Genomic DNA, 63,608 nt, shown 5'->3' with positions numbered 1-63,608 from the left:
TGATCGGATCCGCTTCCCCTCTGTCTCTCCTGCTGGACACCATCAGCTGAGCCCAGCTGCCTCTCTCTGCCCATCACTGCTGCTGACCCTTGCCCACCTCACAGCCTCTGAAGTCTCACTCTCCGGGCCCCCAGCTACTACTGGGTGGGAAGCGGAGAAAGATCACTCCACCAGGGAAGGCAAGGAGATAAAACAGGCAGGCGGCTGGCAGGGACTTGAGCCAAGGCAAAATAACATGTGAGTGGAGCTGAATGGGAATGCGCCCAAAACTGAAAAAATGGTCCCTCCACTCCGACCAGCACATGATTATCAGAAAGGGGCACAGATAATGGAAAAAATACACCCCCTAAGCTAGTAGGTTGGGTGGAGCAGGTGTGTGTAATTCAGAATATATATTTTTTAATTCTGCAATGACTGGCTTTGAATTTGCCCCAGGCCCTGTTCAATCCGGGGACAAAACCAGGGACAGACTTGATCCGGGGGACAGTGTCCTCAATCCGGGGACTGTCCCCTGAAACTGGGGATGTCTGGTCACCCTACATTAGGGGGATTGCACAAGAGGGGGGTTACATTTGGGGAATTGCAGGAGTGATTACATTAGGGGGATTACACAGGGGGGTTACAATAAGGGGATTGAACAGGGGGGTTACATTAGGGGATTTGCACGGGGGCTTACATTAGGAGGATCGCAGGGGGGTTACATTAAGGGAATTGCACAGGGGGGTTACAGTAGAGGGATTACAGGGGGAAGAAGGCTTACATTAGGGGGGTTACACAGGGGGGAGAGCTGCCAGCCTGCTCAGTTCCCCCGGATTGCTCAGTGACCTGGGGTGACACCAAATCTTACCGCACCAGGTGACACCAACCCTAGTGACGCCACTGGTGTGCTTGAAGTTCTGCATTTGCACATATTACAGTCCGTGACCCATGTAGCACCCTCTACCATAGGTAGCAGTGGCGGTGCGTCCATAAGGGTGCATGAGCGTCACCCCCTGTCTCCTGCTACCTGTCCATCAACATAGATAGATTCATGCATTGCATGAATCTATCTATGGTTGCCGCTGCCACCCCCTATTCAGGTGCCCGGCCTTTTTTCGTGTGACGGACACCTGAATTAAAGTGGCGGGGTATATTTTGGAAGCACCTGATTAGAGCCATAGGCTCTAATAGGCATCCAAAAAGGTGAACAGCGGGCGCCATGCTGGGCACTCACAGTTCAATCAGCGTTGTGTTAGGAAAGCAAATTAATTTGCTTTCCTAACTCTGAACCGCCTCTTAGCCAATCAGGTGCTCGGGTCTGTTACCTGAAATGATAGGCGCTGTGATTGGACGCCTAGGCATCCAATCATAGCAGAGGACGGGAAGAGAGGCCGGGAAAAGACATCGAGGAGCACGGAGGACATCCCCGTCGTGACCCGCTGCCTCACTGAGACAGGTAAGTGCCGGGGGGCAGTGGATGCACACTGGCAGCATTTGATGGGCACAGTAGTAGCAATTGATGGGCACACTGGCAGCAGCTGATGAGCACAGTAGCGGCAATTGATGGGCGCACTGGCAGCAATTGATGGGCACAGTGTCAGCAATTGATGGGTACACTGGCAGCAATTGATGGGCACAGTAGCGGCAATTGATGAGCACACTGGCAGCAATTAATGGGCACACTGGCGGCAATTGATGGGCACAGTGGCAGCAATTGATGGGCACACTGGCAGCAATTGATGGGTACAGTAGCTGCGTTTGATGGCACAGTGGTGGCAATTTATGGGTACAGTGGCTGCATTTTAAGGAACAGTGGCTGAGTTTGATGGTACACAAAAAGAAAATGATATATTGCTCACACATGCCATGATTATATGTGGAATTGTACCCCAAAATACATTCCCGACGTGCATTGCGCTAAATGACGTCGCAAGGACATCATTGGTTTTGACATTAACGTAAATGGCGTCCAGCGCCATTCACGGACGACTTATGCAAACGACGTGAAATTTAAAAATTTGACGCGGGAACGATGGCCATACTTAACATTGGTTAGACCACCTAGAGGGCATGCTTAGTTTTACGCGACGTATCTCTACGGAAACGACGTAAATTTAGAGCGACGGGCAAAGCGGACGTTCGTGAATTGGCGTAACTAGTCATTTGCATATTCTACGACCGACCGCAATGGAATCGCCACCTAGCGGCCGGCCTAGAATTGCAGCCTAAGATCTGACGGTCACTTACACCTGTCAGATCTTAGGGCTATCTATGCGTAACCTGATTCTATGAATCAGGCGCATAGATACGACAATCGTATCTCAGAGATACGACGGTGTATCAGGAGATACGCCGTCGTATCTCTTTTGTGAATCTGGCCCTATAACTTTTGCGAAAACCAATAAATATACGCTTATTGCGATTTTTTTTTACTAAAGACGTGTGGCTGAATACATTTTGGCCTAAATGTTTGACTAAAATTGAGTTTATTCGATTTTTCTTATAACAAAAAGTAGAAAATATATATTTTTTTCCAAATTTTCATTTTTTTTCCGTTTATATTGCAAAAAATAAAAATCGCAGAGGCAATCAAATACCATCAAAAGAAAGCTCTATTTGTGGGAAGAAAAGGACGTAAAACATTTTTCGGTACAACATTGCATGACTGTGCAATTACCAGTTAAAGCAGCGCAGTGCCAAATTGTAAAAACACATTGGGTCCTTTACCTGCATAAAGGTCCGGGTCTTAAGTGGTTAAACTGTACATTGCAAATAACATGCAATGGCATAGACCCCCCTGAGATTTCGAGATTTAACAATTTGTAACCCAGCAGATTATTTTTTTAGTTCTTCTTTTATTTTATGGCACAAAAGTATTAAAAATCTCCTATATAACAAAGCAATTTATTGCGAATCTGCCTCACATTATTTTATTCTCATGTCTGTAAAGGTCATTCATGCTATCTTAGCCAACTACATAAAAATGTACTTTCCCCACATATCACCTCCTCTTCTGCTGCAGCAGCGGTCTCTGTGTCTCTGAGACGAGAACGGCAGGGAAAGGCACGGAGCACAGTAAGTACTATAAAGAAACACAGTTTTACCTTATGCTGAGGCCCAAGGGAAAAATTACCATGACTCAATTTCAAAAAAGAAAAAAAGCTCACACTGGCTGTTGGTATCCCATTGTCCCCCAAGATATCCAGCTACTTCACTTTGTGTTAGATGGCTATGGAAATCCTACAATGAGAAATCAGAATTACAGAAGACTTACTGTATAAAGAAAACAGAATAGAAAGCTAAAAATGTCTAAGACTCACCAGAAGTAGAAGAGCATTACTGCAAATGGATACATGGAAAGGCTGAAATTTGTTTATCGCCATAAAAGAGGTAAGCTGAACCAAGGTATGCGGGTCTCTAGAACAGCAGCAGAAGGATCAAATGTTCACCATGTATACTGAGTTACTGTGACATAAGCAGTAAAGCTAGATACATACACAGAGGAGCTGTCACATGCAGCAATGAATGTTTTTGTGCAATAGTGCACTCTGGCGCCATTCATTGGCATCCCTATGTACCTGCATTGCAAAGCACCAAAACAATGCACTAAGCTATTAACTGCCTTGCTAAAAAATAGTACAAGCACCTTTTTTAGGCACATTAGGAGGCCCATTCAAGTGAAGGGGCTTTCTTAACCTCTTCACCCCACCTGCACACATATATGTGTCATGCCGAGCAGCCCCATATATGCGGCCTGTTTAAACCACTTACTGTGCTGAGAGTGCGCTCTCTATGTGCTCCAACCACAGTAGCTGGTGGTTACTGGAATGCTCTCCATGCTTACTAGCAATCAGGGGCTTGCCGATCATGTGACTGCTGTGACAGTCAATCACAGTGGTCACATGACCTAAATCCCCACCTCTGTGGCTTTTAGAACACTTAAAGGACCGGGAGGCAGTCAGCAGGAAGGAGTTAACCTTTATACTTTGTGATTTTTGCACACGTTTAAAAAAACGACGGTTACTTACCGATAACGCTGTTTCTATGAAACCTTCCAGGACGGCAACACATGAGAGATGATAGGCTCTACCCAACAGGAAACACAATCAAATCACAGCTGTTTATAAGGCCCCACCTTACTCCTTGTCCCTCGGTAGTTGTAAAGTCATACTCCCACCAGTTCACAGGGGTTATTCCAACATTTAGGTACTTACCAATTAATGTGTACATACTCCTCCACCCATAACAGGGCGGGAAGTAGGCCTGCCGTCCTGGAAGGTTTTCGTAGAAACACAGTTTTTGGTAAGTAACCGTAGTTTTTTTCACCTCACCTTCCAAGACATCAACACATGAGAGGATAATAAAGGAATCCACAGGCCTACCTTAGGGTGGGACCACTGCCTGTAACACTTTTCGACCAAAGGCTAGGTCTTGCTGCAATAGGACCTCCACTTGGTAGTGCTTCAGGAAGATGTCTTGACTGGACCAGGTGGCTGCGTTATGGATCTGCTCCCAGGAGGCCCCTGCTTTTTCTAGCAACCATGAGGTTGCTAGAGCTCTAGTTGAGTGTGCTCTCAACTTTTCTGGTGCAGGTGTGCCTGAGCTTTCATACGCTATAATAATGGCTTGTCTTATCCACCTTAAGACTGAGGACTTTGATGCTTGGAGTCCCTTTCTAGGTCCAGAGAAAAGGATTAAAAAATGATAAGATTTTCTAAGATCCTTAACCCTATGCAAATATGTAAGGAGGCATCTCCTGACATCTAGACAATGACAGATCTTTTCCCCCTAATTTCTAGGGTTCTCACAAAATGGGCCAGATTCACGTAGAATTGGGCTACGCTGCGGCAGCGTAACGTATCCCATTTACGTTACACCGCCGCAAGTTTACAGCGTAAGTGCCTGATTCACAAAGCACTTACCTGTAAACTTGCGGCGCCGTATCGTAAATCCGCCCGGCGCAAGCCCGCCTAATTCAAATGGGGCGGGGACCATTTAAATTAGGCGCGTTCCCGCGCCGAACGTACTGCGCATGCTCCGTCCCTAAAATTTCCCGCTACAAACTAGGGTACATTTTATGGAATTTACACAGCTTTTAATTTATGACTGCCTATCTCATTTCTTGAGGTGCTAAAATGGCAGGGCAGTACAAAACCCCCCCCAAATGACCCCATTTTGGAAAGTAGACACCCCAAGCTATTTGCTGAGAGGCATGTCGAGTCCATTGAATATTTTTTTTTGTCCCAAGTGATTGAATAATGACAATGAGATAGAGGAAGCAGAAAGCCAGGCAAAATCCAAGCTTTCTTCTAATGAGGAGATCGGCTTGGGTCCAGACAGTGATGTTGAGGACATCAAGCTTGGTAGGCACCTTTTTGGTCTAGAAGACCCATTGTACCTGCTTAAGGTGTCTTCAGCTTTCTATAGGACTCAGGTTATGACTGCAGCCTAAGATCCGACGGTGTAAGTCACTTACACCTGTCGGATCTTAGGGCTATCTATGCGTAACCTGATTCTATGAATCAGGCGCATAGATATGACGGCCGGACTCAGAGATATATATTTTCTGAAAGCAGAAACCTTAGAGAATAAAATAGTGGTAGTTCCAATGTTTTATGTCACATGTTATTACCGCAAAGGTCTAGAGAATGCAAAATTTCAGTAAGAACACACTAAAGTGAATTTTTGGGGCAAACAAATGCAATAAACTACCGAAATATTTGGTAAAATACAAAAGACGAGGTTGCACCGAGTAAATAGTTACCCAATGTCCAACCTTAAATTTATGTGCACCTGTGAAATGGCGACAAACTTCAGTGCCCTTTATTTTCTATAGGCGACGCTTCAAAAGCCCCCTATAGGTATCAGTTTAGTGTTACGGAGGTCTTGTGTTAGAATTATTGCTCTCATTCTGGCATGTGCAGTGAAATCTAACATGTGTATTGCAATCAGGGTTTTCACGCATAGGCACACCCAACGCATGTGTTTACGTTCGTATGTGTGCATATGTGGGGGGAATTTTATGTGCTTGGGTGTAGCTTATTTTTTTTGCACAAAAAACAAAACTTTTACAAAAAAAATGTTTTCATTGCATAGGGGACTTGTCCCCCTATGTGATGTTTTTTATGTGACAAGTTCTCTTTTTGATAAAACATGGAGGGTCTAAAATACCCCAGGTGTCTCAATTGGGCTCCACTGATTCTTTCCAGGCTAATCTAGCCGGGGTCACAGAAAGGTTGATCCGGAACCAACGTCAAAGATGTCACTTTCTGTGTCACAACAAGAAGGGAAGGCGTCGGCACCTGCCATTTTGCTCCTAGGCCCCAAATGGGCAAGAGGAGCCCGGAAAGCATGGTGCGATGTGTGTGAGGCAAATGGGCAGCAGCTGCTGAATGCTTTCACCTGCCAGGCAGGAGTTTGTCTGTCAGTTTTACACACAATCCCGGTGCCTGAAGTCACCGGATTATGTGTGAACCCCCCACTGTACGGACAGGTGTTAATGCAATGCAAAGAGGGGCCCTTATTACTGGTCAATGACCGGGCCACTTTTTGCAATTTGGCACTGCGTCGCTTTAACTGACAATTGCGCGGTTGTGCGACATTGCTCACAAACAAAATTGCGCTATAAACAAAAATAGAGTGACAATTTTGAAAAAAAAATATTTTTTACTTTTCGCTGTAATAAACATCCCCAAAAATATATAAAAAACTATTTTTTTCCTCAGTTTAGACCGATACGTATTCTTCTACATATTTTTCGTAAAAAATATTGCAATAAGCGTTTATTGATTGGTTTGCGCAAAAGTTATAGCGTCTACAAAATAGGGGATAGTTTTATGGCATTTTTATTAATATTTTTTTTTTACTAGTAATGGCGGCGATCGTCGATTTTTATCGGTACTGCGACCTTATGGCGGACACTTCGAACACTTTGGACACATTTTTGGGACTATTGGCATTTTTATAGCGATCAGTGCTATAAAAATGCATTGATTACTATAAAAATGCCACTGGCAGGGAAGGGGTTAACACTAGGGGGCGAGGAAGGGGTTAATTATGTTCCCTGTGTGTGTTGAAACTGAAGGGGGGGTGGGACTGACTTGGGGAAATGACAGATCGCTGTTCATACATTGAATACAGACAATCAGGCATTTCTCCCCCTGACAGGACCGGGAGCTGTGTGTTTACACACACAGCTCCCGGTTATCGCTCTGTAACGAGCGATCGTGGGTGCCCGGCGGCTGATCGGCAATCGGTTAATGGTGTCATTTGTTGGCTTGTACACGCAGACTATAGTGGAGTAAATCTTCATATTCCTTTACCAGCAATTTCTGTTTGTGTACAAACATGTGGCATGGTACCGCACAGGTTAATGCATGACCTCTGTCTGTAGTGTGTGAATAAAACATATAATCCACAATCCCTGCATTTCTCAGTCTAGTGCTGGTGCAGAGGAGAGCTAATTCGATTTTACAGCCACAAACAGGCTGAGCATTCACAGACACACAGCTGATTATGCAGCTGGAATTTTTTTTTTTTCATTAGTACTTATCATTGTGGTGGAGATGATTCTAAAATCCCTATTTTCAAATTAGGCTAATTCTTTTTATTATTAGAATCACTGAAATGTTTATTTTTCCTATATTCCTTATACTGTTTATTTGTTTTTATACGCATTATGCATATGTATGTATAGGAATGATCAATACTGCTTATTTTCCTTGATAAGATTTGTCAGATATGAAATTAAGTTTTAAAAGTAATGAACTCAGCATTAAAAATATGAAGAACAAAAAGACTGAAGATTGAGAGCAAATACTGTCATCCTGCCTTTTCCCCTCGTGTTACAAATGTGTCTTCCGGCCCTTCCCCCTACTGCATTCCTAGATAGCTTTATTCCAAAACCCCCTTCTCGTTCCTTGCTCTGTATGGACTCAGTTGTAAGAGGAAAACCACCTCTTCCCCCCCTTGTGTGACGCTTGGAAGAAAACGTGCAGAGCTGAATGAACTTTTTACACTGAATGTGTGTGCAGCCTTCCCAGGAATGGACTTATGGGAGGAAACCATCCCTATATGGACTGACCAATGAGATCTTCATGCCAAGGACAAGCCACACTGGGGGGGCTGGGAAATGTGTAAGCTAACCAATCAAATGCATGTATTTGTGATTCTATGCTTTTAATAAAGCTGTGTGGGCTATAGCCCGCTCGCTCTCTTTGCTGGTGAACATTGGAAAAGTGAGATGTGGTCTGTTTTGTCTATAGATTGCACTGTCTCACCATATTAATTTGAATCAAACGGCAGGATAGGTTTCACCCTGAGAAATTGTGTCAGGAAATTCATTAATCTATTACCTTTTGGGCCCAACGTGGGTACTTTGCTTTATTTTGGAAATGCAACGCATCTGTACGGATGGCGACAGGCTGATCACCTTGACTTCCGTGCAGGCGTCTTGCGCTTTCCCAATCAAAGACGGCTGTTCTCGAGCAAGTATCTTTTTAAAGAGAACCCGCTCCTTCCTATCTGCCGGCTTGATGTCTATGTCTCATGTTTGATATACAGTATTTGTTTTCTGTTAGTTTGAATGTGACTGTTTCAGGGGTATGTCTGTAGGCGGTGGGTGGACAGTATCTTCCTTTCAGGGGTCCTGAGCCGGTCCGGTCTTGGGGTGGAGATGTTTATGTGTGCATGCTGTCACTGGATTCCTTCCTAAAACATCCATGATTTGCTGGTGTTGGTTGTGAGGTTGGCAGTATGCACATGTCAATATGTCTGGTCTGAAAGAAGAGGTTTTTGGGGTTCATTTAATTTTTTTTGTCTTGGCTAAGGGAGCTAAGAGGTTTTTGGGGTTCGCTTAACTAAGGGAGTTAAGGGCACTTAACTAAGAGGAGCTAAGTGAGGTATTTTTGGGGATTAAATTGGGGGGTTGCCCTGGATAAGAGAGCTAGGATCCTTATTTTGGGGGGTAAATTGGGGGTTGCTTTGGCCTAGCGAGGAGCGCTAGGATTTGGCTTGACTGGAATAGTCAAGATTTGGCGTAGCCAGGAGGGCTACGATTTGGAGGGCAGGGTGTTTAAATTGGGGGTTGCCCTGGCTAAGAGAGCTGGGGAACAAATATATTGGGGGTTGCTTTGGCCTAGCGAGGAGCGCTAGGATTTGGCTTGACTGGAATAGTCAAGATTTGGCGTAGCCAGAAGGGCTATGATTTGGAGGGCAGGGAGTTCTGAGGGTTTTCTTTTTACATTATACATATGTGTATAGAGACAAAATACATTTATGTATGTTTTGCTTTTTCATATTTTTGGGGCTAGGGGTTAAGAATTAGCGCCCTGCAGACAGAAGAGCTGAAAGAGTCGTATTCCATGTATATCGTGTTCTGTGTATGTATTGTCTGTCGGTGCATTTTTACATGTGTTTTTGTATGATTACAGCAAGCAGTCCGAAAGCTGGCTGCGTGAAGGTTTCCCCCTTCGCACCTCCCCCCCTGGAGTTTCAGATTTCTCTGCTGGTTAACAGAGGCAGAGATGGCCCCCCTCCCCTCACTGCATACTTAACTCTTTAGTTTTTTTTTTTTCAAAGAATGCTGTGTCTGTCTGATGGCATACTTAACCCTTCCTGTGTCTTATTGACCACATGTGTTAGCTGTTACGAGGAAAACAGGAAAAAAATACGTAGGAGACAGGTTTTTAAAATGGTTGAACTGGGATATTGCCACTGTTTCTTTATGATTGATGTATAGGATGGGATTGTAGTACCTCATAATTTACAGAAATGTGAGGTTTTGGGACAGCCCAGGCTATTTGTATATCCGAATCTATGTGTAAATTGGGGCTTATTTTTTTTAATAGTCCTAAGCTGACTTTCTGATCACAAATATGAAATCATGCCCCTCCCTGTAATGGTGGCACAAACTGGGTGTGCCTGGGCCCCTTCACCCCCCTCCCCCTTCCTTAGTTAACTCTTTCTGTGCTGGAAAGTAATTAATTCCCTCTTTTTCTTTCTCATCTCCCCCCTCTCCTGCTGAGGGACGAAAAAAACAATTAGGCGAAAGGTTTTTAAAAGACAGTCGCCTGTTTTTTTTACTAACTTACCTTTGTAGCTTATTTCCTTCCGCTGAGCTTGATTTATATATATATATATATATATATATATATATATATATATATATATATATATATATATAAAGTGGAGACTCTGATTCTTATCATTTTATCGGTTAGAGACAGCCTTGCCTACTTACCCTGACGATGGTATGTGATTCATGACCTGATACATAGAGGGCTTTTTGCCAGTTTGGTTGTTGTAATGTGGTACCCAGGGCATGTTACTATGATTATTATCCCTTCATTTCCCTCATGTTCTGCCCATGATGCCCCGGCTGATGGAGACATGGGCCCCGCCCAAATGCTGTTTTCTGCTGAAGGCCTTGCTCTAACTTGCCCCATCCTGCCCCTACCCCATGTGCAGTATTGCACTGTGAACGCAGGTGGTGCTCAGTGTTGCACTCTGAACGCAGATGGTATCATCTCCTGCCTGCTGCCCGCTGCCCATACTGGATTCTGTGCTCTGCAGGCCACCGGCTCTTCTTCTCTTCGTCCGCTTGTCCAGGGGGGTATAATATCATGCTATCTCATTGGACAAGCACAGAACGAAGAGAGTGGCAGACCTACCTTTAGGTAGAATCCGCTCATTTGCTGTCCTGGATGCCCCGACCCCAATGCCTTGATTCACTTTGTATGTTGATGGCTCCATGGGGTAGCTGAGGTGGTAGAGAGTGAGTAAATCCTTGCGTTCATTGCTACAGTTCTTGTGTTTACAGTCACAAAAGAAATATGAGGGGATTCTGGGTATCACATTAGAACGTTTTAGATATCACATTTAAACGGTTTTATTCCACATACCATGCCATGCCACCCTCAGGGTTAGTGGGAAAGTGGCCCCAAGGGGGTAGCATTCATTATCCCCTTTTGCAATTACAGTCTGATACTTTGAGAAATGATGTGTCCGCTCTTGAAAAATAGTTAACTAATATCCGTGTACGAGTTTTTCTCGCATTTCTGATGTAGGTACCGATAATTACCGATATCCCCTGGGTGATGATTAAGAGGTTCCTTCGAAAACATTCTCTGGAGATGAGATATGATGGACTGTGCCACCCACATCTGAATGAAACTATATATCTTTTTTTCAAATACATGGGATTGTGACCACTGGGGTTTGTGGGTTGGAATATGGTTGATATATAGATCCCAAAGGGGGGTCCCGGACAAGTTTAAAGTAATTACAGGTTTTGAGTCCCATAAACACTGTGAGATATTACATAGGGTAATTAGTTAATTAATGTCAGCGTGTAAAGAAGTTCTCTAATGAGATAATTAAGTTTAATTCTGCCTGTAAATGTTTATGAATATGTTATCCCCAACAACTGAAAATGTATTATGACATGTCAAAGCATAAACATGGGATTAGAACAAAGGTTTAATAGAAAAATTATTGATTGAGATTATGTGAAGAATTGTATACAATTCAGATAATTTAACTGAAATCCTACAGATCTGGTTGTAAGAATTAATAAGTTGAGGATTGAGCAATGTTTACAACAGATTCTAAACTTGGGTTTGGTTTATTATAAGGAAAAGAAATTGGAAGCAACTGCGCTAATGAAATTCTAATGCAATGAGGTAGTCCTCCTAAAGAGTACTAATCTGAAAAAAAGCTGCACCTTACTGTGTACGGTGAAACAGTGAAAACATAAAGAAAAATAACAAGATGCGCTAAGTATGAACAAAATATAACAACATATAACAAATCAATGTCCATAGGTGAAAGTGGAAAAAAAAGATATTTTTTGATGAAAAAAAGTCTTTAAAGGGACGGCAAAGTTTCTATCCACCCATATAGTGAAAAAACAAAAGGAGATGAGCCAAATGATCCAAAGAAGAGTCCAAGGATAAGAGGTGACTATCCCAAAGTAGTGATCCACCACCAAGAACAAATTTAGCCTCTTACCGGATGTCCGGCGGTCTCTTAACTAAAAGAAGACCCCAGAAAGCATGATAATAGAAGAACCACTGGAGATCAAATTGCAGGTGGGCTGGGCTGGAAAACAATCTTTATCCCGTTCCAATGCTTACGAACTCGATCAACAGGTCACATGAAAAGACATATAGGGACCGCAATAGTGTAATACCATAGGCGTATTTATTTTAAAAGAAGTCAAAAACACACTTACATTAAAACAATGATAAAAGGGCATGTCAATTGGAGCTCCGGCCGGAAGCTGACCAAAAAACCCGTTCAATAATGAAGAAGTCGTGCAGGTATGCGGGGGGTGATCCGATGCAGCACTCGTTCCGCCCGACCGGTTTCGCGATAAATCGCTTCCTCTGGGGCATGGGTGACACACCGGATCAACCCCCCTTAAATAACAAACATAATTGTGAGATAAAGCAGCACCACGGGCGCGCATGCGCAATGGCAGCGCAGACCAAGCCTCGATCTGGGCCGCCAGTGGAGCGCAATTGTAATTAATACCCCGTGGGCTGATATTAGCAAAAACCACACAAATTCTCGTGTGGAGCGCCAGAGGGTTGACAGACCGACCGAGAGGCAACAGGGGGAATCAATTATGTATCCCCGTGTGTCCTCCTCCGGGTCTAATCCGTCTCGTTCTGGAACGCAAATGCGGTACTTCCGCATGTCGTCATCACGCGCGTACGTCGTCACGCGTCAGCGCGAGACCACGCCTGCTGGAAGTCAGTGGAAATCATGGGCCAATAGACTGCAAAACAGTGCGGGCCAAGCCTCTGTTTGAATTAGAGGAAATAACCACACACTAGATGCAGCGATTGGACGGGAGCGCCTCACTACAGGAGGCACAGAGGCCCAAAAAGAAAAAAATCTCAAAAGAAAAAAAATATACCGTAAATAATATCTGTATGGCACTACAGGGCGAGACCAGCTGGCATCACAGGTTAACCCCCCAAGTACCAACAGAAATCATTTTAATTTCTTAAACTGGATATGGAAAAAGAAAAATTTGTTATAGAAATATATTTACATTAAAATCGATATTGAGAAATATTTTTACATTAAATCTCATGCTGTACGAGCTTATATGTAATTGCAACACATAAATTACTCGGACTGCCCTCTCTATTACCTTTCAAGTAAATATTATGAAATTGATATGCATTGAAACTCCTACTAGTGCAGAAGTACTCCAATAACATAAAATAGCAGTGTATAACTACAGCATAAAAAGAATAGACCATAAACATGAATCTTTGAAAAATCATATGAATATTACAGTAAAGGGAAATGGTATTTCATATATTATAAAATATTTAACTATGTCAGAAAAGGGGACAAAAATTTTATTTTTTTTATTTTTAAGAATTATTAATAAAAGCGTTAATATCTGTGTCGATATTAAGCCCGAAAGGCGTGTATGTTTTGACACGGTGAATCCACGCCATTTCTTGTCTGGAGATTTCCCGGACAAGATTACTGCCCCTCCAATGGGGGCGATATTTGTCAATCCCTATAAATAGGGTTTTGGAGGGATCCCTATTGTGCTTCAGATCGAAGTGTCTTGATACCGAGTGCTTGTCATACCCACTCCTAATCTTAGAAATGTGTTCATTGAGCCTGACCGATAGTGCCCTCTTAGTGCGGCCAATGTACTGAAGCCCACAAGGGCACTGAATGAGGTATATAACCCCTTTTGTGGAGCAGGTGATCAGAGGCTCAATGACAAACTGTTGTTGGGTTGCTGAGGACTGGAAAGAACAAACCCTCCTGTCCCTACAGCTATTCAAGGAACAGACTTGGCAGCGTTTACACCTATAGTAACCAGTCAGATTCTCCAAAAAGGTCCTAGCAGCCTTCGGTGGGTCCTGTACACTCGGTGCAATGCGACTACCTATCGTAGAGGCGCCCTTAAAAATCACATTTGGTTGTGTTGGAAGAATAGGCGCTAAAACTTGGTCTGTGGTTAAAATGTGCCAATGTTTCTTTATAAGTTTCTTCACACTAAAATGTTGTGCAGAGAAGGTTGTGATGAAAGGCAAAGAGAATCTCTCATTTTGAGCTGCTGGAATTTTTTCTGCTAATAAGGAGGCCCTTGCAGTATTCCTGGTTCTATCCATAGATTGGGTCAAAGAGACTGTATCATAACCCTTCTCCTCAAACCTTTTAGAGAGCACTAAAGCTTGACTCTCAAAGACTTGATTTTTGGTGCAATTTCGTTTGAGACGCATAAATTGACCTAGGGGTACAGATTTTAGCCAAACTGGAAGATGACAGCTATCCAAAGGTATAAATGAGTTACGATCCGTAGGTTTAAAAAAAGTGGATGTAACGAATTCCCCATTCTCAATGGTGATCTGAAGGTCCAGGAAATGTATGGAATGTTGGCTAGACTCAAAGTTAAGCTTGATGCCCCTGGTGTTCAGATTCAACTCTGCCATGAACTTAGTAAGTTCATCACCACAACCATCCCATAGGAGGAGGACGTCATCGATATACCTACGCCAAAGTAGAACCTCAGGGCGGCGGTGGTGATCGATGACGTCCTCCTCCCACTTAGCCATAAAAAGATTGGCCAAGCTTGGAGCGTATTCTTCTCTGCACAACATTTTAGTGTGAAGAAACTTATAAAGAAACATTGGCACATTTTAACCACAGACCAAGTTTTAGCGCCTATTCTTCCAACACAACCAAATGTGATTTTTAAGGGCGCCTCTACGATAGGTAGTCGCATTGCACCGAGTGTACAGGACCCACCGAAGGCTGCTAGGACCTTTTTGGAGAATCTGACTGGTTACTATAGGTGTAAACGCTGCCAAGTCTGTTCCTTGAATAGCTGTAGGGACAGGAGGGTTTGTTCTTTCCAGTCCTCAGCAACCCAACAACAGTTTGTCATTGAGCCTCTGATCACCTGCTCCACAAAAGGGGTTATATACCTCATTCAGTGCCCTTGTGGGCTTCAGTACATTGGCCGCACTAAGAGGGCACTATCGGTCAGGCTCAATGAACACATTTCTAAGATTAGGAGTGGGTATGACAAGCACTCGGTATCAAGACACTTCGATCTGAAGCACAATAGGGATCCCTCCAAAACCCTATTTATAGGGATTGACAAATATCGCCCCCATTGGAGGGGCAGTAATCTTGTCCGGGAAATCTCCAGACAAGAAATGGCGTGGATTCACCGTGTCAAAACATACACGCCTTTCGGGCTTAATATCGACACAGATATTAACGCTTTTATTAATAATTCTTAAAAATAAAAAATAAAAAATTTTTGTCCCCTTTTCTGACATAGTTAAATATTTTATAATATATGAAATACCATTTCCCTTTACTGTAATATTCATATGATTTTTCAAAGATTCATGTTTATGGTCTATTCTTTTTATGCTGTAGTTATACACTGCTATTTTATGTTATTGGAGTACTTCTGCACTAGTAGGAGTTTCAATGCATATCAATTTCATAATATTTACTTGAAAGGTAATAGAGAGGGCAGTCCGAGTAATTTATGTGTTGCAATTACATATAAGCTCGTACAGCATGAGATTTAATGTAAAAATATTTCTCAATATCGATTTTAATGTAAATATATTTCTATAACAAATTTTTCTTTTTCCATATCCAGTTTAAGAAATTAAAATGATTTCTGTTGGTACTTGGGGGGTTAACCTGTGATGCCAGCTGGTCTCGCCCTGTAGTGCCATACAGATATTATTTACGGTATATTTTTTTTCTTTTGAGATTTTTTTCTTTTTGGGCCTCTGTGCCTCCTGTAGTGAGGCGCTCCCGTCCAATCGCTGCATCTAGTGTGTGGTTATTTCCTCTAATTCAAACAGAGGCTTGGCCCGCACTGTTTTGCAGTCTATTGGCCCATGATTTCCACTGACTTCCAGCAGGCGTGGTCTCGCGCTGACGCGTGACGACGTACGCGCGTGATGACGACATGCGGAAGTACCGCATTTGCGTTCCAGAACGAGACGGATTAGACCCGGAGGAGGACACACGGGGATACATAATTGATTCCCCCTGTTGCCTCTCGGTCGGTCTGTCAACCCTCTGGCGCTCCACACGAGAATTTGTGTGGTTTTTGCTAATATCAGCCCACGGGGTATTAATTACAATTGCGCTCCACTGGCGGCCCAGATCGAGGCTTGGTCTGCGCTGCCATTGCGCATGCGCGCCCGTGGTGCTGCTTTATCTCACAATTATGTTTGTTATTTAAGGGGGGTTGATCCGGTGTGTCACCCGTGCCCCAGAGGAAGCGATTTATCGCGAAACCGGTCGGGCGGAACGAGTGCTGCATCGGATCACCCCCCGCATACCTGCACGACTTCTTCATTATTGAACGGGTTTTTTGGTCAGCTTCCGGCCGGAGCTCCAATTGACATGCCCTTTTATCATTGTTTTAATGTAAGTGTGTTTTTGACTTCTTTTAAAATAAATACGCCTATGGTATTACACTATTGCGGTCCCTATATGTCTTTTCATGTGACCTGTTGATCGAGTTCGTAAGCATTGGAACGGGATAAAGATTGTTTTCCAGCCCAGCCCACCTGCAATTTGATCTCCAGTGGTTCTTCTATTATCATGCTTTCTGGGGTCTTCTTTTAGTTAAGAGACCGCCGGACATCCGGTAAGAGGCTAAATTTGTTCTTGGTGGTGGATCACTACTTTGGGATAGTCACCTCTTATCCTTGGACTCTTCTTTGGATCATTTGGCTCATCTCCTTTTGTTTTTTCACTATATGGGTGGATAGAAACTTTGCCGTCCCTTTAAAGACTTTTTTTCATCAAAAAATATCTTTTTTTTCCACTTTCACCTATGGACATTGATTTGTTATATGTTGTTATATTTTGTTCATACTTAGCGCATCTTGTTATTTTTCTTTTGGTTTATTATAAGGTTCCCCAGGAAAAATATTAAAATATGAAAGTTATGTTCAATCTAAAAACTTTATAAAAATAGTAAAAAATAGTAAAAATAAAATTAAAAACAAACAAGTTTTTATAACATGGTGTTTCTGACAGGGTGGAGATTTTGGATTGGGAGGAGGAGGTTCTTGTGAAAATGGCCACTTCACAGTTCATTAGGCTGGAGCTAGTCTGTGAATTTCACAAGTTTGTCCTCTAAACAAACTTTTGTCGTGCTGTAGTCAAGAAAAGTCATATTATAATGTAATGTACATGATTTTTTGGCAGATGTACAAACCAAATATGTTTAAAGATTTTTAAAAAAGGGTTAAAAATTAGAAAAACGGTACAATTCGATTGTATGGTATATGGTGTATCGTATAGATCTTGTCCAATTTGGGAAAAGGGGGGGGGAACAAATGTGTTTTCCTGTAGAGAGTATTAAGGAGATGTGATCTTAACTGCTAGAGATCAGGTTACACGGCCTGACATGCTGAATGCTGGCTTGAAACCAGAAACCATGTAACTTTCTCTCTCTAAACTAAAAATTTGGGTTTTTGCACCATCTGTTTTGAAGAACATCTTGTAACAACTGGATGTTAAAAAGAAAAGGTCAGTTAAAATAGTGAAAAATAAAGATACAATATGAACAGATTATGCAGTGTGATAAAGCCACAGTTATGCAAATTAATCATTCAAAAGTTACTTTATACATTTTTCAGTGGACATTTATAGGGAAGGAATTTTTTGCTTTTATCCATATATAGGCAGAATTGAACTTTCTGAGTATCTGTCTACACTGAAAAATGATCTTAAGACTTGTGTTTGCTTAGCAGTCACAGAGTGACAGAACACATGTGGTTCAATTAATCATACTGTATAATTGGTTCAGAAAAAGTACTTAAACATGATTAAGTTTCTTTTAGAAATAAGGGGCCAAATTCTCAAAAAGCTGTGCAAATTTAGTATTATCTAACTTATGTCATTTAAGTTACGGCGCCCTAAGTTGGTGTCGTAAGTGCCGTATCCACAGCGCATTTGCGCACAAAATTGCGCCATCCTTAACCTAAGTTCCAATGCGTAAGGCGTGGTTATGGCAAGTGGGAATGAAGTGGGCGTGCTTCATTGTAATGAGCCGTGACCCCATGCAAATGAAGGGCCGGCCGTACTGCGCATGCGCGCACGAATCTGGACCTCACTGGGCATGTGCAGAACTTTGCTCATCGCAATCAGTGAGATAGGTAAAAGGCCAAGCGTACTTAGTTTGAGGATCGCCCTGTGTCTAAATAGCCCCAGTCAAACACACTTCTATTGCAAAAGTATTTCCCTGTGTTCCCTTCCTAAAGCATGTTGCTTCTGCTTTGAACGTTTGTCAGTGTTTGTTGGTAAGATTTGTTTGTGAGAAAAGTTGTTGAGGAGTTGGAGAGTATTAGTTGGTGTTTGTTTTTGATAATTTGTTATTTGTTTTGATTGTTTGCCTGTTTGTTTTTGATAAGTGTTTCTTTTTTGGTGTGTGATTGTTTTTTGTTTCCCTTTTTTGCCTGTTTGTTTTTGAATTTATAGTAGCTGTCTGTTTTTTTTTTTTTTTGCTTGTTTTTCTTTTCTTTGTTGTGTGTGTGTATTGTTGATTGTTTTTTGGGTGAGTTCCCTGTTGCTGGGTGTTGTCTGTCATGGCCCCCAAGCGCAGGAAGCTAAATTTTACAGTGGCAGAGAAGCATATACTTGCTCAGGGCGTCATAAAATATGGGCGATTTCTCCATGGCCCTGAGAGCCACAACACCACCCCGGCCAGGAGGAAGGAGATCCTTAAAAAGATCACCGATCGGATCAATGCGGCGGGGGGGGGGGAGACCAGGACCATCGCTGGAGTTAAAAAAAAAAAAAATGATTTGAAGAGCGTGTCCCGGAACAAGCTGGCAACGCTGCATGCCCATACCAGGGGCACTGGAGGAGGGGGACCCTGCCCAGTCAGGATGAGTGAGGAGGAATGGGCAGTGGCCCAGTGTTTCCACCCACAGCAGGTGGTGGGCCTGCCTGGCTTTGACTCTGATCCTCTTATGAGGACAGGTAATTTTTTTTAATTTTCTATCTGGTGATTAGCATGTGTGGGTGGGGGAAGGGAAGATGTGCCAAGTGTGTGGATCCACCAACATGTGATTGTTTTGTGTCCTCCCCAGATGGCCAGGAGGTTGCAGCCCCATCAGACCAGGAGGTTGCTGGGTCATCAGCCCAGGAGGTGGCAGCCCCATCAGGTCAGGAGGTTGCTGGGTCATCAGCCCAGGAGGTGGCAGCCCCATCAGGTCAGGAGGTGGCAGCCCCATCAGGGCAGGAGGTGGCAGCCCCATCAGGGCAGGAGGTTGCTGGCCCATCAGGGCAGGAGGTTGCTGGCCCATCAGTGCAGGCTGCTGCACCACCCCCAAGACAGGCTGATGCAGAGTCCCAAGAAGGGCAGGATTCGCCATGGGAGGGGAGTGCCCACAACTCCCCTAATTTGGATGTTGAGTGGGAGGAGGATGAGGGGGAGGAAGATGAGAATATTGATATTGGCCAGCAAATCCTGATGGGCCAAGATATGACCTTTGAGTCATCCCCTGAGGGAACCCCAGAGGCGCACAGCAGTCAGGCCACCATCATGGGTGGCCCCTCCCAACCCTCCTCCAACATGCAGCAGCACCCATGGGTCACTCCAACCCCTCCTCCAAGGCCACAAGCCTCAGGGGCAAGTAGGAGGCCGACCCTGGAAACCAGGGGGGGGTTTGTCCGTCTGCCAGTCAGTCTGTTGAGGGACAATGCCCGGCAGACCCGTAGTCTGGCTGAACTAAAAAAATCTATGAGCAAGGTGGAGCACAGCCTGGGTTTAATGAGGGAGTCACTGGGTGACGTGGCCACCAACTCAGTGGGGGTCATCACGTGTTTGTGGGACCTGAAAAACGCAACAACAGGCGTGGCCCAGGAGGTGACTGCCCTCACCCAGGCTGTGCAGGCCAATACCCGGGCTGTGCAGGCCAATACCCGGGCTGGCCAGGCTAATACGACTGACATTACTGCCTGTCTGACAAGGATAGCCGTGGCCTTGGAGGGCAGGCCAGCAGGAGGACAGACACCAGGGGAGGCTCCTACTTCCCCTGCACAGACCCCCCCCATGAAAATACTCCCTCCCCTGCACAGACCCCCCCCATGAAAATACTCCCTCCCCTGCACAGACCCCCCCCCCATGAAAATACTCCCTCCCCTGCACAGACCCCCCCGTGAAGATCCCCCAGTCGGCCGTGCCCGTGCCCGTGGCCGTGCCCGTGCCCGTGGTCAGCCCAGAAGGAGCACTCGGCAACATCATTAAGTTGCAGGGCTACTTTTTTTTTTTTTATAATGTACTTATGATTTGGTTTATGTGTGTGAATGATGTGTGAATGTGGGGGGGGGGGGTGGCATTCCTGAAAACATAAGGGTGTCACCCTCAGTTTTGGTGGAGTAGGGATCCCCAGGACCAGGGAGAAGTCATCCCAGGTTCCTGAATGGTGTATGAATGCACAGTGACATAATTGGAGCTGTGGCGGGGCGTTACTGTTCCCAAGTACCAAAGGGGGGGGGGGTACTTGGATCTAATCCAATTCGATGTGCATGTGATGTGTCTGTGCTAGGGACCACAGTGACGTGCATTCATGCATTCTCATTGTGAGATAATTAATGTGCGTTTTGTATCAAAAAAGACATTCTCATTGACATATAAGTAATGTGCATTTTATGTGCAAAGAAAATGTTTAAAGGTCACATAATCTCTGTGATTTTTTCTTGGCAAAGCAAAAAAATAAAGATAATTAGGGTCCATTTACTGGGCAAAGATGCCTTCAGCCAGTTGTCTCCTTATTGCCTGGCCCTCAGCAGACCGGGTAGAGGTGGTTGGGGGGGGGGATTGCCTGGGTGGGGGGTTAGGTCAGGACATATCTCAACATGCAGGCCCCTTCTCAGAGCAAAATTATGGAGGATGCAACATGCCCCAATAATTTGACAGACAAAGTCTGGGGAATACAAGAGTGTACCCCCAGTCTTGTCAAGGCATCTGAATCTCGACTTGAGAAGGCCAAATGTCCGCTCTACTATTGACCGGGTCTGGATGTGCACCTCATTGAATTTGCGTTCTCCGGGTGTTTGGGGGTTCCTAAAGGGGGTCATCAGGTGGGGTCCCAACGCATATCCAGAGTCACCTGTAAGGGAAAAGACAGGAGGATATTAGTCATGCATGTGCCCCTTGTGATGTCTGCTCCAAGTCTTGGTAGATCTTGGTCTGCCGTAGAATGAAGCTGTCGTGGCACGACCCTGGAAACTTGGCACAAACGTGCCAGATGAGGCCATGGGCATCTACAATCAGGTCTTCACAGGTGAGTATAAAGTTGCTGTACAAGCTCCCAGAGGAGCTGGCTCCCAATTGATGGTGGCTTCACATGTGGACTCTCTGATCAGAAGTGCATTCTTTGATCAAAAGTGCGAGTTAAAAACCAGGAGTTGGATATCATCTGCTTCTGCTTGCAGATTTTTTTTCCCCTCTTTTTCTCTGACACTTTTTAAACAGCTTTTTTTCTTTTTCCTTTCTGCTAATTAAGGGGAGGGTTTAATTGTTCACAGGTGTGTGTTTGTTCACAGGTCTTCACAGGTGAGTATAAAGTTGCTGTACAAGCTCCCAGAGGAGCTGGCTCCCAATTGATGGTGGCTTCACATGTGGACTCTCTGACCAGAAGTGCATTCTTTGATCAAAAGTGCCTGAGTTAAAAACCAGGAGTTTGAAACAGGAGGTAAGACAGGAGTCTTCATTATTTTTTTTCAATCACTGATCCAGAACAAGCTTGCAGCTAATAAAGTTGGAACTCTTGCTATATAGATTCAGCGGTGCAGCAGACGCTCTCATCTTAGTCTGCTCACCCCAGGGATAGTGAGAGCAGGACGCTCTCAAACGAGTCGGCTCTCCCCAGGGATAGTGCAGCCAGGCAGGGTCCTCCCAGCTCTCGGCTGCTGCAGACACAGCACAAAAAAACAGGACTAAGACCCCCCCCCCACACCCCCCCAGCCAATTGATCCAGGGTTGCACCGATCGCCGTTAAGGGGTCAGGAAGGAATTTTTTCCCCCGATCGCTGTAGATTGGCACAGCACGCCTGGGGTTTTTCGCCTTCCTCTGGACCAATCGGGGAGAGAAGACTCAACGAGTGATGGCTCACTTGGACAGTCTTCCACCCATCACGTCCGGCGTCTCGCGGCTCTTCCCGCATCCGCACCAGACCAGGCCTCATTCGCGGCCGCCGCAATTAGGAAAGACTGACGACAATGTGACTGGCGACAATGGCTAATCTGCGATACTCTGCGGACTCTATTCGGGGTCTGAGACAATTCGCAACAGCATTACCAGCCGTCACCAAAAAGGCCTTAAAAATAGAGCAACTTTTGAGATTCGATCGACGATCGACCATCAAAAATGTTAACTATTTAACCCAGCTCAAGCACATATCATGTGCTTTGATCAACACAAGATCGGCAGTAAAACACCGATTAGAAATCCACGATTTCTTACTACAAAACGATCTAGACTGCCTCTTTATTACAGAAAGCTGGCTCTCAGACGACTGCAACACCATTCTCGGAGAATTGGTGCCAGAAAACTATCGCATTATAACGGAAAACAGAATAGGGCAAAGAGGAGGAGGCCTGGCGGTGATCCATAAGTTTCACCTTGCAATCACTAAGCCGGTCCTTCAAAATCCTCTTCCATTCATGGAAACCCTAAGGCCCCGTACACACGATAGAATCCATCCGCAGATAAATCCCAGCAAATGGGTTTCTGCGGATAGATCCTATGGTGTGTACACGCCAGCGGATCTGTTTCCGCGGAGAAATCTCCTCTGGGATGGATTCCAGCAGATCGGATATTTGCTGACATGCACAACAAATCCATCTGCTGGAATCCATTCCAACGGATGGATCCGCTCGTCTGTACAGACTCACCGGATCCATCCGTCCAAAGGGATTCCCCGCACGCGTCGTAATGATTTGACGCATGCGTGGAATTCCTTATATGACAGCGTCGCGCCCGTCGCCGCGTCATAATCGCGGCGACGGCGCAACACGTCATCGCCAGAGGATTTCCGAGCGGATTTCAATGCGATGGTGTGTACACTCCATCGCATAGAAATCTGCGGAAATCTTTGAGAGGATTTATCCGTGGAAACGGTCCGCTGGACCGTATGCGCGGATAAATTCTCTCGTGTGTATGGGGCCTTACTCTTCAACTTCAAACTTCCCCCCAGGAGACTGTTCACATTCTCCTCTGCTATAGGCCACCTGGGCCAAAATCGCAGTTTTTGCCATCTTTAACGGAGTTTATATCCACTTATACCCTTAACAGCAAACACCTTTTGCTGCTCGGGGACTTTAATCTGTGGGTCAACTCCGCACAGGATCCCATTGCGGACGCCTGCATCGATCACCTGGAGGGATTAGGGCTACAGCAACTTATATGCGGGCCAACACATGCTTCAGGTCACACACTCGACCTAATTTTCAGACAAAATCTGAAAATAAGCATTTTAGAAAATGAACCATTGCCATGGACAGACCACCATGCAATTAATTTCATAATCTCCAAAATTCCCCCAGTGATAAAAGCACCCAAGCCGGTGACAATACACTGGGCTAGATCTCAGAAGAAGCTCCATTCGGAACTCTTCAAATCTACCTTGGGAAACAGAATCAAAACAATCCATCCACATCAAACAGCCGCAGATACACTGGAGGCCATAAACGCAGCCCTGCTACAGTCAGCCGATTTAGTAGCACCGAAACGCAAAGCCTGCATCCGAAAAAGAAAGTCCGGCTGGTTCAACAACCAGCTGTCGCTTCTGAAGCAAGAGCGCAGAAGGGCGGAAGCCGCCTGGAAAAGAAGCCCTGCAGAGGATAACCTCATCATCTACAAGGCAATAACAACACGATATCATAAAGAAATCTTCAAAGCCAAGAAACATCATTTTTCTATGGCGATTAACAGTGCCCTAAACCGCCCCCGCGAACTCTTCAAGATGGTCACCCAGACCATGAATCCAGGATGTCTTGAAGTCCCCAACTCAGACACCCAAGAGTTCTGTAATGAACTATCGGATTTCTTCATCAACAAAATTGAAAGAATCCGGGAAAGCATCTTGCAAAACAATACCCCCCTCAACCCCACCGTCAATTAACCACAAAACACCCACAGAAACGCTCTACAATCAACTAAGTTCACTCTGGAACTGATCTCCATCGATACCACAAAAAATATCATTGGTGCTTTGCGGAACAGCACATCGCCCAATGATATCATCCCCACCAAACTGCTGAAGGAATGTGCCGACATCCTGGCACCACCCATCACACAGCTTATAAACCAGTCATTTAAGGAAGGCACAGTGCCATCCCTGTTGAAAGAGGGCACAATCCAGCCCATCTTGAAAAAACCTAACCTGGATCCCAAGGACCCAACTCACCGCCGTCCCATAACAGGCCTAAATGTTCTCTCCAAGATAATGGAGAAAGTAGTGGTACAACAGCTGCAACCACAATCTACTGGATCCATTACAATCAGGCTTCCGTCCCGGACACGGGACAGAAACGGCCTTACTCAAAATATGGGACGATGCCCTCGAGGCCGCAGACGAAGGAGAAGCTTGTCTCCTGGTTCTGCTGGACCTAAGCGCAGCCTTTGACACGGTAGACCACAAACTGTTACTGATGCGACTAACCAAGGTAGCAGGAGTCGCAGAAGGTGATTTACCATGGTTTTCTTCCTTTCTTGAAAACCGATCACAAACAGTTAAACTGGGTTCTTTCACGTCGGAAAAGCGCACGGTGTCATGTGGAGTCCCCCAAGGATCCCCCCTGTCACCGGTGCTTTTCAACATCTATCTTCGCCCTCTCTTTGATATTATCAGTAGCCAAGAACTACTCTATCACTCTTATGCAGACGATACGCAACTGTATTTTCGCATCTGCAACAAAAAGGATCATCATCCCAGTTTAGAGAAATGTCTCTCTTTGATAGAAAACTGGATGACAAAGAGTTATCTTAAACTCAACAGTTCAAAAACAGAACTCCTTATGTTTCACGCCAGCCGAAAGAGTCAACTGGCAACAACCTGGACACCCCCGCCCATTCTGGGCCAAATCATCACCCCTAGCTCCAAAGTCAAAAGTCTCGGGGTCATTTGTTGCGCCTACTACGCAGACTTATTCCATTTATTCCCAAAGAAGACGTAGCAGTCGTGGTGGGAACAATCGTGAATTCCAGACTGGACTATGCTAACGCCCTTTACCTCGGACTCCCAAAGTACCAAATCGCCCGTCTGCAAGTCGTTCAGAATACGGCCGCCAGACTGGTGACTGGGAAAAAAAAATGGGAATCAATCTCACCTTCGCTGAGAACCCTTCACTGGTTGCCAGTAAAAGACAGAATTGCATTCAAAGCACTCTGCCTGACACATAAGTGCATCCATGGGAAGGCTCCGCAATATCTTTGCGACAAGATAGAACCTCACAATTCGAATCGCGTTCTGCGATCCACCGACCAAAATCTGGTCAGAGTACCAAAAACCAAATACAAGTCCAAAGGAGAAAGAAGGTTTGCTTTTCAAGGTCCGAGACTATGGAACGCTTTGCCAACCAGCATTCGGTTGGAGGAAAACCACCTGACTTTCAGAAGACAGATCAAAACTCTGCTCTTCTGATGTCATGAGACACGAACAACTAGCGCCCAGAAGCGATTCAGTTCGCATGCGCCGCGCTTTATAAGTTTTTCATTCATTCAAGTTTTCATTCACAATCATCTGGACGTTGATGGAATGCCACCCTTTTCTGTTTCTGAACAGGTGTTCAGTTTCATGGGGGGGCTGTAGTGCCACATGGGTGCAGTCTATCGCCCCGATGGTCCTTGGGAAGCCAGCAATGCTGTAGAAGTCAGTCATGGCTTGCAGACGCTGCTCCTCCTGGGTGGGCTTCACAAATTGATTGGTCATGCGCCGCAGTATGGCAGGGACCACCTGATGGACACATTGGCTCATTGTCGACTGCACCATCCCAGCCAGACCTCCAGATGCACGCTGGAATGAGCCACTGGTTAAAAAATGGAGGGTTGCCATCACTTTATGTAGAGGTGTCAGGGCATGGGAGCGTCTGGTTGGGGTGATAAGATCCTCCTGAAGTAGTTGGGTGATCTCCAGGATGGCTTCCCTATCAAACCTGAAGTTGCCATACACCTCATAATCTGGCATTTGGAAAAGATCACGCCGTGGCCGATAAACTCTCGCCTGTGCCCTCATCCTCCTCCTCTGTGCCCTCCTCCTCCTTTGTGCCTGTAAGGCGGCAAGTGCCGTCAGAATCATTGATGCCCCTGGCATTTTTAAAGACAGATCCTTCTCAACTATAGCTCTAGTCACTACCTACAGCAAACCCTTCCACGGCATGTGTAAAATTAGGGCTGCTTTTATAATGTGGAAATTTAGTCAGGGAAACTAACAGGTGCGCACAGGGCGGAAAATACGCCGCACACACTTAATTTTGAGAATCGCCCTAACTCCCTCATTTGCATCTTTGCCTATCAAAAACAGCGGCGAGACTAGCGTAATTTGCGCCCGGGGATGCGCAGGTGTAACTAATTTAGGTAGGGCTGAAAATACGGAAATCTGTGCTTAACTCGTTTTGAAGATCGTGCGCAAATATATGCGCCGTGTAAATTTAGAAAACTTGAGTTAAGTCTGCGTATCTCTTTTGAGAATTTGGCCCAAGATATTTAGGAAAGCCCAATCTAAATGTTCTTTTGCAAAATTAATATGGTTATAAGTAAAGTATAGTAAAGAAAAATACTATAATCTGGTAAAAATATTACTTTTACAAAATATAATTAGTCACAGAATAAAGATGGGGGACGATGAAAATTTTGTCTCAGTACAGACTGATAATGAAGATATTGTGAAATTCATTGTGAAAATAATTGATTCCAACAATAATGGATAGAGTTATTTTTAAATGAAGATATTTGTTTTTGCATATCCAGGTACCTGACAGATTGACTGACAAATTGATGAATTGATTTTTTGTTTGAGCTAATGAAAGAAATTTTGAACTATTCATTATTAGAGCATTTTGTCATCAGACTTCTGAATATTGTTTTATTATGTTTATAGAGAGATTCAAAAGGCAGAGAGTAATCTGATATTACAAAGTATTGAGAGATTTTGCAATCTCTGTAGATTGGATTAATTATGCTTTCTATGGTCAACCAAGGTTTGTTAACTGTAAACAGGGATGCATTCCAAGGTCTAACTGAACACCTAGAGGCCACTGCACAAACGTCTTTGTTAAAATCGCATGACCCTAAAAATTATGGCCTTATACATGATATTAGGTAAGGAGGGGGGGTGCATTTAGAATGTATGGACAGTACTGATAAAATAGTCATTTTAAGGGGGGATTGTGGTGGAGATGATTCTAAAATCCCTATTTTCAAATTAGGGTAATTCTTTTTATTATTAGAATCACTGAAATGTTTATTTTTCCTATATTCCTTATACTGTTTATTTGTTTTTATACGCATTATGCATATGTATGTATGGGAATGATCAATACTGCTTATTTTCCTTGATAAGATTTGTCAGATATGAAATTAAGTTTTAAAAGTAATGAACTCAGCATTAAAAATATGAAGGACAAAAAGACTGAAGATTGAGAGCAAATACTGTCATCCTGCATTTTCCCCTCATGTTACAAATGTGTCTTCCGGCCCTTCCCCCCTACTGCATTCCTAGATGGCTTTATTCCAAAACCCCCTTCTCGTTCCTTGCTCTGTATGGACTCAGTTGTAAGAGGAAAACCACCCCTTCCCCCCCTTGTGTGACGCTTGGAAGAAAACGTGCAGAGCTGAATGAACTTTTTACACTGGATGTGTGTGCAGCCTTCCCAGGAATGGACTTATGGGAGGAAACCATCCCTATATGGACTGACCAATGAGATCTTCATGCCAAGGACAAGTCACACAGGGGGGCTAGGAAATGTGTAAGCTAACCAATCAAATGCATGTATTTGTGATTCTATGCTTTTAATAAAGCTGTGTGGGCTATAGCCCGCTCGCTCTCTTTGCTGGTGAACGTTGGAAAGGTGAGATGTGGTCTGTTTTGTCTATAGATTGCACTGTCTCACCATATTAATTTGCATCAAATGGCAGGATAGGTTTCACCCTGAGAAATTGTGTCAGGAAATTAATTAATCCATTACACCATAGGTGTGCAGAGTCTATTGCATTAGGGCAGGGATCCTCAAACTACGGCCCTCCAGCTGTTCCAGAACTACACATCCCATGAGGCATTGTAAAACTCTGACATTCACAGACATAACTAGGCATGATGGGAATTGTAGTTCCTGAACAGCTGGAAGGCCATAGTTTGAAGACCCATGCATTAGGGTGTGCACCCCAAAGTTTAAACACACATGAATGCCACCTGCTGTCACAGGAAGGAGGCTCTGGTGGTGGGAGACAGTTGTTTGGGATCATATTACGTTAGGCCTCATTCACACTTGGCCGTTCGGGTCCGTCTGTCACGGACCTGAAAGGCCGCTCCATGCATCGCTATGGAGCGTCGGATGTCAGCGGAGACATGACCGCTGACATCCGACCCGATCCGACCCACTAAAAACAAATGTATGGGGGCCACGTCCCCATCCGTCCATGCAGATCGGATCGGGTAAGATCGGGTAAGATCTGATGAAAACGGACATGCTGTCCGTTTTCATCAGATCGCTCAATAGGGATACACCGAGATCTGCGGACTGATCTCCCGCTGAGCCGACAGGAGAAGGTGGACTCCGTAGCGATGGAGTGTGAATGAGGCCTTACACCCTAAAAACGAGTGCAACGTGTTCCTAAGGTTGAACCTTGCCTTTAACCACTTAAGGACCGCCGCATGTACATATACGTCAGCAGAATGGCACAGGCAGGCACATGCATGTATATATACGTGCTCTGCTTGACGTGGGTCGGGGGTCCGATCGGGACCCCCCCCCCGTACATGCGGCGGTCCCCGTGGCTTCAGGAGCGATCCGGGACGACGGCGCGGCTATTCGTTTATAGCCGCTCCGTCGCGATCGCTCCCCGGAGCTGAAGAACGGGGAGAGCCGTGTGTAAACACGGCTTCCCCGTGCTTCACTGTGTCGGCGCATCGATCGCGTCATTCCCTTTATAGGGAAGACACGATCGATGACGTCATTCCTACAGCCACACCCCCCTACACTAGTAAACACACACAAAGTGAACCCTAACTCCTACAGCGCCCCCTGTGGTTAACTCCCAAACTGCAAACTGTCATATTCACAATAAAGAATGCAATTTAAATGCATTTTTTGCTGTGAAAATGACAATTGTCCCAAAAATGTGTCAAAATTGTCCGAAGTGTCCGCCATAATGTCGCAGTCACGAAAAAAATCGCTGATCGCCACCATTAGTAGTAAAAAATAAATAAATAAATAAAAATGCAAAAAAACTATCCCCTATTTTGTAAACACTATAAATTTTGCGCAAACCAACCGATAAACGATTATTGCGATTTTTTTTACCAAAAATAGGTAGAAGAATACGTATCGGCCTAAACTGAGGAAAAAAAAAATGTTATATATGTTTTTGGGGGATATTTATTATAGCAAAAAGTAAAAAATGTAGCATTTTTTTCAAAATTGTCGCTCTATTTTTGTTTATAGCGCAAAAAATAAAAACCGCAGAGGTGATCAAATACCACCAAAAGAAAGCTCCATTTGTGGGGAAAAAAAGACGCCAATTTTGTTTGGGAGCCACGTCGCACGACCGCGCAATTGTCTGTTAAAGCGACGCAGTCCCGAACTGTAAAAACCCCTTGGGTCTTTAGGCAGCATTTTGGTCCGGGGCTTAAGTGGTTAATATAATGGGTAAATTTACACTGGCCACTGGCTTCCCCAACCACTGTGAAGGGTTAATAATTCCTGAAAAGCAAGACTGGCTCTGAATTCTGGTAAAAAGATTTATTATTGCATATATATATGGGGATACACTTCTCATACATCAAATGTGTATTTCTCAAGTGCTCCAACAAATTCTGATTTCCATTCCTTTTTATGTCGTTTTAGGGTTATCTGACTATCTGTGTCTCCCATTCTGTTATGACGTACAAATGTGACTTGACAATCATCATAACTTAACATACAATTTGCTTACAATGTATAGTATATTATCTCAAACTGTTAACACCCAAATTGTTATCGCTAAGCTTCCAGCTACTCATGTCCGTGACAAAGAATATGCTTTGTCATTCTTAAATGCTGACAGTGAAATACTGAATTGACAACTTGTAAATCAGCACTGCTAACCAAAGCAAAGCATTAAATATACTCAGGGCTTTTTTTCAGGGGGAACTTGGGGGAACTCAGTTCCACCACCTCTGGCTCAAACCCTTTGGTGCCTGCTCACCACAATCACTTATAAACAGAGAAGTCTGGTTTCTGTGTTTACAAGTGACAGCTCTGCACTCTGTGTGTAACCCCCTGAACTCTGCATTCCGTATGTAATGCAATCCTGGTATTTAATGCCCCTTTAAGACCCTTCTACTGTTTTTGAAATCTGAATGGGGTCGTGATTGAGTTCCAGCACCTATTTTCTGCGAAAAAAAGCTCTGAATATACTTATTTAATACAAACAGGAATATATATATATAGTGATACGGCATGATCATGAATTCCCTTTACACCACCCACCTGGTGCTGCCCCTGGATAATGCTAATGCATATAGTGTGTGCTTCGGCCTATGGTACTTACATATTTGTGATGTGAACCAGAATGGATGTCAATGCATGCACTGGACTCTGTGGGCCAGATTCAGATAGACTTTACGTCGGCGTATCTATTGATACGCCGCGTAAGTTCTAGGAAGCGCTGGCATATCTTATTTCTGTATTCAGAAAGCAAGATACGGCACACTTTTACTAAGATACGGCCGGCGTAAGTCTCTTACACCGTCGTATCTTAGTTGCATATTTACGCTGGCCGCTAGGTGGCGCTTCCGGAGATTTACGCGTTGAATATGCAAATTAGGTAGATACGCCGATTCAGAAACGTACCTGCGCTGACGAATTTTTTTACGTCGTTTGCGTAAAGCTTTTTCCGGCGTATAGTTACCCCTGCTCTATGAGGCGTACGCAATGTTAAGTATGGACGTCGGGCCAGCGTCAAATTTTTTACGGTTTACGTCGTTTGCGTAAGTCGTTCGCGAATAGGGTTTTGCCTAAGTTACGTTCACGTCGAAAGCATTGACTATTTGCGGCGTAATTTGGAGCATGCGCACTGGGATACTTTTACGGACGGCGCATGCGCCGTTCGTTAAAAACGTCAAAGAAGTGGGGTCACGATTAGTTAGCATACAACACGCCCCCTACCAGCCAGTTTTGAAATAGGCGGGCTTACGCCGGCCCGTATACGCTACGCCGCCGTAACTTCGGGCGTAAATTGTTTCTGAATACGGGACTTGCCTGTCAAAGTTACGGCGGCGTAGCGTATAGGAGATACGCTACGCCCGCCTAAAGGTATCTGAATCTGGCCCTATGATTTAAAAGAAGAAGTTGACTTGTTTCTTTGGCAAATGAAGGACAGGCTAGCCAATTAAACCATGGCCAGAGGGAAATTAATGAGCCATGACATTACAACTGCAGCCACCACATGTGAGCTAATCATTACAGGGTAAGGTAAACAAACAAGTGCATAATGCCTTTAAGTGAATGTGACCCACCACACAGGTCACTGGAACCAATAATAAGTCATGCATATCTGAAACTGTACCAACATTTATTGAGAAATAATATTGCTGTCATTGCTCAATTCCTGAAAATCCTAGTTGCCTGGCCGTTTTTATTTTTTATTTTTGAGACACTGTGCCAGAAAAAGCAAGCAGATCAGCAAATTGGTGTGAACCTAGTACTCTTGATCCAGGCTGGTGACCAGGATAGAATTGACATCACTGGATTCCAGGCTGTAGCAAGGGGGGCTGTAGGTAATTTCCAGTGAGTTAGCAGTGTGCCTCATGTAGTTAACACAAACACAAGAGGTTTACTGCCCATACAATATGGGTTAAAGGGCAGTATAGTGGAATTAAGGCAATCGTCTATACCTGAGATGGTGTATGTGATGCATATATATATATATGACCTACATACACTGATGGTAGTGACCTACATACACTGATCTACCTGACCTACCTACACTGACGGCAGTGACCTACATACACTGACGGTAGTGACCTACATACGCTGACCTACCTACACTGAGGGTAGTAATCTAGCTGACCTACATACATTGACGGTAGTGACCTATATACACTGACCTACCTACCTACACTGACCTTCCTACACTGACGGTAGTGACCTACATACACTGACCTACCTGACATACACTGACCTACATACACTGACAGAAGTGACCTACATACACTGACCCTACGCTTAGATCGGTCCCAGCGCTCACGGCTGACTCAGGGCTGACAATGCAGACCTGTTAGCATGAGACTCTTTTCGGGGTCACATTCGGGGGTCCAGCCCCCCTAGCCATCCACCCCGACGCCCCTGGGGTTGAGGGTTCATAGGGTAGAAAGATACAACAAACCAGGTAATATACTGGCAACTAAATATGAGAATCACAGTCTGTACGAATTCTACTTTCTATGCTAGCAGTATCTATTCATTAAAGCCATCTTTTACATTACTCTCTGTATTTTTATTATGCATTATACAGTATCGGGAATATACATGTTAAAAACCATGGTGACATTAAATTGCCCCGTAAAACTGTTATATTCCTCCAGCACAAGTCAACTAGTGCCTGAACTACATTCCATTTGTTTTAGTCATGTTACTATAATCTTTTTGAAAATTCAGGTGCCAGTTGACTGTTGTGGGGGGAATAGAAAAGTTTTAATGTCACCATGGTTTTTAACATATAGGGGCAGATCCACAAAGAAATTACGCCGGCGTATCTATTGATACGCCGACGTAATTTCAAAATGCCCGCATCGTATCTTTGTTTTGAATCCTCAAAACAAGATACAACGGCATCTTGGCTAGATCCGACAGGCGTACGTCTTCATACGCCGTCGGATCTAACTGCAATTTTTCGGCGGCAGCTAGGTGGCGTTCCCGTCGAAATTTGTGTTGAGTATGCAAATGAGCTATTTATGGCGATCCACGAACGTACATCCGGCCGGCGCATTTTTTTTCGTCGTTTGCGTTCGGCTTTTTCCGGCGTATAGTTAAAGCTGCTATACTGAGGCGTACTCAATGTTAAGTATGGCCGTCCTTCCCGCGTACAATTTAGATTTTTTTACGTTGTTTGCGTAAGTCTTTCGCGAATAGGAATTTGCGTAGAATGACGTCACCATCGTAAGCATTGGCGGGTTCCGGTTCCGGCAACACGCCCCCATTAGATCCATTTGAATTCTGCGCCCTTACGCCGCGAGAGATACACTACGCCGCCGTAACTTATGGCGTGGATTCGTTGTGGATTCAAATTAAAAAAGATAAGTTACGGCGGCGTAGCGTATCTTAGATACGCTGTGCACGGCGCAGATGTATGTGGATCTGCCCCCAATGTATATTCCCGATTTTTGCACAATGTAATTACTGAAAGCAATATAAAAGACAGCTTCAGATTTGTTTTATTTGATGAACAGATACTACTAGTATAGAAAGTAGCGTTCGCAGAGACTTTAATGCCCCGTACACATGATCGGAAATTCCGCCAGCAAAAGTCAGATGTGAGCTTATGAGTGGAAATTCCAACCGTGTCTATGCTTCATCTGACTTTTGCTGGCGTAATTTCCGCCAACAAAAGATTGAGAGCTGGTTCTCACATTTTCAGACGGAAAAAATTCCTGTAGCAGTTCCGACGCACCAAATTCCGACGCATGTTTGTAGACATGTGCACTGCCAAAAAAAAGTTTTTTTCGTTTATGTTATTTTCTTTTTTTTTATTTTTTTCGTAAATTCGTAAATTCGGGAAATTCAAAAAATTTGTTTTCCGTTTTTGTTTAATTCGTTTTTTTTATTTTTTCGTAAATTCTGAAATTTGGAAAAAAAAATTTTTTTCGTTTTATTCGTTTTTTGCTTTTTTCGTAAATTCGTAAATTCGTAAAATTTTCAGATTTCAGAAAAACGAATGAAACGAAAAAAAAAAAACGAATGAAACGAAAAAAAAAATGAATGAAACGAAAAAAAAGGAATTTTCGGAAATTCGGAAATTTACGAATTTTCTAAATTTTGAATTTTCGATTTTTCAATTTTCGAAATTTCGAATTTTTGACATTTCGAATTTTTCAATTTTCGAATTTCGAATTTTTAAAATTTTTCAAAAATTCGAAAATTGAAAAATTCGAAAATAGAAAAATTCGAAAATAGAAAAATTCGAAAATGGAAAAATTCGAAAATTGAAAAATTCTGAATTTTCGAATTTTTCTAATTTTTCAAACTTTCGTATTTCCGAATTTCCGAAAACCCGAATTTCCGAAATTCGTAAATACGAAAATTCTGGGAAAAAAGGAAATACGAAAAATCGGAAATACGAATTTTCGAAAATACGAAAATTCGTAAATTCGAATTTTTGGAAATACGAAAATTCGGAAATAAAAAAATTTGTAAATACGAAAATTCGTAATTAACGAATTTCCGAATTTTCGTAAAAAACACAAATTAGAAACAAAACGAATTGCACATGTCTAATGTTTAGAATCAAGTACGAGACGGGAGCACTCAGTCTAGTAAAACTAGTGTTCTGTTTTTTTGTTCTTTATAATGCTAGAATAATGAAGTTGTTTTGCTGCTGATATTCACACAGAGTTCTGACCAACTTATTTTGTTATTATTTCTCGTAATCTCATGCATAATAAATAAATAATAATGTTTTTTTTTTATTTTTTTTATAGTCTTCTTTTTTTTGATTTTCAAGAGCTTTTTTTTTGGATTATTTGAAAATTATTTTCCTGACACAGAATGACAGCATATACAGTTGTATTCAAAATTATTCAACCCCCACTGAAATTGATTGTTTTGGGCAGTTTGACATTGATTTTAATCATTCAGTCATCCTGCTTACAATTAAATCAAAGAGGCACGTGTAGGTCAGACAAATATAACATAACATTTATAATGAAATAACCACAAATGTCTTTTCTGTGCTCACATCATTATCAGTTTTATTCAACCCCCAAGTGACATTCAATCTTAGTACTTAGTACAACATCCTTTTACAGTTATAACAGCTTTTAAACGTGAAGCATAGCTTGACACAAGTGTCTTGCAGCGATCTACGGGTATCTTCGCCCATTCGTCATGGGCCAAAGCCTCCAGTTCAGTCACATTCTTAGGCTTGCGCACTGCAACTGCTTTCTTTAAGTCCCACCAGAGGTTCTCAATCGGATTTAAGTCTGGTGACTGCGATGGCCACTCCAGAATGTTCCAGCCTTTAATCTGCAACCATGCTCTAGTGGACTTGGAGGTATGCTTGGGATCATTGTCCTGTTGAAAGGTCCAACGTCTCCCAAGCCTCAGGTTTGTGACGGACTGCATCACATTGTCATCCAATATCTCCTGGTACTGAAGAGAATTCATGGTACCTTGCACACGCTGAAGCTTCCCTGTGCCTGCAGAAGCAAAACAGCCCCAAAGCATGATTGACCCCCCGCCATGCTTCACAGTAGGCAAGGTGTTCTTTTCATCATAGGCCTTGTTCTTCCTCCTCCAAACATAGCGTTGATCCATGGGCCCAAACAGTTCTAATTTTGTTTCATCAGTCCACAGAACACAATCCCAAAACTTCTGTGGTTTGTCCACATGACTTTTGGCATACTGCAGTTGACTCTTCTTATTCTTTGGAGACAGCAAGGGGGTGCGCCTGGGAGTTCTGTCATGGAGGCCTTCATTACGCAGTATGCGCCGTATTGTCTGAGCAGAAACTTCAGTACCCACATCTGACAAATCGTTTCTCAGTTCCTCAGCAGTCACACGGGGACTTTTCTCCACTCTACGCTTCAGGTAGCGCACAGCAGTCAAAGTCAGCATCTTCTTTCTGCCACGACCAGGTAGCGTTTCAACAGTGCCCTTTGCCTTGAATTTGCGAATGATGCTTCCTATGGTGTCTCTTGGTATGTTTAACATCTTTGCAATCTTCTTATAGCCATTGCCCTTCCTGTGAAGAGTAATCGCCTCTTCTCTTGTCTTCCTGGACCATTCTCTTGACTTCACCATGTTTGTAACCACACCAGTAAATGTCTAGAAGGAGCTGAGTATCACAGTCATTTTAAAGCTGCCTAATTGGTGCTTATTAGGCTTTATTGCTGCTCCCTGACATCCACAGGTGTTTTCAATACCTGATTGAAAACACTTCAATGAACCTCTGTTCTTCAGAGTGGTAGTCTTTAAGGGGTTGAATAATTGTGTAAATGAAGAATTCACTAAATAAACATTTACTACTGTATTACAAAACCAATTGATGACATTTTAGTTGCATATGGTTCTTTAAGAAGTCCTTGTAGGATTTCATTCTGAATACAATTACAAATGTACACTAAATTCCCTAAAACCCTTTATAGCATTGGGGGGTTGAATAATTTTGAACACAACTGTACGTATGGAAAGGCTCCGCCTCCCTACCCAATCAGGACCGGTTATACTATAAAAGTAGGTCTCCTCCCTTACCACAGTATTTTTTTTCTACCTCACTGGTACAGGAGGTTATGCTACTGCTAGAAAGCAGGAAATTTTTTTGTTTTTCCCTCACCTTGTTGGACACTTCTGGCCAAGCAGCACAGGTTCAAGCCTCTCCTGTGACAAAGCTCCCCGCTGTACAGGCAGACCTGAACGCCTATATGGGGGAGGCCTCACCCCAGAAGGATCAAGGAAGATGGGGGTGAAAGCATCTGGTCTCTAGGGATTGCTCATTTATCATGACGCCATGGATGGACATTCATTGGACTTGGTGTGAACAGGAAGCAAGTAGGTGGTAAGGCACCACATGGTGCAAATATCTATTCAGTTACTGCTGCAAGTATAGGGTTAAACGTGCATTACTGAAGGGCTGTGGTTTGTGTCTGCAATACTGCTAATGATCAGAGGCGTCCTTAGGTGGGGGCCAGAGGGGGCCCTGACCCCCCCAACATCATGCTGTGCCCCACCATGTGCCCCCCCCCAAAAAAAAAAAAAAATTTTTTTTTTTGGAATTTTTGTATTTTGCTCCCTGAGAGGGAGAGCGCCTCCAGTCAGCTCTGCGGGGGATTCCTCCCCCTCCCTGTGCTCGCCGACACTGCATAATGCGAGTGCTCACACAACCAGATATTCTAGCCTGAACCGTGTTTAAGTGTGTGCACTGCAGACTGCAGTACACTGTAATCACTGAACTACATTATCTCCATCCCTTCTGTCCCCCCCCGATCTGTCTCCCTCCCCCTCTCCTGTTCTTTCAAAACATTCACAATTTACTTTCACTTTCAGTTAGGCAGATAATATACGGTGCAAATTTCTTTCCTGCATCCACAGATTGCAGGAAAGAAACTTGCATGATTCCCCCATCAACAGACAGTGGTGACAGGGGAATATCCCTCCTGCCCAGCAATTATAGCTGGGCAACCACGAGTGATAATCATTAGAGAATCTGCTCATTAATGGTTCAAATCTCAGTCAGTTTTTGCTGAAACAGCTGAGATTTAAACTGTCTATGGCTGGTCTTAGCTCTTAGGCAGCCCATAAATTAATCATTTTTTTTTTATTCAACTATTGGGTTGAATGGGGAAAAAAAATGATCCAATTCCCCCATCTACATATTATAGGTGGATGGGGGAATCCTCCCAGTGTGGACCAGTGGTGGAACAACCAGAGTTGCTGTCCTGTCCCGGCTATTCACAGCGCTGGTCTCTGTCTCCATGGCAGAGGTGGCAGCACATTGGAACCCAGTGCTGGTTACTTTATGGGGCTGATGTACAGGAGAGACAGCACAATTTGTTGTTGCTCATAGTCAAATTCTAGTGTTAAAAATCAGTGATTTTATTGATCAAAGCCCACACTTTACAGGCATAAAGCCCACATGGCTGCTGAACATACGATTGATTATATATATGTGGTTGTACTCTTGATCCTAATAAATACTGGGCTAGATTCAGCAAGCATTTACGGCGTCATATCTCCAGATACGCCTCTGTAATTTCAAATCTGCGTCGGCGTATCGTTACGCCGATTCTCCAAGGCAGATACGTCAAAAAAATAGGCTTCCTCCACCGACGTAACTTGAATGCGGCGGCGTAAAATTGTGTGTATTTTTACGCTGGCCGCTACCGTTGTTTTCGGCGTAGAGTATGCAAATTACCTAGTTACGTCGATTCACAAACGTACGTGCGCCCGGCGGTAGTTTTTTACGTCGTTTGCGTAAGGCTTTTTCGGCGTAACGTTGCTCCTGCGATTAGGTGGCGCAGCCAATGTTAAGTATGGATGTCGTTCCCGCTTCGAAATTTGAATTTTTTACGTCGTTTGCGTAAGTCGTTCGCGAATAGGGCTGGACGTAATTTACATTCACGTCGAAACCAATACGTCGTTGCGGCGTACTTGGGAGCAATGCCCACTGGGATATGTACACGGAAGGCGTCAAAACGTCAATCACGTCAGGTCATCATAGATTTACATAAATCACGCCCCCCTTCCACATTTGAATTACGCGCACTTACGCCGGCCCCATTTACGCTACCGTAACTTACGGAGCAAGTGCTTTGTGAATACTGCACTTGCTCCTGTAAGTTATGGCGGCGTAGCGTAAATACGATACGCTGCGCCGCCGTAAGAACAAGCGCAGGTACCTGAATCTAGCCCACTGTGTTTATTAGATCTGACTGGGAGCATCACCTGGATCACATCCCAATCAGCATGTCAACAGAGAAGGTTATACAGCAGTACTGCTGATAGGTGACCAGCTGGGGGCTTGGCTCTCTATAACCAATAGTGACAGCTTTCCCCTGCATGCACCCATAATGTCACCAGCACTAGGTCCTAATAGACTGCTGCCGCTGCCAAGGAGACAGATGCCAGACCAGCACTGTCAATAGGGACAGGGACAGCTGGGGAACCCCACAGTGCCACAGTGGCAGAACACCAGGGCTCGGTGGCAAGACAACCTTTGCAACCCTGAGAGTTCTCCCACTGCTTTGGACCCTTATATTTTCTTGATGTGCTGGTGACATATATCTCTTGTTTTCTGCCACCCTGGGGGGCCCCAGTATAGTAGGAAGGGAGCTCACTGCAGAACATGTGAAAGGGCCTGTTGTAGGATCGTAGTAAAGGGCCCCAGGATATATATATATATATATATATATATATATATATATAATTGCATTTTATAGTTGGCCCCCCTACTTTTGTCCCTGTCCCCCCATGTACCACCCTGTCCCTATTCCCCCTTAGAAGTCTTTTTGAGACGAAACCGGTCGGGTACACTGATCCTCACCATTTCCATACTGCACAACTTTTTATGACAGCTTCCATTTATGTAACCTGCTTTTGGGAGACTGTTTGGTTTTGTTTTTGGCTGATGTGGATTTGGTTCATTAGTGTGTTGGATTGGCGCTGCACTTTTTCTATTTACTACTGTCACAATTTTTCCATTGTTGTGTTGGCTGCCTATTTTCGTTTGTTTACAGATTAGCGCAATATATTTATTACATACCCCCCTAAAAATGAAAGCTGGAGGGGGGCGCATGCGCGGCGCGACGCTGATGAGACGTGCTTAGTCTCAGCTCCGCTGCACCCGGTCACCTAGAAGCCGTTTCCCCAGGGCTATTTCGCTCGTTTCTCCACCAAAAACATCAGCACCCCTGCGGGAACACGGGGTGCATGCCTGGCACGAAGAAGAAGCCCAAACGGAGTCAGCAGCACACTTTGACTAACCTTCTCCTGGCCATGGAGCAGAGAACCGGGAAGATCTCACAAAATGGCGCTGGCAGCAGCATGTGGGGAGAAGGTGAAATCGTTTCACAGCCCTCTAAAGGACAAGATAATCGTGAGTACAACTCCCCTCTCTTCTAAGGCTGATCTAGATGAGAGTCTCTCGCTAATTTTTGATAAATTAGTGGAAAAAATAGAGAAGGAGGTTCACAAATCCACTACTGCACTTTCTCATGAGATTGCCAGTATTGGAGGCCGCACAGATTTATTGGAGACCAAGCATGATGAACTCTCCCTGGCACATAATGACTTGAGAAAGGATTATGAAAATTTGGCCGATAACTTTGCATTTATGCAGGTTCAGGTCGAGGACTTGGACAGTAGAAATCGCCGCCAAAATATTAGAATACGCGGTATTCCAGAATCCACTACTGATTTATTGCCAGCGGTGTCCAAAATTTTTCATGATCTTATTCCAGAGAAGCAATTGTCAGCTTTTGCCTGTGATAGGATACACAGGGCTCTCCGTCCTAAACCCACTCCAGAAAACCCTCCTAGAGATGTTATTATGTGCATGAAGGATTTCCTGGTAAAAGAGGACATCATGTGTGCCTCTAGAAACACCCCCAACATCTCCTTTGAGGGCAAACGGATTCAAATTTATCCAGACATCTCCCCTGCTACATTAGACAGAAGACGCAGGATGAAGGAAGTCACCTCAGTCCTGCAATCTGCCAGGATAAGATACCGCTGGGGATTCCCCTTTAAACTTACCATCCCCCACAATGGATCCACTTACACGGTCTTTAATGTGATCGAAGGGAAAGAACTCCTGATTAAATTAGGTCTTTTGCCTAGTGAACCACATCCCAGACTCCCTGCAACCCCAAGACCCTCGCCTATTTGGTCTACCCCTTCCAACAGACGCAGCCAGAGAGACCAGAGAAGATTGTTCACCTGAACTATAAGTGATTACATCAAGTTACTACATTGTTTGCACTAAGAGGATTGATTTGTCTGATATCTCCCTCCTCAATTTGAATTTACACTGTGCTTTACTTTTCAGTGGGTTATGAGGCAACACCTCTGCTGAATATTTGCAAGGGAGTAAAAGACTGCCTGGACTCCCTCACATCAACCCCTTGTCACTATTTTGAACAGCCACTCTATTATTTTATTATTATTTTTTTTGTATTTTTTTTCTCCCATGGGTTGCCCCCTCCTCTCAGGAATGACTCTGCCTCAGCCGAATAGAAAGCATTCTACGGGTGCTCTTTCCCTGGCACAGTGCCTAAATAGGCAATTTAGCCTACCTCACTTTATATTACTTGAATGAATATGTGTTGCTGTACTACTGTTTTAAGTTACCATGCACTAATATGCTGAATTTTTTATTTTTACATACAACCTGTTACTCCTGACCGGGTGCGTCCGCCGTTGTTGGATTGACCCCACTCCTGCCTCGGTCCTCGTCCGGATCACCACACTGTGATGGTCTGGCTGAGCCTGATGCGGGCACAGGACAACCTTTTTTTGTCCTTTAGTTTTTTTTTCTTTTTCTTCTACTTTTTGAAGATGCTCTTACCCAAGAAAGGCAGTTGGTTACCTGCCTTAAAGGGGTTGTAAAGACAAAAATATTTTCCTCTTAAATTAAAGTCTGACAGTAGCTGATAAAGTCAAAAGTAATGTTTTGCATTATAACTAGTTTGATACCTGTTGAAATCGAGCTGTTTTATTCACCTCCGTCACTCCTGAATCATTATTCTCACTGACTTCCTGGTTTGCGGTGCGCATTCATTCTTGTTACATCACGGTCTAATGGGAACTACAGTTCCCATTAGGCTTAGCCTCCATGCCTGTGAGGGATAAGAGAACATCTTCACGCAGGGCTGTAGTCATAGGAAGGGGGTGAGCACATTCTGCTTTCCACCATGCAAAACGGCTCAGATGCTGGTGGAAAGCAAGAAGAGGAGAGACAGGAAATGGCATTTTCAAACCTGGATTACTGTATTTTGGAGGTCAAAATGAAAAACGAGGTAAGTGATATTTAAATGCTCTTGCTTACAACAATCAATTGATCTAATAAAAAACGAATCTTTAGTGTTCCTTTAAGCTCCCTGGTTATTTCCAGGATTGCAATGTTATGCTGTTCTCCATTTAAAAAAATTAGTATGTTATTTACATGCATAGAGTATAAGTATCCTCATTATTTTTCATTATCAGGTATACATAACCAGTATGATCTCTACCTCTGTACCCTCTATAGGATGATCCATACTATGGAGGTCCTATACCATGGTAGTTATTGCACATGGTCGTTACACTTCATGTTTAGATACTTTATTTTGTATTCAGTTAAAGTTTGTATCTTGCAATTTTTTACTCTTATCTCTTATCAGATATCGGATCATAGTATTGTTCAGTTGATAGGCTGCTATAACTCTCATTATGGGTCTTAGGATTCTATCACACAATACTAATGGGTTTAACTCCCCCCACAAGCGCAAAAAGGCTTTCCAACAATATAAAAAACTGGGGGCAGATATCATCCTTCTCCAAGAGACCCACTTTGCAACCTCTAATCACCCTAAATATTTCCATAAACATTACAATCAAACTTATTTTACCACCTTCGCTAATAAAACCAAGGGTGTCGCCATCTTTATACGCAATTCTCTGATCTTTGATGTACATCATGTGTTTAGAGATCCTGAAAGTAGATACATCATTCTCAAGGGAAGCATTAATAATAAAGAAATCACTATAGCATCTGTTTATGCCCCGAATGATACCCACACCTCATTTTTTGTTAAATTCTTCGAAACCCTTGATAAATATCATTCTCCCCATATGCTGATAGGTGGGGACTTTAACCTTGCCGCCCATCCAATCCTTGATAGAAGTATAGTTTCTCCTCACACTAAATCATTCTCCAAGACCATCAACCGGTTGACTAACAAAATGCAACTAATTGACACCTGGAGAGCTCATAACACAGGTATCAGGGCCTATACCCATTACTCGCACCCACATGACTGTTATGCCAGACTTGACTATGTCTTTTCTACATCTATTCTCCTTGCCAACTCTTCTCAAGCCCAGATCCATCCTTGCCCATGGTCGGATCATAACATTTGCACCTTCACCACATCATATATAGGCCTTGCTCCCTCTCCATACAACTGGCGTTTTAATGACTCCCTGCTAACTGACCCCATTAACAAGTCTACCATCTCCTCACATATAGAAAACTATTTTTCTGACAACATAGACGGTTTAACCCCGCCCACATCGATCTGGATTGCCCATAAGGCAGTCTTAAGGGGACATATTATCAGTCTGGCAGCGGCCAGGAATAGGGAAAGACAGGCAGATATCAAGCGCCTTACCAATGAGCTTCACCATCTTGACATTAAACTACACCACGCAGTTGACCCTACCATCACCCAACAAATTCAAGACAAACGCAAGTCCTTAGATCTACTCCTCTCCACCAAAGTTGAAAGGTCCCTCAGATTCTCCAAAGCCAAATATATGCTTCACTGTAACTCCCACTCAGCGATGTTTGCACGAAAACTCAAACAAGACTGTAACCCAACCCACTTATACAAACTTAGAGACAATAATGGTAACATAGTTTCCCATCCACAAAAGGTGATGGATATATTCACCTCTTTCTATCGAGACCTTATGTCTGACCCCAACACCCCCCCAAGTGTTGTTGCTAAGTCTTGGCTCGACAACATTGACCTCCCTTTCCTAGATCAAGACCACTCATGCCGCGTACACACCATCACTTTATGTGATGAAAAAAAACGACACTTTCTGTGAAGTAAAAAATGACGTTTTTGAAACTTCAATTTTCAAAGACGAAGTTGCCTACACACCATCGTTTTCTCACAATGATCTTGCAAAGTGAGGTTACGTTCCACCACGTTTTACCATTGAAGCTTGCTTCATAAGTAGCTTCTGGGCATGCGTGGATGAAAAAACGTCTTAGAAAACGACGTTTTTTGCTACATACGGTCAATTTCTGTGAAGTAAAAAGTGCACTTTTGAAAAACGACACATAAAATTGAAGCATGCTTCAATTTTTTTTGGTCGTTTTTTACAAGACATAAAACGACGTTTTCCCCCACACACAGTCAATTAAAGTGACGTTTTTAAAAACGTCATTTTTTTTCATCACATAAAGTGATGGTGTGTACGCGGCATTAGAGTCCCTCAATGCCCCATGCACAACTGATGAAGTTACTCAAATTATCAAATCACTCAAATCCTCTACAGCACCTGGTCCAGATGGCTACACCTCTTTATATTATAAAAAATACGCCCCTATTCTCGCCCCCTCACTTAAAAAACCTATTCAATCACGTTTTGGAGGGTAATGACTTCCCAAGGGAGATGTTGCTGGCAAACTTGTCCCTTATCCCTAAACCCAATAAGGACCATTCACTTCCCCAAAATTTCCGCCCTATTTCGGTCTTGAATAATGATCTTAAGATCTTTGGCAGGATCTTAGCGGATAGGCTTGCCAAAGTTATATCCCCACTAGTACATATTGACCAATCAGGCTTTATCCCCAATAGACAGATCACAGATAACATCAGACTTGTTACCAACATTGTTCAGGATGCTAATCTCCACTCACGCCAAGCTTGTCTGCTTAGCCTTGATATCCACAAGGCGTTCGACAGTGTAAGCTGGTCATATTTAAATGATATACTACCCAGATTTGGAATCTCTGGGGCATTTTTGCAGGGGTTTAACGCGCTATATAGCTCCCCACAAACTCGCATCCGGATACCTGGTATCAACTCTGACTTTTTCCCCTTGGGCAGGGAAACTAGGCAGGGTTGCCCCCTGTCCCCACTTCTCTTCGCTCTCGCTATTGAACCTCTTGCACAGGCTATTAGAGCCAACTCAGATATAAAGGGCTACACTAAAGACCACAAAGAATACAAAATCAGTTTATACGCTGATGATGCACTATTATATCTTACAAACCCCCACACCTCCATTCCGGTTCTTCTTAAAGAACTAGATCTTTTTCATAAGATCTCTGGGCTTAAAATTAACCTGAACAAATGCTCCGCGTTACCTATCAATATCCCCCCAAATGCTCTGAACCTTCTCCAGGAAAACTTCCCCTTCACATGGATTTCATCCTCAATTAAATATCTAGGAGTTAATGTCACCCCTCTACATAATAGTCTTTTTAAGGCCAACTACACCCCCCTATTTGCCCGCATTACCTCTCTATTGAACACTTGGTCCTCCTTTCATATTTCGTTCCTGGGAAGAGTCTGCGCAGTCAAGATGAATATCCTCCCCAAATTATTGTACTACTTTCGCACGCTACCGATTAATATTCCCAAATCCAAACTTGAGGCCCTGCAGAGACTTATTAACAAATTCATATGGGCTGATAAAAGACCGAGATATAGTTACGCTTTACAATACAGAAATCAGTCCAAGGGTGGTTTAGGCCTACCCAATCTGTGGAAATATTTCCTGGCTGCCAGACTCTCCCAAATTTCCCAGTGGTTCTCTCCTGACAATAATATCCCTTGGAAAAACTTTGAGACCTTATCTATACGTCCACTACATCTGCAGGGTATACTCTGGTCCAGATATGTTCTCTACCGCGACCTCATTAGGCGCAACATCATAGTGGCCCACGCATTCAAGCTATGGCAAAACAATAGAGACATTTTCTCACTGGCTTCAGATGTCTCCCCACTCACCTCCTTTTTGGGCGACTCCAGATTCCCCCTTGCATACAAAGACTGCCACTCATTTTCCATCTGGGTTGAACGGGGACTCACTACTTTGGGTTCACTGCAATCCAGATGGAAATTTAAACCCTTTGACTCCCTTTAGAGGGACTTTAAATTTCCCCCCACAGAGTTTGAGAGATATCAACTGATCAAATCTTTTTTTCAAACACATTTTTCACTCTCCACGAACCCCACTGTCACCATGTTCGAGAGAATATGCAAATCACTGTCCAGAGACAGAGGTATGATCTCTAGAATTTACAACTACCTTAATGACTTCTCTACTCTAGAAAAAACACAACCCATGTTACACTGGGAATCTGATCTGAATATTGACCTCTCCCCTGATACTTGGCACACCATGACAGATAATCTTCGCAAAAGTAATAGAGCAGTATCCTTCAGAGAAACTCCAACCAAACTATTCACTAGATGGTATCTCACCCCGTCCAAAATCAATACATTTTACCCCTCAGTATCTCCAGAATGCTTTAGGGGCTGCCAATTAGAGGGCACCTTACTACACACTTTTTGGAGCTGCCCACGTCTCTCACAAGTCTGGAGGGAGGTTACTAATAGAATTGAAGAATCCTCTAAACAAAAAATCGCCCTCACCCCTCAGATATGCCTTCTGTACAGTGATGTCCCTGGCATCCCACTCCCCTGTACCAGACTCCTTCACTCGCTGTGCAGTTCAGTACAGTGGATGATAGCTCTGAATTGAAGATCTGGGGAAATAATATGGTCACAGGTGCTAGATAGAATGGAACTTTTGAAACTTTCTGAGAGAATATACCATACAATCAATGATAGCCTACATATATTTGAGACCAAATGGTCATATTGGTAGCAGTCTTGTGGTTGCTCTATTCATTCTTACAACACTTCGACCTTTTTCGACATATTGTCATGTTCCTTCTTTACTTTCGCCTCCATAGGTTTCAATCAATGTAAAGTATTCCTTTATTACCTTGCATGTTACTTTAATCATTGTATACCGCTGAAAAGATTGTATACTCTTTGCAAATTATCTGTATACCAATTTACGTACTTCAATAAAAAACTTTTGTAAACAAAAAAAATGAAAGCTGGAGACTCCACTGTTTTGGAGGTAAGGTAAACCATCAATTTTTTGCGCAGGTAAGACCAGAAAAGCTGCTGGCAACAACACAATAGGATGGATTGTGGACAATGAATATAAGCATAGAGTTGCTGCGCTGGATATTAAAACACGCAAATGAAAAAGTGACAGAAAAAATGTATAATCAATGTATAATGAAAGTTCATAAATAGTCCATAGGGGTGAAAATAAAGTGCAAATTACAACAAATGCAAAATAAATGTACAATGTGAGTTCATAAATGGTCCATGGCAGGGGCGGATCCAGGGGGGGGGCAACAGGGAAATTGCCCCCCCCCCCCCGAAACTATTAATGGTCCTGTCCCGAGTCTCTCTCACATCAGCAGCAGCGGCGCCAAGAGAGAGAGATCCTGTTCTCTTAATGCCGCACTAAGGACTCTGAGGTGGGTGGAGCCGTGCTGGAGCCTGGAGAAGGTAGAAGGAGGACTCGGAGGTGGGTGGAGCCGAACTGCTGGCCTCTAATGCCCACTGTACTGGTTGCTAGCACCTGTGACGTCAGGTCTAGTCATGTCCCAGCCGCTGCTGAGGGGTAGGAGAGACTTCTTTCTCTTCCGCGCCTAGTGTGAGAGTGTTTGCTCCACCCACCTCCTCCCTCCATGATCTTCTCCAAGTAGTGTCCAGCCAGCGCAGCGTGAACGTGAAGACAGTGACACTGACACTCTGGATGATGAAGGCTGCAGTGGCTGTGACTGTGTGTCATGTGAAGAGATGGCGATTGGGGATGCTGCCTGCAATCCCGGATCCTGCTTATCTCTATTGGTCCTTGGAAGCCCCTCCCCCCACCAGAGCACCAAAGTATAGGAAAGTGAGTACAAAGTAATGATTGTGTAAAATCGCACAATACATGTATGCCAGTTTATAAAAAAAAAATGCCCTTTTAGTATTGCCATTTCCATCTTGTTTATTCTTAACCACTTCAGCCCCAGAAACATTTTCCCCCTTACTGACCAGGCCATTTTTCCCGATACGGCACTGCGTCGCTTTAACTGACAACTGCTCAGTCATGCGACGTTGTACCCAAATAAAAAAAAAAATTTTCCCCACAAATTGATCTTTCTTTTGGTGGTATTTGACCACCATATTTTTGTTAATAAAATCGCAATAAATGTATATTGATTGCTTTGCGCAAAGGTTCTAGCGTCTACAATTTATTATTTTTTTACTAGTAATGGCGGCGATCAGAGATTTTTAGCGGGACTGTGACATTGCAGTGGACAAATTGGACACCTAACTGACACTTTTGACACTTTTTGGGGACCAGTGACACTAATACAGTGATCAGTGCTAAAAAATATGCACTGTCACTGTATTAATGACACTGGCAGGGAAGGGGTTAACATCAGGAGTGATCAAAGGGTTAACTATATCCCTAGGGGGTGCTTGCTAAGTGTGTGGGGGATTGATTCACTAGATGAACAGAGTGCTCCATGTTCCTGGTTAGCAGGAACACAAGATCACTCTGTTCATCTCTGACAGAATGACGGTCTGCCTTGTTTACCACCGTTCTATCTCTGTGGGGAGTGATCGCGGGTGGCGGACATCCCTTCCACCGGACCCACTGATTGGCTCCCCCTCTGTCCAATCAGGACTGTATGATACGTTAAATACAGTTATGTATCCCATCCCTAGAATAGACTCTAGATCCGCCCCTGGTCCATGGTGGTGAAAAAAAAACGCAAATCACAATAGTTCTTGAAAAGTGCATTCAGCATGGATAAACGTGAGTACGTGTGAGTGGATCACCAAAATTTGCCGCCACCAAAAAATGAACAAAATGCCTCCTTACCAGAAACACTGAACTTCCAGATTATAATGCAGCATACACACAATCATGTTTCGGCATGAAAAAAACGTAGTTTTTGAAAAACGTCATTTAAAATGAACACATCATTTTTCAGGTTCTGAAAAAAACGACAAAAAAAAATTCGAACATGCTGCATTTTTTTAACGTTGTTTTAAACAATGTCGTTTTTCGTGTTGTAAAAAATGATCGTGTGTGGGCTAAAACGACGTTTTAAACCCGCGCATGCTCAGAAGCAAGTTATGAGACGGGAGCGCTCGTTCTGGTAAAACTACCGTTCATATTGGAGTAAGCACATTCATCACGCTGTAACAGACAGAAAAGCGAGAATCGTCTTTTACTAACACGGAATCAGCTAAAGCAGCCCAAAGGCGAATAGAACTTCCCCTTTAGAGTGCCGTTGTACGTCAACGCGCTTTGTTCATCATTTTTTAAAAACGATGGCGTGTGGGCAACGTCGTTTTTAATGATGAAGTTGGAAAAACGTCGTTTTTTGAACATGCTGAAAAACTAAGGTTTTTTTCATGACGAAAAATGATCGTGTCTACGCAACATTAGAGTCAGAAACACTTGATAAACACAAGCATTCTTTGCATTTTAATTAATGTTGATACAGTTTAAACTATGTGGGTCATTCTCCCTTCATTCTCCATGATGCAACATTTTCTGCTTGCTGGCTGACTTTTGGTGCAAGATTACAAAGTGGAATTAGACATCAAACAGACAGGTTTGCACCAGTAAGGTAATGGAGCGTTTCAGCCATGCATTTGCTTGGGATCACATCCTGGCCATACCTCCTTCTTTTGAAACATTTTATTAACATTGACATTACTTTTAAGAAAATGCAGTGTGCTAATGTGATATAAAGAAGCTCACACTATACTATCAAGCTGTTGTGTCACTGGCAAAGAAGTTGAAGAGTTGAGCTTTATTTTGTTAAAGAGTACAATTTCCTATAGGTTTTAGATAATAATATAAAATGTAAAAAAATATAATGTCGCTAATGCTCTCCATGAGGCATCTCCCAAGCATGTAAAGTGAATGAAAGGATTGATGTTTTTCTAATGTCACCCTGAAAGTCTCAAAAAGGAGGGTCCTTTACCTGTTGAATGCTACTTTAAAAATCAAATATGCATTAGTTCTCTTAGGCAGTGCCAAGCTCCCCACATCCTTTGTTTGACAATCCCTTGCCTATTAGCCTTAAAAATGGCCAGACATGATTTTCAAGATTCACCCATCTTATTGATTTGAAGTGACATTAAAGTCTTGTTGTTTTTATTTTTAAACAAACAAAACATTTTTTTTTATACTTATCTAGTCTGTGCAGTGGTTTTGCACAGAGCAGCCCCAATCTTCCTCTTCTCGGGTCTGTCGCTGGTGCTCCTGGCCCCTCCCTCCTGCCGAGTGTCTCCATCAGGCAGGACGATTTCTTTCAACGCCTGCCTGGCTGGCCGCCTGCCTGCCTGGCTGCCTGGCTCAACTGCCTGCCTGGCTGATCCAGCCAGGCAGAGACAAACTCCGGGTCGTCAAAGAAATGTGCTCAATCCTCACCCACGATGTGGAGTCGGGCTGGAAACACTATGGTGTATTTTAGGTGATGCACTCTGAAGCTAAGATCTCTGTTTCTGGACCTCTGCTGAGAAATCGGGGGGAAAAACGAAATGCGACACTTCCCTTCTTGTTGCTGACTCGAAAACAACTTGTTTGACATCACTTTCAGGTCCCCTTTCAGCTTTTCTGGCCAGTATGATCAGAAAAGAACGTAATGCTATGTGATCTGCACTTCATTACATTCAGTGGAGCACAGGGGAGACATCCAGGGTCTTTTGGACCCCAGATCTCTCATTTAAGAGAACCTGTCACCAAAAATATCATCACATAAGGGAATTTTTGTCCCCTATGTGATGAAAAAGTAAACTGTAAAAAAATAAAACTTACACCCAAGCATATATTGAGGTTTACCCCCACATGCTTGTTAGAAACGTAAATGCATGCGTTGATGGTTTCTGCACATTAAAACGTTGATTGTGATACACATGTTACAAATCGACACACACTTCAGAGTGAGAGCAATTTTTCGAGTACCAGACCTCCTCTGTAACACTAAACTGATGACCTATAGGGGGCTTTTAAAGCGTCGCCTATAGAAAATTGAGGGTACTGTTTTTTGTTGTGATTTCATGGGCGCGTGCAAATTTAAGGTTTGATATGTTGGGTATGTATTTACTCAGTACAACCTCATCTTTTACCTCCCCCCCAAAAATTGATCATTTATTTTGCTTGTGTGCCTTAAAATTAACTTTAGTGTATTTTTTTTTTTTTTACCTAATCTTTGAATTTCCTAGAACTTTGCGGTAATATCGGGTAAACATAAAAAATGGAACTAACACTATTTCATTCTATAGGGTGTCTGCTTTCAGAACATATATAATATTTTGGAGGTTTTATGCAATCTTAAGGCCTAAAATTTTTTTTTAAACATGTGCAAAAAGAAAATGTAAAAACGGGCCTCGGACAGTGAAAGGGTTCAATTACAATATGACTTGTGTGCCAATTGTAGATGCAATATTATTATTATTTTAAATCATTTTTTCATCACAAAAGTGGATATACCCTTTAGCCCGATGTAAACGGTCACATCGGGCCGATTTTGACATGTCAAATTGCATGCCAATTAACAGCCTATTGCTGGCAACAGAACTGTCCGAATCGGTGCGACGCCGCACCCATTCCCAAAAGTAGTTCCTGCACTACTTTGGGGGACATCAGTGGGCAATTTTAATAGAGATCTGTGCATAACCTCACACAGATATCTTTCAAATTGCCCCCGAACTCGCAATGAAAGCTGAACTTGCGCAATTTCAAAACCACCTCCAAAGTGTACGAGGGCTTAATGAACTCAATTAAAATTTGAGGCTGTGTTCCACAATGAAAAAAATATGATGGGTACAAATATTTCCATAAGGAGTGTTCAGCAATGGCAAACTTCATATTTTATCAGTACACAACTCCTTTACTGTGTTTCATCAATCTCTGTAGCAAGCTGCATTTGTTTTACATAGCAAAATAATGAATAAATGTCACAGCTAGTATAAATAATATTTTACCTTGCTGAGTCTCGACTTCCTAATGTGGAAAATCTCACAGGTGTTCGAATATCAAACGGGCTGCATCGTTGAACTGCCATGAAGTTATTTAAAGTAATGAAAATGCATAGTATAATAGTAATAACATATACAAATGCCACATGCATGATGGATACAGCAAAGGGGGTGGGGTGACAGAAGAAAAGGAAAATAAATATTAGAAATGTAGGTTTATTTGAAGAATTTAAATTAGAAAATTACTTCACTCTTTAGGGTTGATTTAGTAAAGCAACTCACTTTGCAATTTGCCCCAGAGCTTGGGAATGAGGTGAAGCTCTATTGACTTTCATCATTAAATCAAGTTGGAGTAGGACTGTCTTAATGAGGGCACACCTGGGCACTGCCCAGGGGCCAGAGCTGCATGAGGGGCCCCCTGCACTTTCCCCAAAGCAGCTGTTCCTTGAGCCCATGCTGCCCCGAAATTGGCGGTCCCATGATGGCACTGAGAGTGATAGATACACAGGGGAGGCAGTCTGCCTCCTACCTACTTGATGTCTGTTTACCTGCACTGTCATCATTGTAGGGGCCCCAGAACATTACTTTGCCCAGGGGACCATGATGCTATTAAGACGGCCCTGAGTTTTTTTTATTTATTTTCTTGTACGTGATTGGACATTCTTTGCATGAAACCACCACATTCTCTTAATTCTTAGACAAGTTTCCTTGCAAAATTAACAGCATATTTGCCTTTAGTAAATCAACCCAGAATAAAATACAGCACAAGCACTAATCATGCACATTTATGTCTATAATTGTTAACAAAAAGTTCAAGAATTATACCCCTCTTCCATGCACTCACCCCATCAGGTATCTTACACTACTATAATTAACAAAATGAACAAATCCAGTGCTAATAGTAATAACAATTAAAATTATAAATATATTTTAAAATAGATAAACACCCACATGGTGAGCCCTGAACCACATTTCTTAAACTTCATTCAAGTACTACAAATATTGCTACATTTGACTATAAAGCTCCATTCACATCTTGGCGTTCTGAATCAGGGGCGAAATTGCTGTGATTTTGCCCCACGACATAGTGGAAAATAGTCACTTCCAATGGCACCCCGATCAGGGAGCGATTTAGCCGCGATTGTCGCCTGATGCAGTAAAATCGTGCAAACAGAATCGCAGGACGCCTGTCACCCAAAAGAAGTACAATTGCTTACACTCCGCGATTGGCGTTCCTATGGAGGTGACCGAGATCGCATTGCCATCACGCGATTTGCCATTATTTTGAATTGCGGGGAAGAACCGTGGCAATTCCGCCTGCGATTCAGAATGCCAAGATGTGAACGGAACCTAAGGCACCTTTCACACTGAGGAGTTTTTCAGGCGGTTTAGCGCTAAAAATAGCACCTAAATACCGCCTGAAAAACTCCTGCACTGCATTCTCAATGTGAAAGCCCGAGGGCTTTCACACTGAGGCGATGCACTGGCGGGACCACTCCAAAAGTCCTGCCAGCAGCATCTTTGGAGCGATGTGTTTACCGCTCCTTCACCGCTCCTTCCTATTGAAAGTAATGAGAAACCACGGTAATACCGCCGGCAATGCGCTTCTGCAGAGGCGCATTGCCGGCGTTATTAACCCGTTAGCGGAGGTTTATACCGCGGCTGAATACCGCTGTAATTCAGACGATCTAGCGCCGCTGTTATACCGTCACCGCACATCCCGCCCCAGTGTGAAAGGGGCCTTAATAGGAAATCTATACACATCAGATAATATTTACAGAATTATGCAAATCATTTTATTAGAAATCCAAATGTAGAGTGTGCATCAAGTAACACGTAATTAAAGAGTTTTTTTTTAACATTAGATTGAGGCTCGTTTTTTCAAGGGGAATCGTGTTTTTTTTACAATCGAAGCCGTACTTATCGTTTTAGAGATACATCTTCTCCGCCGCTTCCGGGTATGGTCTTCAGGACTGGGCGTTCCTATTTGATTGACAGTCTTCCGACAGGCTTCCGACGGTTGCACACATCGCGTCACGAGTAGCCGAAAGAAGCCGAACGTCGGTGCGGCTCTATACGGTGCCTGCGCACTGACGTTCAGCTACTTTTGGAAAATCGTGACTCGATGTATGCGACCGTCGGAAGCCTGTCGGAAGACTGTCAATCAAATAGGAACGCCCAGTCCCGCAGCCCATACCCGCGGCGGAGAAGATGTATCTCTAAAACGGTAAGTACGGCTTTGATTGTAAAAAAAACACCCGATTCCCCTTGAAAAAACGAGCCTCAATCTAATGTTAAAAAAAAGTTTTTTTGGGTGAACCTCCACTTTAAAGTTACAATGTGAAATGCAAAAAAATTGGACATGAATAGTTGCTAAAAAAAAAAATACTAAAACTCATGTTTGCAAAAATGTAAAATACACATTTATCTGGGGTCAATCCTCTTCCATTTTTCTCTACTTACACTTACAATCAGTATAGGTACCTGTTGTATGGCCTACCATTTAAAGTGGTTGTAAAGGTTCCATTTTTTTTTAAATAACAAACATATCATACTGGGTTTTCTGGGGTCACTCAGCGGCTCTCTCGGCTCCTCCCCCATCAGATAACCCCCTCTGGTAAGCACTCTCCCAAGGGGGTTACCTTGCAGGCACGCTCCTGAGACCTGCATTCGGCATCCATACCTGCCGATTGCAGGACTCAGCCCCGCCCCCCGGCACCTGCGTCATTGGATTTTATTGACAGCAGCACAAGCCAATGGCTGCTCAATAAAAAGCCGAGAACCATGGGCAAAGGAAGAGCGCGTTCTCGACGCAGGACTTGCCAGGGCTCGGGAGAGTAAAACGGGGGGCTGGGGGGATGGTAATCGTCGGATGTTTATTCACCTTAATGCAAAGGATGCATTACATCCTTTCCCTTTGTCAGGGATCGGATGGGAGACTGATTTGATGAGGTCGGCCTCTTATATCTCCTGTCCTGGCTCAGCTGAAGGTGAAACAGAGGAAGCCGAAGGACAGGAGGGACACGAGTGCCTGGAGCCGGGGGTCCCGGGAGAACAGCTTGGCAGGGTTCAGCGGCCTGGAGCAGTCCGTGATGAGTTGCGCATGAACAGGTGATAGCCAGGCAGGTAACCGAGGGTTAACGGTGACCAGGGGCATAGGCAGGAGCAAGGTCTCAGGGATAGCCAGGTTCGTCAGCAAGCGGGCAGTGAGGTACCGAATCGTAGACAGAGCCAGAGTCAGGAACGGAGCCGAGTCAGAATACTGGGAAGACATACAGGATCAAGCAGGATTACAGAAATAAGCTGAAGATCAGTCAGCAAGGCACAAGAGCCCAGACACCCTTTAAATAGGCTGTCTGGCGCCAAACTGAATTAGGCTCGTACGTGTGCGTGCGTGCCCGTATCTGTGCGCGTGCCCGTATCTGTGCGCATGCGTGCCCGCAATTGCAAGCTCTGGCGCGCATGCGCGCATCTGTGAGCCATTCTATGGCAAAGACTATGCGCTTGTGCACGTCTATGTGCAAAGCGTCTTACGGGAGTTCCCTGAGACCCTTAAACTGTAACTTTAGCCTTAAGCAAATATTTTCCTCAATCTTCTACCTGCACCCTTTCTTTGGTTTCCCACATAAACTCTGAGTCCTCTGAGTCACTGAGGACGACAGGATCCACAGCCACCTCAAGTCCATGGGTTTCTTGGGACTGTAATTGATCCCTTGAAGACTGATGTGGAGTGCTAAGCTCCACCTCCATGCTGACACAATCCTCCTCCTCCTCATCGTCTTCCTGTGTGATAGGCGGGCAAGCAGGAACACTGTCTGGATAAATGGGGGCCTTGAGAGGTAAGGAAGTCCTCCTCTTCCTCCCTCTGTTCTGCCTCAAGGGCCCTGTCCATTATTCCATGCAGAGTGTGCTCCAACAGGTGGATAAGAGGGACAGTGTCACTGATGCATGCACTGTCACTGCTCACCATCCTTGTGGCCTCCTCAAATGGTGACAGGACAGTGCATGCATCCCTGATCATGGCCCACTGGTGTGGGGAAAAAAACCAAGCTCCCCTGACCCTGTCCTGCTGCCATATTGGCACAGATACTCATTGATGGCCCTCTGCTGCGTGTGCAGCCGCTGCAGCATGGCCAATGTAGAGTTCCACCTGGTGGGCATGTCACAGATTAGGCGGTTCTTGGGCAGGTTGTATTCCTTTTGGAGGTCTGCCAGCCAAGCACTGGCATTATATGACCATCGGAAATGCACACAGAGTTTCCTGGCCTGCTTCAGGACATCCTGTAAGCCCAGGTACCTGCCCAAGAACCGCTGCACCACCAAGTTAAGGACATGAGCAAAACGGGGCACATGGGTCAGTTGTCCCTGTCGCAGGGCGGAGAGGAGGTTGGTGCCATTGTCGCAAACCACCATTCCTGGCTTAAGCTGGCAGGGCGTCAACCACCTCTGAGCCTACCCCTGCAGAGCTGACAGAACCTCTGGCCCAGTGTGGCTCCTGTCCCCTAAGCACACCAGCTCAAGCACCGCATGGCATCTCTTTGCCTGCGTACCTGTATAGCCCCTTGAACGCCTACGGAGCACCGCTGGTTCCGAGGACAAATCGGCACAGGAAGAGGCCACAGAGGAAGAAGAAGAGGGGGGGTGGAGGAGAGAGGTGTGTCACAACCAGTAGTAGCATTTTGGAGGTGTGGTGGCGGAACAACCTCCAACACTACTGTACCTTGTCCTGTATACTTCCCAGCTGCCAGCAGAGTCACCCAATGCGCCGTGAAAGATAGGTAATGTCCCTGTCAATGCCTGCTGGACCATGAGTGAGTGGTAATATGCACCTTACCACTGACCGCCCTGTCCAGAGAGGCATGGACATTGCCTTCCACATGCCGGTAGAGAGCCGGAATTCCCTTCAGTGAGAAAAAGTGGCGTTTGGGAACTTGCCACTGAGGTACCGCACATTACACAAACTCACGGAAGGGGGCAGAATCTACCAACTGAAAAGGCAGCAGTTGAAGTGCTAGCAATTTATCTAAGCTAGCATTCAACCGCTGGGCATGTGGATGGCTGGGAGAGAATTTCTTTCGGAGCTGCAGCAGCTGGGGCAGGGAAATTTGCCTGGTACAATCTGACGTCGGTGTACCGATAGTAGATTGCCCGCAAGTACTTGGCTGTGACACACCTAATTCTACACCTTTAGTCCTATCAGTGCAGGCTTCAGAGAGGACTGAGGGTATAGTGGGGTTGGAGATCCCAGCTGATGAGGAGCAAGGAGAGGTCTGCTTTATTCTTTGGTGTGGGTCTTTGCCAACGAACTGCATGGCAGGTCGACATATGTCTGGTCAAGCATGTGGTGCCCAATGTTTTGGCCACGCGAGAAACGCTTGTGACATATGTTGCAAATAGCAGCGGTGCGATCTGATGCACTCATCTCAAAAAAGGCCAACACCAAAGAACTTTTGGAATAACGTGGAGAGACAGCAGCGCCCTGCACATGCGGAGCTCTGCGGTGTGATGCAGTCCGTGTGCTGCCCTTAAGCTGGCCCCTGGAGGACATCCTGCCTCATTGGAGATGTGCCTCCTCCTCCTCTCTCCTATCAGGCACCCATGTGGAGTCAGTGACCTCATCATCCATTCCCTCCACATCACTGTAGAAAACATGGCAGTATGCTGCAGCTGGGGGAACATGACTGCCAGATTGCTGTCCTTCTTGGGCACCCCCTCTCTCTGGGCTCATGCTACTGCCTTCCTCTAGCTGTGTACCATCATCGGAGCCTTCAAAATGCTGCACATCCTCCTGCAGCATGTACCCAACACTGTGGTCAAACAGTTCAGGGACTCCTCAGGAGGACATGGTGGGGCTAGGGAAGGAGTGACTGATGCCATTGAGCAGAGGGAAAAGGCTGCGTTGGCAGCTTCTTTGCCAGACAAAGTACCCTGAGCCTGGGTGAGAGAGGATGAGGACGGCTTGGTCATCCACTCTTCCAAGTCTTCGACATGTTGCGGCTCAACGCGGCCAGCTGTCGAAAAAAAGGACGAGCGTGTCCCACGGCCATGTGCTGAGGATGCACCGTGTCCACGACCAGCACTGTTGCCTCTAGACGCAGAGCCTGCTTGCCCTCTTTTATCGGCTTGTGACTCTCTGCCTCTCCTTGTTGTCCTTTCAGACATACTAATGGCCTGCAGGGAAATGTAGCTGCACAAATACTGACAATACCTGCTGATCCCTGCCCGTGGTATTAATTTGAGCAGATCTCTGCCTGTAGGAATTAATATGAGAACACTAGCTTTACGTAGCTTTAGGTGCACACTGTGCAGAGGACACAGACAGTACACCATGTGAAAGTACTTGCAGAATGATCCCCTGCCTATGGTATTAATATGAGCAGATCCCTGCCTCTAGGAATTAATATGAGGAACACCATCTTTACGTCGCTTTAGGTGCACACTGTGCAGAGGACACAGACAATACACACACCACGTAGATTTAGGTGCACACTGTGCAGAGGACACAGACAATACACACACCACGTAGCTTTAGGTGCACACTGTGCAGAGGACACAGACAGTACACACACCACGTAGCTTTAGGTGCACACTGTGCAGAGGACACAGACAGTACACACACCACGTAGCTTTAGGTGCACACTGTGCAGAGGACACAGACAGTACACACACCACGTAGCTTTAGGTGGACACTGTACAGAGGACACAGACAGTACATCATGTGAAAGTACTTGCAGAATGATCCCCTGCCTGTGGTATTAATATGAGCAGATCCCTGCCTCTAGAAATTAATATGAGAAACACCAGCTTTACGTAGCTTTATGTGCACACTGTGCAAAGGACACAGACATTACACACACCACGTAGCTTTAGGTGCACACTGTGCAGAGGATACAGACAGTACACCATGTGAAAATACTGCAGCTATGCCTGCCTGTCAGTATATTAGGAAGAGCGGATCTAGCTAAACTCAATACAGTGTATAAATATATATACAACCTGGGATGCATATATATCCCCTACACACTGTAACTCTAACTGACTAGCCTGCCTGCCTGCTCTAACTGCAAAAAATTACACTCTCTCTGTCTCTCTCTGTAAACCACCGCAACACACTACACAAGGCCGACTTCCAGGTAGCCTTATATAGTGTGGGGCGTGTACTAAACCCCCTGAGCCATAATTGGCAAAAGCCACCCTGGCTTTGGCCAATTATGGCTCTCTGTGTTTTGCAAGCTGTGATTGTTAATATATAGTTTTCTTACAAACATTTGGATGCCAATATACATCTGGAACGTGTCCAGATTCTTGGTGGATACAGATTTCAGACCTTTGTGCAACACTCTGATTGCTTCATGTGTTAGTGGTAACCCACTCAAATTAAAAATGTCCTCTCCCTTTATTCCCTTTTTCTTTTGTTTCCTCTTGCCAGATCGACATCCTCTCTTCTTTCCTGGCTTCTTCTTGGGCCTCTTGGTTCGTCTGGATTTCTCGGTGGGTGGTTTTCCCTGTCCCTGTCTAAAAAAGACCTGTTATAATCGTGGCACCATATTGTGTGGGGTATTGTCTGTCGTACCTGTCCTCCTCATCTTGATTCATCTACAGGGCATAATAGTTATGGGTAGGTACCAGACTTCGCTCATTTTGACAGTGATTTCTTTGTTGTGGGCCTCTCCTTTCACCATGTCCGTATTCCTGGACTGGGCTTCTCCCTCGTGGTCCATATTGTTCATATGGTGGTGCCCTAAAGTTCCTATGTTCATAGGCTGGTTTTCTTTTATCCCTGTATTCCTGTGGGTGTCCTCTGTACTCCCTTTGATCATTTCACGGTTTATACCAGTTGTTCCCATTCTGTTGGTAGTAGTTGCGCTGTCTTTCATTGCAAGTTTGGTGTCCTGTTATCTTCTATTTTGTGTGTAGAGTGTAGAAAGAAGTAGAGGAGGGGTGGAGGAGAGAGCTGTGGCAGAATCACCACTAGCATTTTGGAGGCATGGTGGCGGAACAATTCCAAACAATACTGAACCCTGTCCTGTATCCTTCCCAGCTGCCAGCACAGTTACCCAGTGCGCCGTGAAAGAAAGGTAATGTCCCTGCCCATGCCTGCTGCACCATGAGTCAGTGGAAATTTGCACCTTACTGCTGACTGCCCTGTCCAACGAGGCCAAAACTTTGCCTTCCACGTGCCGGTAGAGCCAGAATGGCCTTCTGTGAAAAGAAATGGTGTTTTGGAACCTGCCACTGAGGTACAACACATTCCACAAATTCACGAAAGGCAGAGTCTACCAGCTGAAAAGGCAGCAGTTTCAGTGCTAGAAATTTGGCTAAGCTAGCATTCAGACGCTGAGCATGTGGATGGCTGGGACCAAATTGCTTTCTACGGTTTAACAAAGGCCCACACCAAAGAAATTTTCTAAATCAGCAGGGAGTCAGCAGCTCCCTGCACCTGCTGAGCTCTGCAGTGTGATGCAATAGGGTGGCTGCCCTTAAGCTGCCCCCTGGAGGGCATCCTGCCTCGTTGGAGATGTGTCTCCTCCTCCAGTGACCTCATCATCCCCTCCCTGCTCATCACTGGAGAAAACTTGGCAGTATGCTGCATCTTGGGGAACCTGACTGCCAGTATCTTGTCCTTGGGGCACCCCCTCTCTCTAGGCTCACATTACTCCCTTCCTCAACCTGGGTAGCAACATCAAACCCTTCAAATCGCTGTGCATCCTCCAGCAGCACGTAGCCGACACTGTGGTCAAATAGTTTGTATTGTGTACTGTGTACACCACCAGAAAAGTAGTAGTAGCAAGTGCACTACAGCTGCACTGTATTGTGTACTGTGTACACCACCAGAAGGCTACACTGGATGCAGAGTATATAGACCTATATCTATATACTAGACTGTGGCCCGGATTCACGTATAAGTTACGTCGGCGTATCTTCAGATACGACGGCTCGGACTCAGAGTTACGACGGCGTATCTATGCGCCTGATTCTTAGAATCAGTTACGCATAGATTTGTGTTAGATCCGACCGGCGTAAGTCTCTTATGCCGTCGTATCTTAACTGCATATTTACGCTGGCCGCTAGGGGCATGTACGCTGATTTACACCTAGAAATATGTAAATCAGCTAGATACGCGAATTCACGAACGTACGCCTGGCCGACGCAGTACAGATACGCCGTTTACGTTAGGCTTTTCCCGGCGTAAAGTTACCCCCTGCTATATGAGGCGTACATGCGGCGTACCAATAATAAGTATGGACGTCGTTCCCGCGTCAAATTTTGAAAATTTTACGTCGTTTGCGTAAGTCGTTCGCGAATAGGGCTGGGCGTCATTTACGTTCACGTCGAAAGCATTGGCTTCTTGCGGGTTAATTTGAAGCATGCACACTGGGATACTTTCGTAAAAAGCGTCATTTACGTGGGGTCACATGAAATTTACATAACACACGCCCACATGATACGCGATTCTACTCGTATATATAGGTTACATAGTTAGTCAGGTTGAAAAAAGACCATCTAGTTCATAAAAAAAAAAAGTAAAATAAAAAATATCGTACAATCCCATATACCCAATTCTATACCCACAGTTGATCCAGAGGAAGACAAAAAACCCCAGCAGAACATGCTCCAATTTGCTATAGCAGGGGAAAAAATTCCTTCCTGATCCCCCAAGAGGCAATCGGATTTTCCCAGGATCAACTTTACCTATAAATTTTAGTACCCAGTTATAATATGTACATTTAGGAAAGTATCCAGAACTTTCTTAAAGCAATCTACTGAGCTGGCCAGAACCACATCTGGAGGGAGCTCTTACTGTGAAGAAACCTTTCCATATTTGGAGATTAAATCTCTTTTCCTCTAGACCACAGGTGCCAAACACAAGGCCTGCAGGCTGAATCAGGCCCTCCAGGCCATTTCATATGGCCCTCGCACCTCTCCTGCAACTGCAGTAGAGCTCCAGCCCTCCTCTGGTCCTTCTCCAGACCCTTACTTTCTGCTTTCAAGCAATACACCCAGTTTTTTTCCCAGCAGCAGCATAAGGAAAGTGGGTGCACTGTGATGTAAGGGAGAATGGGGGACTCAACTTCTGATGGTGGGGTGGCTCTTGACATCTAATGTAAGGGGAGGGAATGCGCTGGACATCTAATCTTACAGATACAACTACATAATGCTGATGCGCCCCACAATGAAATTGAGTTTGACACCCCTGCTCTAGACGTAAAGAGTGCCCTCTTGTCCTTTTTGTTGACCGTAAAGTGAATAACTCAACACCAAGTTCACTATATGGACCCCTTAGATCAGGCATGTCCAAAGTCCGGCCCCACTGGTTATTTGGATATATAAATATATATATATATATATATATATATATATATATATATAATCTCTTTTGTGGCCCCCAACAAACCCCAGAGGGGGTGGGACGAGTGCCATCAGATTACATACAGTGAGAATCTCCTGTTTACTTGGCAGCCTCTGTAATAGGAAGTCCTGTCTCCTGAGCCGCCATTGGACCACTGTTTTGTCTATCATAGGAGTCAGATCTTTGTATTAAAGAGGCCCCCGCGTAAACAGGAGATTTTCCTGTTTGTAATCTGTTGGCGCTCGTCCCGACCCTTCCCTGCCCCCTCTGAGGCTGCAGATGGGCATTGATCAGGCTGCACTGATGGCAATGGTGAGGCTGCATGCATGTGGATGGTGAGGCTGCATGCATGTGGATGGTGAGGCTGCAGATGGGCACTGATTAGGCTGCATTGACGGGCACTGACCCTTATTTTGCTTTAGGCCTTGTACACACGATCAGTCCAAACTGATGAAAACGGACTGAAGTTCAGTTTCATCAGTCCAAACCTACCGTGTGTATGGCCCATCAGACTTTTGTCCTTCAGACCAAAGTTTTAAAACTTGCTTTAAAATCGGACTTATGACCGATCAGTCAAAAGCGATGGTTGGTACGCAAAAGCATCGGTTCAAAACCCGCGCATGCTCAGAATCAAGTCAACGCATGCTTGGAAGCATTGAACTTCGTTTTTTTTATCACGTCGTTGTGTTTTACGTCACCGCGTTGGACTCGATCGGATTTTGGACTGATGGTCTGATGTGCCTACACACCATCAGACCATTAGTCCATCAGACCATCATACTTCAGTCCGTTTTCATCAGTTTGGACTGATCGCGTGTACATGGCCTTACAGTTCTTTACTCAAAGCTAAAAGAAATCCTGAAACTTCTCTCTTAAAGTGAAGGTGAGTGTTATACGCCAATAAATACGGTATATCCAAATAACACGTCCAAGCTCATCCTTAGACTCTTCACCACACACAGCCACAAAAGCAAGAAAATTCTTGTCTGGCAGTGTATTGATTCATTTGCATTTAATTTTAATGGTTAAAAAAAATGTCAAGCAAAATGGTCGGCCCTCACGCATGTTCACTTCATCAAATCTGGCCCTCTTTGAAAAAAGTTTGGACACTCCTGCCTTAGATATTTGTACATGTTGATCATAATCCCCCCTTATTCTCCTCTTCTCAAGAGTGAATAAATTCAGTTCCTCAAATTTTCCCTCATAGCTGAGCTCCTCCATGCCTCTTATTAGTTTGGTTGCCCTTCTCTGCATTTTCTCCAGTTCCCTGATATCCTTTTTGAGAACTGGTGCCCAAAACTGAACTGCATATTCCAGATGAACAGGGGAAAAATTATCTCTCTCTCTGTCTCTCTCTCTGGAGTCCATACCTCTCTTAATACAACAAAGGACTTTGCTCGCTTTGGAAACCGCAGCTTGGCATTGCATGCCATTATTGAGCTTATGATCTACCAAGACCCCCAGATCCTTCTTCACTACGGATTCCCCCAGTTGTACTCCTCCTAGTATGTATGATGCATGC

General features: G+C 44.2%; 1 protein-coding gene across 1 annotated transcript; it reads right to left on the bottom strand.

The window, feature by feature from the left end:
* Positions 1-2,902: 2,902 nt before the first annotated feature.
* Positions 2,903-51,939, bottom strand: LOC120911572 (MPN domain-containing protein-like). Its single transcript, XM_040322536.1, has 4 exons — positions 51,742-51,939; positions 3,300-3,396; positions 3,147-3,219; positions 2,903-3,061 (listed from the first exon to the last, which is right to left on the bottom strand). Exons 1-4 carry the CDS (start codon positions 51,885-51,887, stop codon positions 2,940-2,942), a joined length of 438 nt encoding a protein of 145 aa, XP_040178470.1. The 5' UTR covers positions 51,888-51,939; the 3' UTR covers positions 2,903-2,939.
* Positions 51,940-63,608: the final 11,669 nt, after the last annotated feature.

This window comes from Rana temporaria, chromosome 1 (assembly GCF_905171775.1).
Source record: "Rana temporaria chromosome 1, aRanTem1.1, whole genome shotgun sequence".
Lineage (NCBI taxonomy): Eukaryota > Metazoa > Chordata > Amphibia > Anura > Ranidae > Rana > Rana temporaria.
This window is presented reverse-complemented; position numbering and strand designations above follow the sequence as displayed.

Excerpts from the sequence above, each read along its gene's own strand:
- LOC120911572 (XM_040322536.1), bottom strand. The coding sequence starts at position 51,887 with ATGCATGTGGCATTTGTATATGTTATTACTATTATACTATGCATTTTC. Across the intron at positions 3,397-51,741 it reads GGAAGTCGAGACTCAGCAAG|AGACCCGCATACCTTGGTTC; the intron begins GTAAAATATTAT and ends CTGCTGTTCTAG. Across the intron at positions 3,062-3,146 it reads ATGGGATACCAACAGCCAGT|TACTTACTGTGCTCCGTGCC; the intron begins GTGAGCTTTTTT and ends GTTTCTTTATAG.